Raw genomic sequence first — 72,089 nt, 5'->3', positions numbered from 1 at the left:
GATCCATGCAAGATCTTACCCGTGGGGTCAAAATGATCACAAGAACGGTGAGCAAAAATCCCAGAACCACACGGGGGGACCTAGTGAATGACCTGCAGAGAGCTGGAACCAAAGTAACAAAGCCTACCATCAGTAACACACTACGCCGCCATGGACTCAAATCCTGCAGTGCCAGACGTGTCCCCCTGCTTAAACCAGCACATGTCCAGGCCGATCTGTAGTTTGCTAGAGAGCATTTGGATGATCCAAAAGAAGATTGGGAGAATGTCATATGGTCAGATTAAACCAAAATATAACTTTTTGGTAAAAACTCAACTCGTCGTGTTTGGAGGACAAAGAATGCTGAGTTGCATCCAAAGAACACCATACTTACTGTGAAGCATGGGGGTGGAAACATCATTCTTTGGGGCTGTTTTTCTGCAAAGGGACCAGGACGACTGATCCGTGTAAAGGAAAGAATGAATGGGGCCATGTATCGTGAGATTTTGAGTGAAAACCTCCTTCCATCAGCAAGGGCATTGAAGATGAAATGTGTCTGGGTCTTTCAGCATGACAATGATCCCAAACACACTGCCCGGGCAACGAAGGAGTGGCTTCGTAAGAAGCATTTCAAGGTCCTGGAGTGGCCTAGCCAGTCTCCAGATCTCAACCCCATAGAAAATCTTTGGAGGGAGTTGAAAGTCCGTGTTGCCCAGCAACAGCCCCAAAACATCACTGCTCTAGAGGAGATCTGCATGGAGGAATGGGCCAAAATACCAGCAACAGTGTGTGAAAACCTTGTGAAGACTTACAGAAAACGTTTGACCTCTGTCATTGCCAACAAAGGGTATATAACAAAGTATTGAGATAAACTTTTGTTATTGACCAAATACTTATTTTCCACCATAATTTGCAAATAAATTCATTAAAAATCCTACAATGTGATTTTCTGGATTTTTTTTCTCATTTTGTCTGTCATAGTTGAAGTGTACCTATGATGAAAATTACAGGCCTCTCTCATCTTTTTAAGTGGGAGAACTTGCACAATTGGTGTCTGACTAAATACTTTTTTGCCCCACTATATGTAAAGATGGTTCGGAGGGGCCCCGTCGGGTAGTTGGAGAATAAAGCATTTTTCAAAACACCTGAAACTGTTTATTTCCTGCTATCTAGAGCCATAATCATTATGCTTCATTCTATGACAAAAATATGTTTATTGTTCTACATATCTAAGCATACGTCTTGAGCTGTCTTTATCCTCCTGACTGGTGATTATTATGTTGTTAAGAATCTAGCCAACCCTCTCTGCATCTATGCTAAAATCAGGGTAAAATATTGAAAGGAATGTGAATCTTATTCAGTACATTTAGCAATTTCTTGCTCTTCTAAAGTCAACCAAACCAGACAAGCTAACTACTCTAACTTGATTGATAGCCTGAAATGGCTTCTTTGTAGCTGATTATGTGGTTGGGAGACTGGAAACCTATCTAGGCTAGCTAAAGCCAAGTTCATAAAATTGCTAGTTGCTAATTGTTTTTTGAATATGTGCAGCAAACTCTCTCCAGAAGTTCAGTGAGGATCTCTGAATGATCCAATGTTGACCTAAATGACTAATGATGATAAATACAATCCACCTGTGTGTAATCAAGTCTCCGTATAAATGCACCTGCACTGTGATAGTCTCAGAGGTCCGTTAAAAGCGCAGAGAGCATCATGAAGAACAAGGAACACACCAGGCAGGTCCGAGATACTGTTGTGAAGAAGTTTAAAGCCGGATTTGGATACAAAAAGATTTCCCAAGCTTTAAACATCCCAAGGAGCACTGTGCAAGCGATAATATTGAAATGGAAGGAGTATCAGACCACTGCAAATCTACCACGACCTGGCCGTCCCTCTAAACTTTCAGCTCATACAAGGAGAAGACTGATCAGAGATGCAGCCAAGAGGCCCATGATCACTCTGGATGAACTGCAGAGATCTACAGCTGAGGTGGGAGACTCTGTCCATAGGACAGCAATCAGTCGTATATTGCACAAATCTGGCCTTTATGGAAGAGTGGCAAGAAGAAAGCCATTTCTTAAAGATATCCATAAAAAGTGTTGTTTAAAGTTTGCCACAAGCCACCTGGGAGACACACCAAACATGTGGAAGAAGGTGCTCTGGTCAGATGAAACCAAAATTGAACTTTTTGGCAACAATGCAAAATGTTATGTTTGGCGTAAAAGCAACACAGCTGAACACACCATCCCCACTGTCAAACATGGTGGTGGCAGCATCATGGTTTGGGCCTGCTTTTCTTCAGCAGGGACAGGGAAGATGGTTAACATTGATGGGAAGATGGATGGAGCCAAATACAGGACCATTCTGGAAGAAAACCTGATGGAGTCTGCAAAAGACCTAAGACTGGGACTGAGATTTGTCTTCCAACAAGACAATGATCCAAAACATAAAGCAAAATCTACAATGGAATGGTTCAAAAATAAACATATCCAGGTGTTAGAATGTCAAAGTCCAGACCTGAATCCAATCGAGAATCTGTGGAAAGAACTGAAAACTGCTGTTCACAAATGCTCTCCATCCAACCTCACTGAGCTCGAGCTGTTTTGCAAGGAGGAATGGGAAAAAATGTCAGTCTCTCGATGTGCAAAACTGATAGAGACATACCCCAAGCAACTTACAGCTGTAATCACAGCAAAAGGTGGCGCTACAAAGTATTAACTTAAGGGGGCTGAAAAATTTTGCACGCCCAATTTTTCAGTTTTTGATTTGTTAAAAAAGTTTGAAATATCCAATAAATGTCGTTCCACTTCATGATTGTGTCCCACTTGTTGTTGATTCTTCACAAAAAAATACAGTTTTATATCTTTATGTTTGAAGCCTGAAATGTGGCAAAAGGTCGCAAAGTTCAAGGGGGCCGAATACTTTCGCAAGGCACTGTATATGACCACAACTAGCCCCAATGTTCCTAATGCAGTTTAATTTAGATTATTAGGATCCCCATTAGCTACTGGAAATGCAGCAGCTACTCTTCCTGGGGTCAACATAGAACGTAATAATACATGAAAAATTATTATTTTTATATGCAGTACAGTTAAATTTGATCTTTAGAAAGAGGAGGGATGCTTTTTTTCTATTTTTTAAAGCCAATTAAATTGTTTAACCTGGGTCAAACGTTTCCGGTAGCCTTCTACAAGCTTCCCACAATAAGTTGGGTGAATTTTGGCCCATTCATCCTGACAGAGCTGGTGTCAGGTTTGTATGCCTCCTTTCTCATTCTGCCCACAAATTTTCTATAGGATTGAGGTCAGGGCTTTGTAATGGCCACTCCAATACCTTGACTTTGTTGTCCTGATGCCATTTTGCCACAACTTTGAAAGTATGCTTGGGGTCATTGTCCATTTGGAAGACCATTTGCAACCAAGCTTTAACTTCCTGTCTGATGTCTTGTAATGTTGCTTCAATACATCCACGTAATTTTCCTACCTCATGATGACATCTATTTTGTGAAGTGCACCAGTCCCTCCTGCAGCAAAGCACCTCCACAACATGATAATGCCACCTCCGTGCTCCACGGTTGGGGTCGTGTTCTTCGGCTTGCAAGCCTCCCCCTTTTCCCTCCAAACAAAACGGTGGTCATTATGCCCAAGCAGTTCTATTTTTGTTTCATCAGACCAGAGGACATTTCTCCAAAAAGTACAATCTTTGTCCCCATGTGCAGTTGCAAACTGTAGTCTGGCTTTTTTATGGTGGTGTTTGGAGCAGTGGCTTCTTCCTTGCTGAGCGGCATTTCAGGTTATGTCGATATAGGACTAGTTTTACTGTGGATATAGATACTTTTGTACCCTTTTTCTCCAGCATCTTCACAAGGTCCTTTGCTGTTGTTCTGGGAGACAGAATGTCTCTCCTTCCTGAGCGGTATGATGACTGCGAGGTCCCATGGTGTTTATACTTGTGTGCTATTGTTTGTACAGATGAACGTGGTACCTTCAGGCATTGGACATTTCTCCCAAGGATGAACAAGACTTGTGGAGATCTACAATTTTTTTATGAGGTCTTGGTTGATTTGTTTTGATTATCACATGATGTCAAATCAAATCAAATGTTATTGTTCACATACACATGGTTAGCAGATGTTAATGCCAGTGTAGAGAAATGCTTGTGCTTCTAGTTCCGACCATGCAGTAATATTTAACAAGTAATGTAACAATTTCACAACTACCTTTTACACACAAGTGTAAAGGAATTAATAAGAATATGTACATATAAATATATGGATGAGCGATGACCGAACGGCATAGGCAAGATGCAGTAGATGGTATAGAGTACAGTATATACATATGAGATGAGTAATGTAGGGTATGTAAACGTTATATAAAGTGGCATTGTTTAAAGTGACTAGTAGTACATTTATTACATCAAATATTTTATTATTAAAGTGGGTAGAGATTTGAGCCAGTATGTACTGACCTCGCCTTCTGGATGAACAGTCAGTGGCTCGGGTGGTTGTTGTTCTTGATGATCTTTTTGGCCTTCCTGTGACATCAGGTGGTGTAGGTGTCCTGGAGGGCAGGTAGTTTGCCTCCAGTGATGCATTGTGCAGACCTCACTACCCTCTGGAGAGGCTTACGGTTGTGGGTGGAGCAGTTGCCGTAACAGGCGGTGATACAGCCCGACAGGATGCTCTCGATTGTGCATCTGTAAAAGTTTGTGAGTGTTTTTGGTGACAAGCCAAATTTATTCAGCCTACTGAGGTTGATGAGGGGCTTTTTCCCCTACCACTGTAGTGTCGTCTGAAAACTTGATGATTGAGTTGGAGGCGTGCATGGCCACACAGTCATGGGTGAACAGGGAGTACAGGAGAGGGCTGAGAACGCACCCTTGTGGGGCCCCAGTGTTGAGGATCAGCGGGGTGGAGATACTGTTCCTCTTGTCCAGATGGGTTAGGGCAGTGTGCAGTGTGCAGTGTGATTGTGATTGCGTCGTCTGTGGACCTATTGGGGCGGTAAGCAAATTGGAGTGGGTCTAGGGTGTCAGGTAGGGTGGAGGTTATATGATCCTTGACTAGTGTCTCAAAGCACTTCATGATGACGGAAGTGAGTGCTACGATGTGATCGTCATTTAGCTCAGTTACCTTGGCTTTCTTGGGAACAGGAACAATGCTGGCCCTCTTGAAGCATGTGGGAACAGCAGGCCAGTATAGGGATTGATTGAATATGTCCAGAAACACACCAGCCAGCTGTTCTGCGCATGCTCTGAGGATGCGGCTAGGGATGCCGTCTGGGCCGGCAGCCCTGCGAGGGTTAACACGTTTAAATGTTTTACTCACGTCGGCTGCGGCGAAGGAGAGCCTTTAGGTTTTGGTAGCGGACTGTGTCAGTGGCACTGTATTGTCCTCAAAGCGAGCAAAGAAGTTTGTCTGGTTTTCTTTTTGTAGTCCGTAATTGACTGTAGACCGTGCCACATACCTCTCGTATCTGAGTCGTTTAATTGCCACTCTACCTTGTCTCCATACTAACGCTTAGCTCGTTTGATTGCCTTGCGGAGGAAATAGCTACACTCTTTGTATTCGGTCATGTTCCCGGTCGCCTTGCCCTGATTAAAAGCAGTGGTTCGCGCTTTCAGTTTTTCACGAATGCTGCCATCAATCCACGCTTTCTGGTTGGAGAAGGTTTAAATTGTCGCAGTGGGTACAACATTACCGATGCACTTGCTAACAAACTCGCTCACTGAATCAGCGTATACATCAATGTTGTTGTTCGACGCTATCCGGAACATATCCCAGTCCACGTGATCGAAGCAATCTTGAAGCATGGAATCAGATTGGTCGGACCAGCGTTGAACAGACCTGAGCACGGGCATTTCCTGTTTTAGTTTCTGTCTATAGGCTGGGAGCAACAAAATGGAGTCGTGGTCAGATTTGCCGAAAGGAGGGCGAGAGAGGGCTTTGTATACGTTTCAGAATTTAGAGTAACAATGATCCAGAATTTTGCCAGCCCGGTTCACGCATTCGATATGCTGATGGTTTAGGGAGCCTTGTTTTCAGATTAGCCTTGTTAAAATCCCCAGCTACAATAAATGCAGCCTCAGGATATGTGGAGTCCAATGAAGTTCTATACATAAAAATAAAAAATACATTAAAAAAACAAAATACTGCATAGTTTCCTAAGAACGCGAAGTGAGGTGGCCATCTCTGTCGGCGCCGGAAGTAGAGCAAAGAGGCACTGATTTTGAAGGTAGGCCTTGAAATACATCCACAGGTACACCTCCAACTGACTCAAATTATGTCAATTAACCTTACAGAACCTTCTAAAGCCATGACATAATTTTTTGGGGAATTTTCCAAGATGGTTAAAGTCACAGTCAACTTAGTGTATGTAAACTTCTGACTTCCACTGGAATTGTGATACAGTGTTGGAAAAATTACTTGTGTCATGCACAAAGTAGATGTCCTAACCGACATGCCAAAACTGTAGTTTGCTGACAAGAAATGTGTGGATTGGTTGAAAACCTGGTTTTAATGACTCCAACCTAAGTGTATGTAAACTTCTGACTTCAACTGTATGTCTGTTTGAAGTCTATGCAAATAGACTTTACAAGTGGTTAGAAATTTTCAACACACAAATGTTTGGGACCCCAAAAGCTTGGTTCCAGTGATCTACTGGGTCATACGCACTACCCTCTGTTGCTCTTCACGGTCAAATGCTGATCAATTGCATTACCAGGAGGTGATGCAACCGGTCAGGATGCTCTCGATGGTGCAGCTGTAGAACCTTTTGAGGATCTGGGGACCCATGCCAAATCTCTTGAGGGGGAAAAGGTGTTGTTGTGCCCTCTTCACAACTGTCTTGGTGTGTTTGGACCATGATAGTTTGTTGGTGATGTGGACACCAAGGAACTTAAAACTCGACCCACTCCACTACAGCCCCATTGATGTTAATGGGGGCCTGTTCAGCCCGCCTTTTCCTGTAGTCCATGATCAGCTCATTTGTCTTGCTCATATTGAAGGAGATGTTGTTGTCCTGGCACCACACTGCCAGGTCTTTGACCTCCCCTATAGGCTGTCTCATCGTTGTCCGTATTCAGGCCTACCACCGTTGTGTCATCAACAAACTTAATGATTGTGTTGGAGTCGTTTTTGGCCACACAGTCGTGGGTGAACAGGGAGTACAGGAAGGGACTAAGCACGCACCCTTGAGGGGCCCCAATGTTGAGGATCAGTGTGGCAGACTGTTCTTACCACCTTGGGGCCTGTCAGGAAGTCCAGGATCCAGTTGCAGAGGGAGGTGTTTAGTACCAGGGTCCCAGGGTCCTTAGCTTAGTGATGAGCTTTGTGGGCACTATGTTGTTGAACTGTAGTCAATGAATAGCATTCTCACATAGGTGTTCCTTTTGTCCAGGTGGGAAAGGGCAGTGTGGAGTGCGATTGAAATTGCATCATCTGTGGATCTGTTGGGGCGGTATGCGAATTGGAGTGGGTCTAGGGTATCTGGGATGATGCTGTTGATGTGAGCCATGACCAGCCTTTCAAAGAACTTCATGGCTACCGACGTGAGTGTTATGTGGGCGGTAATCATTTTGGCAAGTTACCTTCGCTCCCTTGAGCACAGGTACTATGGTGGTCTGCTTGAAACATGTAAGTAATACAGAATCGGTCATGGAGAGGTTGAAAATGTCAGTGAAGACACTTGCCAGTTGGTCTGTGCATGCTTTGTGTACACTGTCTGGGCCCGCAGGTTTGTGAATGTTGGCCTGTTTAATGGTCTTGCTCACATCGGCTACGGAGATCTTGATCACACAGTTGTCTGGAACAGCTGGTGCTCTCATGAATGCTTCAGTGTTGCTTGCCTTGAAGCGAGCATAAAAGCATTTAGCTCATCTGGTAGGCTCGCGTCACTGGGCAGCTCATAGCTGGGTGTCTCTTTGTAGTCTGTAATAGTTTTCAAGCCCTGCCACATCCGACGAGCGTCAGAGCTGGTGTAGTAGGATTCAATATCAATCCTGTATTGATGCTTTGTCTGTTCGTCTGACGGTGTAGCAGGATTTCTTATCAGTGCCAGAATCGGTTTGTGGTGGTAAATAGACGACTATAAATAATATTGATGAGAACTTTCTTGGTAGATAGTGTGGTCTACAGCTCATCATAAGGTACTCTATCTCAGGCTAGCAATACCTCGAGACTTCTTTAATATTAGACATCGTGCACCAGCTGTTATTGACAAATAGACACACACCCCACCCCTCGTCTTACCAGATGTAGCTTCTCTGTCCTGCCGATGCATGGAGACTCTCACCAGCTCTATATTATCTGTGTCGTCATTCAGCCACGACTCGGTGAAACATAAGATCTTACAGTATTTAATGTTCCATTGGTAGGATTGTCTTGATCGTATATCATCCATTTATTTTCCAATGATTGCACGTTGGCCAATAGAACAGATGGTAGTGGAGGTTTACTCACTTGCCTACGAATTCTCAGAAGGCCGACATCCGCCCCCTTTTCTCTGTCTTTTCTTCATGCAAATGACAGGGATTTGCGCCCATTCCCGAGAAGGCAGTATATCCTTCGCGTCGGACTCATTAACAAAAAAATCTTTGTACAGTTCGAGGTGAGTAATCGCTGTTCTGATGTTACAGAAGTTATTTTCGGTCAAAAGAGACGGTAGCAGCAACATTATGTACAAAATAAGTACAAAAATAAGTTAAAAACAATGCGAAAAAACTAACGCAATAGCACAGTTGGTTAGGAGCCTGTAATACGGCAACCATCCCCTCCTGCCATCCCCTCCGGCACCATTCTTTCTTAGGTTATGTTTAGGGTTACGTTCAGAATAAGGGTTATGGTAAGTGTTAAGGTTTGTGTTATGGCTAGGGTAAGGGTTATGTTTAGGGTTAGAATAAGGGTTAAGGTTAGTGTTAGAGCTAGGGTTAGTAGATAGTTGAAATGTTACTGATCTACAGATGGTCTTTCCAAATAAAGTGTTACCCAAGTAATCTCAACCAGCTGACAGTTTATTATGCTAGCTAGCTAGCTACACTGCCTTCAGAAAGTACAGTATTCATACCCCTTGACACCATTCCACATTTTGTTGTTTTACAGCCTGAATTTAACATTGATTAAATGTAGATGTTTTTTTGTCACTGGCCTACACACAATACCCCATAATGTCAAAGTGGAATTATGTTATTCCAAATTAATAAACATTTTAAAGCTGAAATGTCTTGAATCAATAAGTATTCAACCCCTTTGTTATGGCAAGAATAAATAAGTTCAGGAGTAAAACATGTGCTTAACAAGTCATATAATAAATTGCATGGACTACCTCTGTGTGCAATAATAGTGTTTAACATTGTTTTTGAACAACTACCTCATCTCTGTACTTCACACATACAATTAGGTCCCTCAGCCGAGCAGTGAATTTCAAACACAGATTCAACCACAAAGACCAGGGAGGTTTTTCAATGTCTCTCAAAGAAGGGTACATATTGGTAGATGGGTAAAAATAAAATAGCAGACATTGAATATCCCTTTGAGCATGGTGAAGTTATTAATTACACTTTGGATGGTGTATGAATACACACCCTCACTACTTCTATTTATCCCTTATTTTACCAGGTAAGTTGACTGAGAACACATTCTCATTTACAGCAACGACCTGGGGAATAGTTACAGGGGGATGAAGGAACCAATTGGAAGCGGGCCATGATGGTAAGAGGGCCAGACTGGGAATTTTGACAGGACACCAGGGTTAGCACCCCATCTCTTACAATAAGTGCCATGGGATCTTTAGTGACCACAGAGAGTCAGAAATCCTGTTTAATGTCCCATCTGAAAGACAGCACCCAACACAGTGCAATGTCCCCCATCACTGCCCTGGGATATTCTTTTTTAGACCAGAGGAAAGAGTGCCTCCTACTGGCCCTCCAACACCACTTCCAGCAGCATCTGGTCTCCCATCCAGGGACCAATCAGTACCAACCAGGACCAACCCTGCTTACAGTAGCTTCCAAGGCAAGCCAGCAGTGGGATGCTGGGTGGTATGCTGCTACAGGCATCCTTTCTAATTCAGTTGCTGGAGAGGAAGGAAACCGCTCAGGGATTTCACCATAAGGCCAATGGTGACTTTAAAACAGTCACAGAGTTTAATGTGTGTGATGGGAGAAAACTGAGGATGGCTCAACAACACTGTAGTTACTCCACAATATTAACCAAATTGACAGAGCAAACAAAAGGAAGCCTGTACAGAATACAAATATTCCAAAACATGCTCCTGTTTGCAACAAGGCACAACATTTTTTGGCAAAGCAGTTCACTTTTTGCCATGAATACCGTGTTATGTTTTTGGGGCAAATCCAATGCTACAAATTCCTAAATTACATTACTGAGTTCAAGCATAGTGGTGGCTACATCATGTTATGGGTATGCTCGTAATTGTTAAGGACTGGGGAGTTTTTCAGAATAAAAAATAAACATTTTCCTCTAGGATTTAAGGACAGGTAAAATCCTATAGGAAATCCTGGTTCAGTCTGCTTTCCACCAGACACTGGGAGATGAGTTGAATGTTTCTCAGTGGCTGAGTTACAGTTTTGACTTATATCTGCTTGAAAATCTTTGTCAAGACCTGAAAATGGTTGTCTAGCAATGATCAACAACCAATTTGACAGAGCTTGAAGAATTTTGAAAACAATAATATGCAACTGTTGCACAATCCAGGTGTGGAAAGCTCTTAGAGACAACTCACAGCTGTAATCACTGCCAAAGGGTTCTACAAATTATTGATTCAGGGGTGTATAAATGACATATTTCTGTATTTAATTTACAATACATTTGCAAAAATGTCTAAATACATGTTTTCACTTTGTCATTATGGGGTAGAACTTTTTTTTAATACATTCTGAATTCAGGCTGTAACACAACAAAATGTGGAAGGCACTGTAATTCAAGGGTGAGAGAGGGTGAGAGATATGCACGAACGCAGCCATCTACACAACTAGCTAACAAACTGGCGGCTAATGCAGCAATCACTATGCTAATGCATAAACAGCCAGCTCTTGCCTTTCACCACAGTTTCTAAAGTTACCCGACACTAGCTAGGTAGCCAGCCATGACAGAAGCGCAAAAGAGTCGATAATATATTTGAAAGTGATAATACTTATTTATTCATGTTTACAGTGTCAATTTCAATCAGGCACTGAAGTTATCCACCTAAGAAACACAGATAACCTGGAAGCAGAATTGAAGCAAAGCGCGAGCAATTGACCATTGATAATTTTCATGCTGTGAGGATAATTACGGCATGTGTTATAAGCTTGAAGAAGTTCACCGTCAATCACAATCATCGATTGTGAGCTATTTCACGCTGTGAGCTTTTTTAAATGACACCGGGAACTTGTTTTTGAGGCCTCTGACAAGCCTATGAGAAAGGACAAGTTCTCTTGACATCAAAAGGCCTTGTTTGACTCAGTTTTATCATTGGTGACCTGCTGTGCTGCGTTCACATCCTGCTGGCCCCATGCTGAGGTCAGGAAATCAAAGGGGGAAGCACAGACAAACAGCCGATTGTCAAGTTTTACACCTTGACCTCGGTTTAAACTTGTGATTTGCCTCCTTTATGCTCACCGCTGTTATGGCAGTGGGAGGAAATGGAGGGGTTATTGGCAGTTCAGGCCTTGATAAGGATCTTGGGAGGGAGAAGTTCACCCAGGGGAAAGGTTACTGAGAGTTTAGAGAGTGCAGCCAGTCATGGGGAGGATTAAATAAAGGGGAAGCTAGTCAGGCTAGGGCTGCTTAGAAAACCAAGCAGGATTTCAAAAGTGCACTGTCTGCAGACGGACAAAAACCTGGCTGTTCACCTAGTGGACTTCAACATTCAGGACCCAGGGACAAAGAAAGTTTGGGGTGAACTTCCTTGCACCTTTAAAAAATCTCTCTCCTCTTTCTCTTCCTTCTCTTTCACTAAGGGCTGTTTTCTGTCTCTGAGCAGAGCTGCTGCTTCATGAAATGTCTGAAAACAGGATTTCAGGTTTTATGGCGATAATATAATGTGATCTATTTTAGTCTGAGGAAGAAATGTGATGTGGATTCAGCTTCAAAGGGTATACCATGATGCATGCAGCACATCTGCTGACCTCCACTCCCGTCCTCACTCTTTTCAATGCCTTTCCTGCCTTTGTGAAGATCTGGCAAAGAACTCAGAATCAAAGTTCTCTGAACTCAGAAAATAGATCACGTCCACATTACTCAGAATAGACTATGAATGAGGAAACTGAACAGCAACTGACTCGCACTGACACTGACCTTATGTGCGTGGGAATATAGAGAAATTTAAAACAAATAAATAAGAACCATTCAATGTGTGAGGAATAAACCATTAAATAAATAATATGAAATACAGTAGTAATATAATAACATATTATAGTTAGGGAAGGTGAAACAGGAGCATAACTCAGTCAAGCATTTTAGTACTTTATTTTGGAGATATCAGTGCAAATGAACACCAAAAAAATTCAAACATAAAAAATGAAATAATGTTTCAGGTTGTCACATGGAAAAACGAAACACATCTTTTTTTCTACAAATGCATGTTTCAGATGCACGATGCACAATGATGATTGTACTTCATTCATCCGCTAAAACCCTCAAGCGCCGTCCATCCGAGCTCTGTCGTCAACCAGTAACAGAAAATAAAATCACAAAAATATTCAATGCACGTTTTATTTTCACACATTTTCTCCACTTGCTCAGCAGTCTGTGGTTATTTAGGGACTGTTCATGTTCTAAATGACCCTCTCTCTGTGATAAAAATACCTATTTTAAGACTTGACATTTTGCCCCATCACCAGTAGGGATACACAGGTAGTTCCCATGCGTCTGCATGCAACAGGCAGCAGTGAGGAGAGTCAGACAGTATTACACAACACGGCGCAAGATAGATTATCATTTACCACATAGACACATGCAAAGAACAAACCAAACAAAAAACGGGCATAGTATCCTCTGCCATTTGTATGTATGTACATTAATAGGCATTGAATTCATATTTACATTTTTCAGGGCATTAAAAACTAGGGTCATATATTTTTCTTCAACAATACAAAATAGTTATCTTTCATAATGAAAGTACTATTTACACAAATATGTTTAACCATTGTGAAAATGTTTTAATAATAGAAGAAACATCTACTTCATATGTACTTCATATGTATATGTATAAAAAAATAGCACATGTAAGACTAAATGCATGACAGCAGTGTGTGAAACTGAAACCAGAAACAGTACAATCAAAATAAGGAGCTAGACATCAGATAAGCCCTCAAAAGACACCAAAAATATCTCAATGATTCTTGGGTGGCAGGTTCACGTCATGTCCTGCTGCTTTCAAATGTACCTGCGGTTTTCTCTTTATTTCCATGCAAATATTTAGACATTTTAATATGAGCTAAGAAACCGCAAAAAAAGTAAATGGTGTCCATAAAGCACGAGAATCAATAAACACAAAATAAGCTTCACAAACTGTCAAATTCTCAACGGATAACAACACTGACAGTTTTTCATTACATGCCATAAACATATTATTTTTAAGGTCACCAAGAGCTAAACTTTGACAGTGCAAACTCAGGGGTACAATATCAAATGAGACTGTATTATTTATTTCAGAATATGAATTTATATTTCAAAATCAAGATGAAGTATGTGTGAGAGAGCTGTGTTAATTTAGAATTCATTTGGAATGTAACAGTAATGCAGACACTGCAGTCTTTTAACTGTTGCGCCGAACCTGTATACCCCACAGGTAGGCTCGGCAAGGTTTTAAAACACCCTCTACTACTACTATTTAGTAATAGCTGTATTACCCGTTGTATTACCATCTATTAAGACAATGTTACCTTGCATTTGCACTGTCAAAACGAAGCCTCAACAAGTTCATTCCAGATCAAAGCAAAATGCAATGCGTTGTGACCACATGAGCCCAGTCTATCAGTTGACAGCTGACTCACTGATGATCAAAAAATTAAATCACACTTGAGGAGAAGTTACAGTAGCAACCAATACAGAGCATTCAAACAGAATGGAACTCTAGGTACCTTTAGTGGATTTGATTAACATTGTTCACAAGGTTTTCCTTTAAAAATGTCTCTAACTTGTACATTTTAATGTACTGCTGTGCTTGCCCCGGTATGACTTTATTTAGAGTCTGATCTAAAAGTGATGTTCTCTGTTAATCTAAAAAAATAAATAAATATGCAGTGAACTGAGCGCTAACATTTGTGGAGTCATCAATAATAAATGTAGCTGGAAATGTTCTTCATCAATGTTTTACGAGTAGCAACAAAGAGGACACAGAATAGTGATATGTGTGCAATACAGGCACAAATCATTGGAGTAAAATGAATGGTGCCTTCTTTCAATCATTTGAGAATGTGAAATACATACTGTATGGAAATCACCAGTGGGCAACGTTCAAATTTGACGATTATTTTGGTGCACATAATTTGACATTCTGTTGAAGTAGAGCTATATCGTACCACCCATCCTGTAACCTGAGCCATCTAGAATTATGATACAATAATGAAACGAATGCCTTGAACTCATTTTCTCTGTTCTTCTCTTTCAAAATCCTCACTCCTGCATTACTTGCTGTTACTTCTTCTCATTAAACTACAAATGAATTTGGCAAGTCAGTAAAAAAGGAAGAAAAAGAAGAAGCATTGCAATCTTTTCCCCCTTGTGTCTTTTTTATGTTTTAGTTCATAAAAGTCATTCGTTCATAAAACTACCATTTATCAGATGAGTCACTCAGCCTATAGTTCTTGTGACTGTGCTTGTCGTTGTTGTAGGGAGGGGACAGGGAGGAGTGCTGGGTGGAGGTGGTGGTGGAGCTCAGTCTGTGGTTGTAGGCATCATTGCTGTTAGTACCCGGCTCCTCCTTCACCCTCACCCCCCTTGGCACTGACCCCTGGGTCCCCTCTGCCTGGTCCCTCCCCTCCCTCCTCAGCTGAGCGCTGCCTTTCTGCAACATGTAGTATAGGATGGGGTTGGAGCGGGTCAGCCGGGGGGAGTCTGGGCTCGAATCAGAGCCCTCCTCCTCCCGGTCCCGACCTGCCCACTGCCCTGGACTCTCCGGCTCCCGTTTCACTGGAGTGGGGTCCCGTTTGGGCGAGTCCTGGTGGGGTGGGAGGGCAGTGTGGCGCCCCCAGGGGGAGCGTTGGCTGCTGTCCCCTGTTGGGGGGGTTGTTGGCTGCGGTCTGAGGTGGGTGGGAGGCCCTGAACTGAGGGAGTTATGGGGGTTGGGGTGGTGCCAGGGCAGGGTAGGGAGGTTGAGGAGGTTGTGGTGATTGTAGCCCGGCTGATTTAGGTTAAGGACGCTCCCATTGGCTTTACCGTTGGCCTGCAGGACAGAGGGGCTGGGTCCCCCCCGGGGATGCTGGGACAGCTCCTTCAGACAGTTGTCAGACAAGAGCAGCTGTTTGAGCACATTGAAGCCCCGGCTCTCCCTAGGGAGGAGAGCTTCACTGCTGGGGCTCCTGGCTGGGGTCTCTTCCACTTTAGGGCCCCTCAGGGCCTTGTGGTAGTCAGGCTCCTCCTGTATCTGCTTATGGACCAGGCTGTGAACCAGGCTGCTGTAGCTGTAGCTGCCTCCACTGTCCACCACTGCCCGCTGAGGGCTGCCATTGTTCAGGCTCTCAGCCAGCTCCGTGCAGAGACGTATCTTTTTAGGGCTGGGCCCCTGGTGGTGGTAGTCTCTCTGCTCCTCCTTTACATGGACAGGGCTGGGCCGGCGATCTGTTTGCAGTTGTGCAGCGCTGGTGTAGTAGGTAGCGCTCTGCTGTTTTAAGAGCTGGCTCAGGAGGCCATATTTAGCAATGACTTCTGTGGGCCGGGGCTCTGTTTTTAGGTCCTGTTGGGGTTCAGAGAATGGGTTATGCCTGTAGTTATACACTGCTCCTCCTCCCCGTCTCTTTTGGCTCGTCACATCCTCACACACAGCAGAGGACAACAGGTCCAGGCCCTCCTCCCCCGGTTCAGTTTTGACCTTGACGTCTGCTGCCGTAGGCCCGTTGGAGTTGTCACAGATGACAGAAGTGCCAGGGGGCTTCTCATAGCAGCCCCCTGCCGCCGTCTCCACACTGCCCCTCCCACCAGACCAGTCTCTGTGGGTGGCTGAGGCCACGGAGGACGTAGAGGAGGAACCTGCTCCCAGCAGGAGCTGCAGCACTGTGCGACGTTCTAGAAGATTCTCGATCTGGGATGCTGGGGGCGACACTTCCCCCCAACGGCTGAACGACGGTGTGCCGCTGCCTGAGGGCCCGTCTGAGAGGGGGGTACATGTTGTGTTCCTCTGGATGGGGGCGTTGAGCCTCTCCAGCAGGGCCAGAGGCCTGCCACCACCCATCTCCAGATCCTGGCAGGGTACTTTGCTGGGAACCATGGGCGGGGAGGGTGAGGCGGTGCCGCATTGGGCCAGGTTCTGTAACAGTTTGCTGGCGCTGAACGCCGGCTCAGTTGCAGCTTTCTCAACAGGGAAGGGTTTGGACTTACATAGATCCAGAGGGCTAGACTGGACATAGGGAGAGGGGTAGGAGAACGGGGACGAGGTGCTGCTGGGGTCTCGGCTGAGAGAGTACATGGGAAGGGCTGGGCCTGGTCTGTCCAGAGGGCTCTGTATCCTAACTTCTTCCCAGGGGGCCAGTGATTTAAGTGGGACCCGTGACAGACTGGACAGAGTTGCGTCATGCTGCAAATCTGGATTAACCACAATTTTGTTTACCTTGTCGTTATTCCTGCGCTCCAGAAGGAGCTGCATGAGAGTGACCTTGGGCTGGGATTTAAGGTCTGGGCTCATTTCAAGCTCCTTCTTAACCTGGGTGACCTTCGGCCCGGAGGGATCCGGCTTCCACTTGTTTAGAAGGGACTCAGTAAGTTTGTCTAGAGACGAGGACGAGGAGGAACAGAAAGTGGTGGAGGAAGAGGAGTGAACAGTAGAGGAGGAAGAGAAAGCGGTAGTGGAAGAGGAAAAGACAGTGGGGGCAGAGGAGAAAACAGCAGAAGAAGAAGCAGACGTGGAGGAGGAGGTGGCTTTAGGCCTGGTCTCTGGAGCTCTGGTGCTAGCCCTGCTCCTCATAGAGAGGTCAATAGGCGAGCAGCTGGAGAAGGAGATCTCTGCATCGCTGCAGCTCTCCTCTCTCTTGGCCAGGCTTTTCTCCTGGACAGAGCACTCACTGTCAGAAGTGACTGAGGAGCTGCGGCTGGCAGGCAGGACCCCGCAGTCGTCCTCAAGGTGCCCGTTCTTAGTCAGCTGTTTCTGGTTGTTGTGGTTGTTGAGGAGCAGCAGGAGCAGGCTGCTGCAGGTCTGGGGGGGCCTGGTGGCGCGCGAATCAAATCCCCGTTTCTCCCTAGTGGGGGTTTGGGGTTGGGGTTGGGTCTGGGTGTTGGGGGTGAGGGACAGAGGAGGGGGGGTTGGGTGTGGTGAGCTGTGGACTGGCAGCAGAGAAGAGGGGCTCTGCTGGCTGGAGCTGGAGTTTAGTGCCAGTCGGGGGAGTGTTGCTGTCGTTGTCCCGTTTTGGGAGGTTAAGGAGCTTAGCACGTCTAGGGTGGTGGTGGTGGCGCTGGTGGGCGGAGCATCTTCTGTGCTGGGCGGTCTCTTGTCCTGGGTCTGTTGCGTTGCCATGGCGGCCAGCCTCTCGCTGGCCGAGCGTCCAGAGAGCTGGGCCTTGAGGGCGTGCTCCCGGGAATACTGCTGCAGGTGGGCCTCACTGGACAGCAGAAGGGCCAGCTGACTGCAGGCCACACTGGGCTTGGGAGAGGGGGCAGGGCTGGAGCGGATCTTCACCAGGTTGGCCACAGCTTTGAGCCGTTCAGCACAGGACACAGCATCAGTGGCAGCAGCAGCAACAGTGGGGGCGGAGGGAGGCGTGCTGCTCTGCACTGAGCGGGGGGACTCACAGGACCTTTCCTGGCTGTGGCCGTGGCTGTGGCCTCGCCGGCTGTAAGGCGTGCTGCTGTGGTTCTGCAGCTTGGTCTTCCTCATCAAGCCCTTGAGGCGGCTGGAGGCCATTCCGTAGCAGGGGAGCTGCTCCTTGTCTGCAGGAGGAGGAGGATCGGTGGACGGGGAGTGCTCGCTGGGGGGTTTGGTGGACTGCTGCGACATGGCCACACTCTGCAGTCTGGAGCTGAATGACTGGAGTAGGGAGGCAAGCAGTGTGCTCTCCCCAGCGTGAGGAGAGCCCTCCAGGGCCCCGTTTTGCAGGCCGCCTCCTCCTCCTCCCTGGCCGTTCAGCTCCACAGGGGGGGAGCTTAGCCTCTGGGCCCCAGGCTCGTTCCAGGGCCCTGAGCGGAGCAGCCGGGCCTTCTTCAGGTTCTGGGAGGCCCCATGGTGCAGTGTGGGACTGTTCCCATTGCCAGCCTTCTGAACAGCGGCAATAGCAGGACTGTGGCTGGGCAGCTGGAAGGGCCGGGCCGCCTTGTTGACCTGTTCCATCTGGTTGCCGTGCCCGTGGGGAGCCTCCGATCTCCGGGTTGCCGTGGCCCCAGGCCCAGCCGCCACGGGATGCATCAGTAAACCTTCCAGATAAGTTAGAACAGCTGAATCCGTGTGTGTCTCAGGGCCAGGCTCCTCCCCATGAGTCATGTTCAATACTAGGATCCCCTCGTATGGTTCAGCACTGCTACTGGGAATAACAAGGTCCACTAGGTCATCAGGTACAGAACTTCCAGATATTGATAAGAGGTGAGGATGCACATGGGCAGGTTCTAGAGTATTTTACAGGTTCTGGATTCCACTGGCTCAATGTACAGTATTCCCTTCTCCAAAGTGGAAAATGACACTAACACAAAGAAACTGTGGCCATGACCGGAGCCATTTAGGGGCTCTCACCCAGCCGTTACTGGCATTCCTGTGTGCCTCAGAATGCTCCCAGAATGCCCGGGTCCAAGCTTATGCAGCGAACGGCGAGGAACGAGGAGTCAGCGGGTTTCACCACCACAGTGATTTTGATGCATTCCGTGGTTGCGGATGTTTCGGATGTCTGTCTGTCAGGAAGCCTGAGGGCGGTTCACTCCGTGGTGCCTTTCCGCTCACTTGATCTCAGAGGGGGGACCTATGTGAGCAGAGAGAAGAGAGAGAGAGACATAGAGAGAGAGAGGGGGAAGAGAAAGAGAGAGAGGGAAGAGAGAGCGAGAAAGAGGGAGAAAGTGAGAGATTGGGAGAGAGAGAGTAACAGCGTGAGAAGCAGGGACTTGCAGCACTACATCACATTCATTTCAACACCTTGTCCACCATGCCTGTTACTTGGCAACATTTCAATTTGACTGCACATGGTAACCCCTAATCCCTGTGTCTTTTTTTATTTCAACTGAATCGATGACGACAAATGTAGATTAGGGTCAGATTTTATTCACATTTTTAAATTCAAACCCACTACCACTACCTAAACATTGGTCTTCAAGCTGTAAGGCCCTCGTTGCAATGCGTCTGTGCTTTCATTCAAAAGTGAAGGGCCTGTGAGAGCTGTGAATCATTTCTTATACAGCTTGTCATTTGAGTGGATTATCCCTCCTCCCTCCCTACTACCACTCCTCCTGCACTTGAGCACCTCACACTACCCTGCCTCCGTTTTCTCACTCTCTCTCACACACACACACACACACACACACACGCACACGCACACGCACACACCAGTGCCGCAGAGGGTATAGTGGCTCAGTGCTCTCCCACCTGGGTAAAGTCCTGGCTGCCCTGGTGCCTATGGAGAGCACTGGCCTTATCACCACCTGCCTCAGTTGATCCCTGTCTGGACAAGATATGGACCCGCACTTCAGCTATCATTGTCAATGACATGAGAGCTGAAGGTATTCCACAAAACCAGAACTGCATTGACTTGACATGAGCCCGGTTATTATGTACAAAGCCAGCACAGGTTTCCTCAGTACTGACACTGGCCTCTACAGAGAAGAGACAGGATATGGCTCGGTCGAGCTGCCAGGTGTGTGTGTTTTTGTGTTTGTTTATTTGTGTGTGTTTGTGTGTGTGTGTGTGTGTGTGTGTGTGTGGATCCGGTGCACCTGTCACACTGTGGCTGTGCCACTGTCAGGAGGGCAAGACACTGACACTCAGGCGACGGACCACTGTTGTCAGTTGACATGGCAATGTCCTAAGAGACCCGCAGTGTGAACCCTGTCAGGCTGGTCTCCATGGTTACGGGCCACGTCACACAGTCAGAGCCGTGGCCCATCAGGGTTAATTAATACAGAGCTTCTACCGCCACCTCAGCTGCCTTCCTGCTTGCCTGCCTGACTCCCAACGTCTCTCCCTGACTCCCAACGTCTCTCCCCACCTTCGGTGTGACTCGCCGGATGGACGACATACAGGGTCACAACGACAGGAGTCAGTATAGTGAACCTCTTGATTACAATGAGGCCCTTGATTTTGATGAAGGTCATAGATAATGCTGTCTAACCTAAATAATATGGGTCGCAACGAAAGGACAGATAGGATTTAGCCTTATCCCTTAATTATGGAGGTCAGTGATGATGCAGACTAACCGTGGTACAGGACAGTATAGCCCATCATAATGACTGGAGGTCAGTGATGATGCAATCAGTCTAACCTATTTATTAATATGCGTAATGAAGCAGCTAGGATCAACAACAGCACAGTAGGCTGTCTATAATCTGAGTGAAATCCATCTCATGGGATGGCCCAGGTCCACAGGTTGGCACAACTATAAAGTCCACCAAAGTGCAACCTTGAAAATAATTGGGAATTAGTTGTGGGATAACAGTTGATCAGCTAGCCCAACCGACAGCCTGCAATTAAATACTAGGGTGGAACAAGAAAAGCAAAGGAACCCCAGCCTGTAACTCAAGGATTTAAGGAAAAACGTCTGGGAACACGTCTGGCCAAGGAACACGAATGGCCAAGATCAGAAATGACTTAATTGAGATTGGCCAATCAGCGTCGATTACAGTTCAAGGCCAGCTTTATGCTGTTGACCCAAATCTGACCACAACAAAAGCCAACCTGCTCACCCCCTGGACTGGAGCGACAGACCATCTGACGTCTGCTGTCCTGCTAATCTTAGATGGCAGGATTAGGTCTATTTTCCCGCCATGCTGGCCGACCCGAGGGCTTAACTCAATTAAAAAAGGAACACAATGAATGCTTTTGGTAGGAGCAGTAAACACTTAAATACATGTGTACTGTCAAGTTAACATAGTCACTTAGTTAGAGACCTGTGTGTATGTGTGTGTATATGTGGCAGGGTTTAACTATACTGGAAAAGTAAACAAATAAACATTTGACCAACTGGGGACATTTTAATATTCCCCGCAAGGTCAAATGCAATTTCTTGGGGGTTTAGGGTTAAGGTTAGAATTAGCATTAGGGTTAGAATTAGGTTTAGGAGCTAGGGTTAGTTTTAGAGTTAGGATTAGGAGCTAGGGATAGGTTTAGGTTAAGGTTAGGTTTTCCGGTTCAGGTTAGGGTTAGAGTTAGGTCTAGGGGTTAGGGAAAATGGTATTTTGAATGGGACTGAATTGTGTGTCAGCACAAGATTAGTTGTCGAGACAGTGTGTGTGTGTGTGCTTGAGACTCAAACCATGGAAAAAATTCTACAAATGTGAAAGACCCTGAAAATGAACTGGCATTCTGGCCTACATACTTTCAGCATGTTCAAAACCGGATATATTCTCGGCTGGTGGCAAGGTATTTTAGGCTTAAAATTGAGCTTGTCTATAACCCATCAAAATATAATAATCAACTGGAAATAAAATGTAATAAAGGGTTACAAGGACCCTAAAGTGGACTGTGTTCATAACGTAAATCTAAGTGTAGGTAGGTGCCCTGTTCTGTCTGTGGATAGGTGGGGTTGGTGGGAACTGTGAAGGACAGGGCCCTTGACAGCAGCCATGACAGAGGTAAAAAAAAAAAAGGCCTGGAATTGCAGGGGCAGCACTGTGCACTGTGAACAAATAAATGACCTTAATATATGGAGCCTGTCATCTAAGCCTAGCCCCTAAAGCCCAGACCCCCCTCTGCTTTCAGCAGCACAGGCGATACGGCGTGTGTATTACTATTACATTATCTCGCCTGGTGTATATATTGAAAATGACCTTACGCATCTGTTAACATGTCATATCATTCCTGGCCCCCAAAACATGACCCCTCTCCCCATCTCCATGGTGAGACACCAGAGGGCCAATGAGCCACCCTCCACCGACTCCAGTTACCGTGGTGATTATCCATTATCTTTGACAATGTCACGCAATGACACCTAAACGCATTCTAAAGTGATTTTTACTACAGTGGCCATGGGCGAAAGGGAAGATAGCTATGGAGACGAGAGCTTTATCATCCCCCCGACTGACTGGTCGCTCTCCTCCTCTACTTTCTGCTTTCCTCTCCTCCTTTCTCCTCCCCTGTACTGCTCTCTCCTCTCCTCTCCTCTCCTCTCCTCTCCTCTCCTCTCCTCTCCTCTCCTCTCCTCTCCTCTCCTCTCCTCTCCTCTCCTCTCCTCTCCTCTCCTCTCCTCTCCTCCGTTTCTCTAGAAGCACTAGGAACAGGAAGGTCAGTGCACATCAGCCATTTCATCTGTGGAATAACCAGAAAACTGGAATGAATACGACCCGATGCAGATGTCAGGGATTAGATATCCAAGTCTGACCTTCAATCCCCCTCACTCATCCCCCTCCCCACCCTCCTCAAAATGAGAGTTTCCTAAATGACCTTCATTGTCAGGAATGGTAATCCATTTAAGCCATTTAAAATGTATGAGTCAAAACAAAAGAATTAAAAAGGGGAAGAGCCACAGGAGCAGGCAGTTAAAGTCAAGGTCATTCACACCGCCCAGGCTTTCCACTTGACGCAACAGCTGGTGTCCATGCAAAGCTCTGGGCGTTAATAAAAAGTGACAATGCAGCCCGAGCGGTGTGTATCACTAACGTCTGACACTAGCCTGGCAGATGTGTTCTCCCTGCATTAAAGGGGAGTCAAGGTTAAAGGAATTTAAAAGGAGAGACGATGCCTAAACACTATTATATCATGTAATCTGCAGGCCAACCTGCTGCACATACTCAACAGGGTACCTCACTTACACATGCAGCGTGACGGCCATTTGTAAATTCAATATGGCCCGGGCCTGACATGATTAAATAAGACAAAAAGCCAACCTGACCAAATGCAATTGTTCAAACTGGGAACACAAGTGAACTTACACACAGTGGGAAAGTCAAATTAAAAGCTCTGTCTAACCTTGGCAGAGGTAAACAAGAGAATAACATGCTACTGAACAGCGTGAGACCACAACCAAAGACTATGTTAGAGATAAGTAAATCAGGACCAAGTAACAAGGAAAACACGCACGCACGCACACGGACACACACACACACACACACACACACAAGAACTAGGGCACTCTGACCCAATTCTAAGGCCACATTGACCAAACAACTCATGCATAGTGCACACACTCCCTCTCACTCTCACTCTCTCACACATACACACACACACACACACACACACACGCACACACACGCACACACACTAAAGAAAAAAGGAACTCCATTGGTCCCAGGCCTCCCACAGTGAAAACATTGAAATTCACTTTTATTAATCTGCTTGCATCACATGGAAGAGTTTTACCATTTTCTTTTAAGGACAACCAGAGCTACAAGTAGAAGACAAAACTATTTGACACAAAACAGTTGCATTCATGAGATTTATTGACAAATGTCAATAAACAAATAAGGTCCACATAGCAAAAACATGATAAAAAATGTATTTAAAAAGAATGCTGTAACTATATAATTTGTTTGCCCAGTGTGTAATTAATATATAATATAGTTAGTGACAACTGTGTGAAGTTTATAGTTTGTGACAGCAACTATGTGAGCTTATTAGAGTATTATAGACACAATGATTTCCTATGATCTTCTATGTAGAAGAATCTCTTCCCTTCTAACGACTTGTGTGGCTTGTGAGTGTCATAGTCATAGAAGCAAAACATGTGTTCCTGAGAGTCTCAAGTTTTTCACAGTGAGGTCATAATAGTTTGAATCTCAATTAGCTCAGACTTTACAGACATTTATGTGAGAATAACTGTTTCTGTTTCCGCCCTAGCTCACAAACACCGCTCTAGCAAATGGTTTGTATAAGCAGATGCAGAAGACATTAGCGGTCGACCGATTAATCGGAATGGCCGATTAATTAGGGCCGATTTCAAGTTTTCATAACAATCGGAAATCGGTATTTTTGGACACCGATTTTGCCAATATATATATTTTTCTACACCTTTATTTAATCTTTATTTAACTAGGCAAGTCAGTTAAGAACACATTCTTATTTTCAGGAACGGTGGGTTAACTGCCTCGTTCAGGGGCAGAACGACAGATTTTCACCTTGTCAGTTCGGGGTATTCAATCTTGCAACCTTACAGTTAACTAGTCCAACGCAATAACGACCGTTGCACTCCACAAGGAGACTGCCTGTTATGCGAATGCAGTAAGCCAAGGTAAGTTGCAAGCTAGCATTAAACTTATCTTATAAAAAAAAAAATCAATCAATCATAATCTTTAGTTAACTACACATGGTTGATGATATTACTAGATATTATCTAGCGTGTCCTGCGTTGCATATAATCTGACTGAGCATACAAGTATCTAAGTATCTGACTGAGCGGTGGTAGGCAGAAGCAGGCGTGTAAACATTCATTCAAACAGCACTTTCGTATGTTTTGCCAGCAGCTCTTTGTTGTGTGTCAAGCATTGCGCTGTTTATGACTTCAAGCCTATCAACTCCCGAGATGAGGCTGGTGTAACCGAAGTGAAAAGGCTAGCTAGTTAGCGCGCGCAAATAGCGTTTCAAACACCACTTGCTTTGCATGGGTAACGCTGCTTCAAGGGTGGCTGTTGTCGTTGTGTTCTTGGTTCGAGCCCAGGGAGGAGAGGGACGGAAGCTATACTGTTACACTGGGAATACTAAAGTGCCTATAAGAACATCCAATAGTCAAAGGTTAATGAAATACAAATGGTATAGAGGGAAATAGTCCTATAATTCCTATAATAACTACAACCTAAAACTTCTTACCTGGGAATATTGAAGACTCATGTTAAAAGGAACCACCAGCTTTCATATGTTCTCATGTTCTGAGCAAGGAACTTAAACGTTAGCTTCCTTACATGGCACATATTGCACTTTTACTTCTCCAACACTTTGTTTTTGCATTATTTAAATCAAATTGAACATGTTTCATTATTTATTTGAGGCTAAATGGATTTTATTGATGTATTATATTAAGTTAAAACAAGTGTTCATTCAGTATTGTTGTAATTGTCATTATTACAAATAAATAAATAAAATCAGCCTATTAATCGGTATCAGCTTTTTTGGGCCTCCACTAATCGGTATCGGCGTTAAAAAAATCATAATCGGTCGACCTCTAGAAGACATAGAGAAATCCAATGCAACAACCTAGCAATCTGTAGCTCAAACAATGTTTGAGTCCCACATTACCGTGGGACTCAAAACCACAAAGATGTACTTCGTCCACACTCTAAACACACACCATCCTGTTGAAACAGCCGTACTCCCCAGTCTAACATGTGAATATGAACATTGCGTGATGACCTAACACTAACATCACTGTCTGACTAAACATGAAGCGAACAGAGTTCCCCAGTTACAGTTCCTGGCCTATGTCAGTGTCAGGCCTTGACGAGAGGAGAGGGAGGTTTAACTTCTGTACACATCAGTACAAAGAGTTCTCAGTGGGACAACAGAAAATAATTCATGCACATTGATGAGTCATCTTAGCGATTCAGAGCCTAGCAGACTGGCAGGATGATCAGAGGGGAGGACACAGCCAAATCCAGATGACCCTGGATGATATCACTCTTTCCCCACTGTACCCTGGCCTGCATGGATGGCCTGCATGGCCCTGGGTCCACAATAGAACAGCAAGGCTATCAAAATGTTTGTGTCCATAGTAAATATTTGTGTGGCGGTGGAAGACCCACCCAAGGGCAATTTCCTGAGAGAGAGAGGGCTGGGGAATTAGTGTGTTGATTAAAACACACACGCACACATTCCCATATCTTAATGAGCTGTGGCCGCTACCAATCTATACCAATTCATTCCTATTGGGCCTCCATGCTAATCTTACGCTAACATTGTCTATTCAAAGTACGCACAAAAAAATCCCCACCCCAAAGCAACAAGCCATTTTCCATGGGAAGCGGCCTCAGCTGAGGGTGATTGAGGTTGGAGGAACTGGAAGCCAGAACAGCTGATTAGCCCAGGGCCATGAAGCCAAAGGACACATCTAGTCATCTAGAAGCCCTTTGAATGTATTGAACCAGACCACTGGGCTGGCGATCATGATGATAATGGCTGAGGTAAATAGGCCACTTTCCCATTGAAATCATCTGTCCCTCCCTGTGTCAGGCTGCTGCTGCTGCCCAGAACATTGGCTACTAAACCATGCTAAAAAACCCTGGCCTTTAATGAACAAATTCCATAATATCCTTGGCTTCTATCCTAAACAGCTCCCTCTCTCTCTCTGTGGGAGTCAGCAGGATAGGTCTTTATTAGTTTAAAGGAGTAATCTGCTGATTATAAGATGAGTAATTATGGGATGCTTTGTGAATAGGAAAGCCATCCTGTGACAGAGGACTAAGTGACAAAAAAAGAGGGAACATCTTTGCATTCTCGCCCATCGTTCCACAATTCACAATGCCTCCAGTGACCTACTTCGCCAGGAGTCTTTCAATCATTCTAATGTTTCTGCCCACAGTGAGCTCTGGGAATGGCAGGGTGGGGCATGATTTGGGTACAATGGGCTATATCATTTCTCTTTCCACCACTCTACTTTTTCTGTTTCTTGATACAACTAAGAACATCATCTCATCATCTCATTCAGAGTCACACAATTAAACACAATTAAACAGTGCACTTAACCCACTAAAGGAAACCACAATTATGCATTACCTTTTGGAAGACATTTTCGAGCAGGCAGGCAGCACAGCAGCAGCACCAATCTAGTTGTCAAGCCAGAAGCCAACATATGCCAATAAACATCCCAGGACACCTCAACACGATTAGGACTACACATACCCCTGGAGCTCTAAGCTAGATCCAGTACTCCTTGTGCTCAGACCCGGTGCCAGAACGAATCAGTTGGATGGGCCTTTGAATTCCATAGGGGGGCACGTTTTTTCACAGGACCTCCTTTGTGTGCACCATAGGCAGCTTGTGAGTTTTTTTTGCACGCCCAAATTTTGCACGCCCAATTTTTCAGTTTTTGATTTGTTAAAAAAGTTTGAAATATCCAATAAATGTCGTTCCACTTCATGATTGTGTCCCACTTGTTGTTGATTCTTCACAAAAAAATACAGTTTTATATCTTTATGTTTGAAGCCTGAAATGTGGCAAAAGGTCGCAAAGTTCAAGGGGGCCGAATACTTTCGCAAGGCACTGTATGCTGAGAGCACTAGCCTCTGCCATATGGACAAACTGATACACTGTGATCCATTAGAGGCTAAAGAAATGAGAGCATAGAAGTCAGAGACGCAGCAGTAAGCCTATAACGTTCATCGTCAACTAAGTAAAATACATAGGCTAAAGCTGATGAATAAAAACAGTAGAAAATATCCTGATGAAAATTCTGGTTCTTTCAATCACATTCATCTCTTTATTCTACCTGTCTGCCTCTCTTTTATCTGTCTTGACTTGAGCTACTGCTAGTGAAGTGCAACATTGTATCAAATCATCACTTGGTCCGGCCTGATGCTGTCTCTTGCGAACTTATAACATTGTATCAACTAGCCTATTCTGGGCCCTGAAAATGTCCTGGCCCCTGAGCTCAGGACAGAAAGCTGTTTTTTATGGCATTTCCACTGGATATGTGATCATATCAGATCATGATATTTTGCTCTTTCACCCGGCTTGGTGATCATCGAGGCTAGAAGTGTTGGAAAGATTCAAATGCTGTGGAACTATCATTCGCAGTGGATGCTAAAAAACTGACTTCGTTGACTTGTATGAGGCGAAGAAAAAATGTGTGGTGTACGTGGTGAGTTAAGACAATCAGAATCAGACATTGCCAAATGGGCACTTTCCTACATACGCATGCATTCTGGAGAGAGACACCATATCTTCACCACACACCCTTCTTCTAGATGCAACATTTTAAATTACACTCAAGACACATTATCTTCACACATATTTTATATGCTTTTCACTGACAGCCGCACCTCAATCAGCTAGACCTATTACCACATGCACTACCCAAATTGCGGGCTTCCCAAACACACTTGTGATTTGAAACGATCCACAGCAAAACATTTTTAAAGAAGCTAATGATCCTCTGTGGCTAAGTCATGCTCCTTGATGAAGTATTTTGAATGATTTCATTTAGACAGGAGTAATTATATAATTTTGGCCAAATATCAATTTACTTTAGGACAATCTAGCATCCCGACAGTGCACTGTGCACGAGCAAACTTTCCTTTCCAAGAGGCTGGAACCAAAGATCTGTATATAATGACGAGATGCTCATGTCTCCGCCCCAACAATAAGAGTATTTGTCCCAAAGGGGCGAAGGCAGGCGACAAGCTTAGGTCTGCATATTATTCCCATAGAGGGGAGCTGTTTCGCTCAATCGGATGCTTTAACTGAGATTGATGAATCCTTCTGTTGGAGAGCATCTCAGTCAAATAAATGATAAATATTTAAATATTTTATTTGGACGGGCAAGGAGGTACGGTACTGCGGGCCAGGCCCCCTAAGGCCAGCCAACAACGCCGGCCCTGCTTGTGCTACAGCTTGAGCTAAACCACATACACTTCAGTGCTATTATACTACAGTACTTCTGCTAGCTAGCTAGTAGCTACACACCCTTCCATACGGCCCTGATCAGGGTTAGGGCTCATTTCCGTTTTAATTCAGGAAGTGAATAGAAAATTAATAATTCAGTAGCAGTCTGTAGTGAATGCTATCCTAAGCAATGCACTGTAGGCTAGCTAACACAAGTCTTCTCTGATTGTGAGGTGAACACAGACACACATAATTCTCCCCTACCATGTCATCCTTAGCTGTGAAGGCTGATACAGGTAAAGTGTAGTAATCAATGTGCTCTACTGGCAGGAGCGCTCTGCAGAATATTAATCAGGCCCTATACTGCCCTACCCTCCCTCATTCTCATCCCTCTTCTCCTTCTTCTCTCTCTCCTTCCCTCCCTCTGTTCGTCCTCTCTCTTTCTCCTTCCTCGCTCACCTTTCTCATGACTTGACATCCCCCTGTGCCCCAGACCTGACCAAACGCTAAAGGAGAGCGTGCTGTCTTCTGCACAGATAGCTGCTGCCACTAATCAGGCCTACGTGCACCGGGCCGTGGGATTAAAGAGCTCGCACAGCTTGACTCAGGCACTGAATAGCACAGCCACACATACACACACAAACACAAATACACACACACACTCACACACTCATCCACTCACACAATGAGGTCAAAATAAAACCTATAACAACCCAGAAGTGTCTGGCCCTACTAAAACGAGGTCAGCATAAAAAAGCTGCAGCAGGAGAACAGTTATAAAATAACTCGCAGCACAACACGATTAGAGCTAAATTTACACCTACAGTCAAAATGGAACCTTTGGCAAACCATGCCTCTTTATCTCTCTTTCTCTGAACACACTTCATGAACACTGCTTCATGGTGTTGTGTACATTTCAAATGAAGGGCACAAACTCGACAACCATGAATTGACAGAGATGGTTTATGAGGGGGGTCTCATTCTCTGTCTCTTTATCTGTCTCCACAGTATCAAACAGTTCCTCTAGTGTGTCTGTCTGTCTCTCTACGTGGAGGTAGGAGCAGTGCGTCCTCGGTCCCAGTGTGTGTGCACACAGAGACAGGCCAGCCGTGGAGCACAGATAGGAGAGAAGAACGCCACCCTACGCATCAGCAGGGATATTTCATTATGTACATAACGAGTGCCATTAATCGCTCTTAACAAGAGGACGCAACCTCACCTTGGTAGTCTAACACGCATAGCAGGGGGGTGGGGCGGAGGGGAAGGGGATGGAAGGGAGTAGGGGTAGAAATTTAAATTCTTCACACTCAGGGATCTGCCATCGTCTGTGCTACTGCTGCTGCTGCCCAACTGACCAATACCCCAACCAGAGTGTGAATAAATAAATAAAAGAAGGGGAAAATGCCGCAGTGTTCGTGCCACAAGGCTTGTGCCCTTGACATACTGACATGGGGCCCCTGTCATGTGACACTCTGTCATCAGCCACGCAGCCACCTGGCAGTCCCCACCTTCCCCTGTCCTCATACTCCGGTGACCCGATGCAGTTCGCTCCTCCCCCCCACCCCACGCCCCTTCTCCTTTCCTAAACCTCCTCCCTCCCGCGCAACAGTGCGGCAAGGTCGGGGGGGTCACCGTGTCCTCATCTGTAATCCGCTGCCATTCGTCAGCAGCCCCGGCCCAGGCTGGAGGAGAGAAGAGAGGCAGCCGCTCCAACAAGGGGAGAATGCCCAATTAGGCAGCTGTCACCCTCAAACATACGCACACAGACACACACATACAGCCTAGCACAGCAGAGCCGGAGAGAGCAGGGGAGAGAGAGGGATCGAGGGAGGCAATGGAGGCAATGGAGGACATACAGTGCTTTCAGAAAGTATTCACACCCCTTGACTTTTTCCAAATTATGTTGTGTTACAGCCTGAATTTCAAATGGATTAAATATAAATGTTTCTGTCACTGGCCTATAGACAATACCCCATAATGTCAATGTGGAATTATGTTTTTGAAATTTGTACAAATTAATTAAAAATGAAAAGCTGAAATTTATAGTCAATAAGTACTCAACCCCTTTGTTAAGGCAAGGCTAAATAAATTCAGTAGTAGAAATGTGTTTAACAAGTCACATAATAAGTTGCATGGACTTAATCTGTGTACAATAATACTGTTTAAAATGTTTGTTTTTTAATGACTACCTTATTTCTGTACCCCACACATACAATTATATGTGTTTCCTTTATCAGTATTTATTTATCTGTATATGTTATGTCATGTTACGTACGTACAGTGCCTTGCGAAAGTATTCGGCCCCCTTGAACTTTGCGACCTTTTGCCACATTTCAGGCTTCAAACATAAAGATATAAAACTGTATTTTTTTGTGAAGAATCAACAACAAGTGGGACACAATCATGAAGTGGAACGACATTTATTGGATATTTCAAACTTTTTTAACAAATCAAAAACTGAAAAATTGGGCGTGCAAAATTATTCAGCCCCCTTAAGTTAATACTTTGAAGCGCCACCTTTTGCTGCGATTACAGCTGTAAGTCGCTTGGGGTATGTCTCTATCAGTTTTGCACATCGAGAGACTGACATTTTTTCCCATTCCTCCTTGCAAAACAGCTCGAGCTCAGTGAGGTTGGATGGAGAGCATTTGTGAACAGCAGTTTTCAGTTCTTTCCACAGATTCTCGATTGGATTCAGGTCTGGACTTTGACTTGGCCATTCTAACACCTGGATATGTTTATTTTTGAACCATTCCATTGTAGATTTTGCTTTATGTTTTGGATCATTGTCTTGATGGAAGACAAATCTCCGTCCCAGTCTCAGGTCTTTTGCAGACTCCATCAGGTTTTCTTCCAGAATGGTCCTGTATTTGGCTCCATCCATCTTCCCATCAATTTTAACCATCTTCCCTGTCCCTGCTGAAGAAAAGCAGGCCCAAACCATGATGCTGCCACCACCATGTTTGACAGTGGGGATGGTGTGTTCAGGGTGATGAGCTGTGTTGCTTTTACGCCAAACATAACGTTTTGCATTGTTGCCAAAAAGTTCCATTTTGATTTCATCTGACCAGAGCACCTTCTTCCACATGTTTGGTGTGTCTCCCAGGTGGCTTGTGGCAAACTTTAAACAACACTTTTTATGGATATCTTTAAGAAATGGCGTTCTTCTTGCCACTCTTCCATAAAGGCCAGATTTGTGCAATATACGACTGATTGTTGTCCTATGGACAGAGTCTCCCACCTCAGCTGTAGATCTCTGCAGTTCATCCAGAGTGATCATGGGCCTCTTGGCTGCATCTCTGATCAGTCTTCTCCTTGTATGAGCTGAACGTTTAGAGGGACGGCCAGGTCTTGGTAGATTTGCAGTGGTCTGATACTCCTTCCATTTCAATATTATCGCTTGCACAGTGCTCCTTGGGATGTTTAAAGCTTGGGAAATCTTTTTGTATCCAAATCCGGCTTTAAACTTCTTCACAACAGTATCTCGAACCTGCCTGGTGTGTTCCTTGTTCTTCATGATGCTCTCTGCGCTTTTGACGGACCTCTGAGACTATCACAGTGCAGGTGCATTTATACGGAGACTTGATTACACACAGGTGGATTGTATTTATCATCATTAGTCATTTAGGTCAACATTGGATCATTCAGAGATCCTCACTGAACTTCTGGAGAGAGTTTGCGGCACTGAAAGTAAAGGGGCTGAATAATTTTGCACGCCCAATTTTTCAGTTTTTGATTTGTTAAAAAAGTTTGAAATATCCAATAAATGTCGTTCCACTTCATGATTGTGTCCCACTTGTTGTTGATTCATCACAAAAAAATACAGTTTTATATCTTTATGTTTGAAGCCTGAAATGTGGCAAAAGGTCGCAAAGTTCAAGGGGGCCGAATACTTTCGCAAGGCACTGTATGTATGTATGTACACAACCATTCAAAAGTTCACTGTTGACGTTGAGACTGGTGTTTTACATGGGTACTATTTAATGAAGCTGCCAGTTGAGGACTTGTGAGACGTCTGTTTCTCAAACTAGACATTCTAATGTACTTGTCCTCTTGCTCAGTTGTGCACCGGGGCCTCCCTCTCCTCTTTCTATTCTAGTTAGAGACAGTTTGCGCTGTTCTGTGAAGGGAGTAGTACACGTTGTATGGGATCTTCAGTTTCTTGGCAATTTCTCGCATGGAATAGCCTTCATTTCTCAAAACAATAGACTGACGGGTTTCAGAAGAGAGTTCTTTGTTTCTGGCCATTTTGAGTCTGTAATCGAACCCACAAATGCTGATGCTCCAGATACTCAACTAGTCTAAAGAAGGCCAGTTTTATTGCTATTCTTTAATCAGGACAACAGTTTTTAGCTGTGCTAACATAATTGCAAAGGGGTTTTCTAATGATCAATCAGCCTTTTAAAATGATCAACTTCGATTAGCTAACACAACGTGCCATTGGAACACAGGAGTGATGGTTGCTGATAATGGGCCTCCGTACGCCCATGTAGATATTCCATTAAAAATAATCATTTTCCAGCTACAATAGTCATTTACAACATTAACAATATCTACACCCTATTTCTGATACATTTTATGTTATTTTAATAGACAAAAAATGTGTTTTTCTTTAAAAAACAAGGACGTTTCTAAGAGACCCCAAACTTGTGAACGGTAGTGTATGTATGTATGCATATGTATGTATATTATTTTACTTCTCTAGGGATATAATTATTGTTTGGATAACCTTATTTACTATTATGTATTGATTTGTATCGTGTATTTCTTCACTCTTTATGTGATGCACAATGCAGAGAACACCGGAAGAAGAATTATCATTAAATTACCACAGTGAATTATTGTAATGTTTGTTTAAAAACGTGGTCTAGAAAAGTAAGATGTATTATGCAGGTTTATTGTTTTAGTTAGAACAATTATGATGAAAAGGGGGTGGATTACAGCCTCTTTTTGTACTTTTTCTCGTCACTCCGGTCGGCCACCCCTCGTGGAGGTTTGTGCTCTTTGATTGGCTCAAAGTCAAGTTGTCGGCCACTGACGTGCAGGCCAATTTTACAAGTAGAAATGGAAGGTTCATCGGTATCAGGGCGGTACGCAGCAGGTACGTCTTTTGTTCTAGCAATTGAAAGAAGGCTTCCTACTGTGCTAAGTACCTATCGGCCGTCAGTTTTCTCGGTGTGTCTGACCTCTAACGTGAGAAGGAGGAGGAATGGGTCAGGAAGGGTTTTGAAGTCACTATTTGCGTTACATTACGTTTAATATCAAACCACCACCTATGCCATTCTCTCTTACTAACACTGGACATTATCAGAGCTCACTGACAGCCTTTCCACTGGGGCTGAGTTTGACATTTCAAAGAGTCCCCCCCCCTCTCTTTCTCTCTCTCCCTGGGAGATTTGTCAATGACAATGTCTCCTCTCTATCAATAGCCTGCAGATGTGATGAAATGATAAAGGAGAGGTAGAAGGAGACTTGTCTAGAAAGAAAGAAAGAAAGAAAGAAAGAAAGAAAGAAAGAAAGAAAGAAAGAAAGAAAGAAAGAAAGAAAGAAAGAAAGAAAGAAAGAAAGAAAGAAAGAAAGAACAGCAAGTTTCCCAAAGCTTTCTCCCTTGGTTGAGGATAATCATAGGGTGTTCTAAATTTAATGGTAGCTGTCCCACAATTTATCCACACTAAACCATCTGTCTAATCAGCCATGCTGGTAGAGAAGTTCTGAGGAAGCCCCACCAGACAGACAGAGAGACAGACAGACAGCGAGATAGAGGACTTAACATTGTGTCTCGAAGTACACCAGATATCAAATGGCTGACAAACAGCCCCTAATTGGATATCTCATCATCTCCCAATACATCTGTTTTTAGTAATGGAATAAATAATCAGCAGAAATTATACAATGAGTACTGCCTGCCAAACAGGAAGCAGCAAGATTTATGCCCTGGCCAACCACCATTGCTCCTTATTGATTGTTTTCTCTAAATTGTTTTCTGTTTTATCAACAACAAAAAATATCTAAATCGAACAAGTGAGACTGACTGAGATGGGGGAGGTTGTTTGTGGTTCGGTTTCAGCATGTTTAGCTAGTTTGAAAAGTAGCAGCATTTGTTAAGTTAACTAGTTAAACATCTATAAAACATCTATTGGGGACTATATACACCAAGTGTTACCAAAGATTTGTTTCCATCTTCTTGTCTAAGTAGCCTTGTCCGAACCAGAATGGCCCATAGGGCAGGAGCCTATCTACTGTTTCTGTAGAGTGAGGCAGCTATATGTAAGTAGGGCCTTACAATCAATCCATCTCCTTAATGCTGAGTGCCAAGTAGAGGCATCGGATCCCATTTCTCAAGTCTTTGGTATGACTCAACTAGCGATTAGGTCCGTGCACAGACCTTTCAGGGAGCAGGTGCCAAAAAACTAAAACAATCTACTTCATAATTCATATCTTGAAACTCGTGACTGTAGCGAAAAGCCCAGCATCCTGGAGTCGCCTCTTTACTGTTGATGTTGAGACTGGTGTTTTGCGAGTACTATTTAATGAAGCTGCCAGTTGAGGACTTGTGAGGCGTCTGTTTCTCAAACTAGACATTCTTATGTACTTGTCCTCTTGCTCAGTTGTGCACCGGGGCCTCCCACTCCTCTTTCTATTCTGGTTAGAGCCAGTTTGCGCTCTTCTGTGAAGTGAGTAGTACACAGCGTTGTACGAGATCTTCAGTTTCTTGCCAATTTCTCACATGGAATAGCCTTCATTTCTCAAAACAAGAATAGACTGATGAGTTTCAGAAGAAAGTTCTTTGTTACTGGCCGTTTTGATCATGTAATCAAACACACAAATGCTGATGCTCCAGATACTCAGCTAGTCTAAAGAAGGACAGTTTTATTGCTTCTTTAATGAGCACAACAGTTTTCAGCTGTGCTAACACAATTGCAAAAGTGTTTTCTAATCATCAATTAGTCTTTTAAAATGATAAAATTGGATTAGCTAACACACCGTGCCATTGGAACACAGGAGTGATGGTTGCTGATAATGGGCCTCTGTACGCCTATGTAGATATTCCATAAAAAAATCTGCCGTTTCCAGCTACAATAGTCATTTACGACATTAACAATGTCTACACTGTATTTCTGATCAATTTGATGTTATTTTAATGGACAAAAATGTGATTTTCTTTCAATAACAACAACATTTCTAAGTGGCCCCAAACTTTTTAATGGTAGTGTACGTAGTACGGTCACTGTGGGGACGAAGTCGTAGATGCACTTATTGATGAAGCTAGTGATTTATGTGGTATACTCCTCAATGCCATCGGATGAATCCCGGAACGTATTCCAGTCTGTGCTAGCAAAACAGTCCTGTAGCTTAGCATCCGTGGCATCAGACCACTTCCGTATTGAGCGTGTCACTGGTAGTTCATGCTTGAGTTTTTGCTTGTAATCAGGAATCAGGAGGATGGAATTAAGGTCAGATTAGCCAAATGGAAGGCAAGGGAGAGCCTGTACGCGTCTCTATGTGTGGAGTATAGGTGGTCTAGAGTTTTTTTCCCGTCTGGTTGCACATGTGGCACGCTGGTAGAAATGATGTAAAACGGATTTAAGTTTTCCTGCATTAAAGTCCACAGCCACTAGGAGTGTCGCTTCTGCGTGAGCATTCTCTTGTTTGCTTATGGCCTTATATAGCTCGTTGAGTGTGGTCTTAGTGCCTGCATCGGTTTGTGGAGGTAAATAGATAAATACAACAAATTCAGATGAAAACTCTCTTGGTAAATAGTGTGGTCTACAGCTTATCAAGAGGTACTCTAACTCAGGCGAGCAAAACCTTCAGACTTCTTTAATATTAGAAATCGCGCACCAGATTTAGTTGACAAATAGACACAGACCGCCACCCCAGTCTTACAGGAGGTTACAGTTCTGTTTTGCCGATGCTCGTAAAACACAGCCAACTGTATATTATCTATGACCTCGTTCAGCCACGACTCGGTGAAACATAAGATATTACAGTTTTTAATGCCCCATTGGTTTGATCGTCTCAAACAGAGCTCATCCAGTTTATTCTTCAGTGAATGCACGTTCGCCAGTAGGACAGATGGTAAAGGCGGATTATCCATTCACCTCTGATTCGCCTCTGATTCTGAATACACTTTTTAAATTCAGTCCGAGGTGAGTAATCGCTGTTCTGATGTCCAGAAGCTCTTTTCGGTCATAGGAGATGGTGGCAGAAAAAAGATTACAACAACACGAAAAAACACACAGAATAGCATAATTGTTTAGGAGCCCGTAAAACAGCAGCCATCCCCTCAAGCACCATTCTGTAGTTAGTCTGTGTAGACAAGGTTAATTTACTCAATTTTGGTATAATGCTTCTTAATAACCGAGCTGCTAAAAAGAGAAACAGCCTAGTCTTCAGTAAAACATCAGAAGGTTTCTTGAAGCAAGAATAGGCACCCTGTTGACTTTCTTTTGTTAGCAGCTCCAGTTTGTCCAGAGCAGAATGAATGGGTTATCCCTTCAGTATTCTAACTCCTACCAGCCAACACAAGTCAACAGATGAGGATTTGGAGACCACAACCATTGGATCTTTAAAGAACTTTAAATGCACAGTGCAGCCTAAAACTAGATTTTCCTGTGTTATATATATATATTTCCACACTATAAGGTAGGAATAATACTGTGAAATTGTGAAAATTATTATAATGCACTTTTAGTGTAAGAGCTTAGTTTTGGTCTACCAGGTGGTAAATTATACTAAACAAAAAATTTAAAAGCAAAATGTAACGATTTCAAAAATGTTGCTGAGTTACAGTTTATATAATCAGTTAATTGAAATAGATTAATTAGGCCCTAATCTATGGATTTCACATGACTGGGCCGGGGCACAGCCATGGATGGGCCTGGGAGGGCATAGACCAAACCACTTGGGAGCCAGGCCAACCAACTGCAGAGGCAGCCCCAGCCAATCAGAATGAGTCCCCCCCCCCCCCCCCCCCCCCCCACAAAAGGGATTTATTACAGACAGAAATACTCCTCAGCTCCTTATCTTGACAAAGGATGTGTGTATGGAACATTTATGGGATCCTTTATTTCAGCTCATGAAACATGGGACCAACACTTTACATGTTGCGTTTATGTTTTGTTCAGTTTCAGTGTAGTTAATAGACCAATAAGAAAGAGAGTTCCATACCTCTCTGCCGATAACAACTAGTTTTCAGTTTTCCCTTCCCCATTCAGACCATTCCCAGACAGACCATTCCCAGATACTCTTTGCTAAGAAGCTATTTTTGTTTCTTTGTGACCATTTTCATTTAAAACAATCACAGTAAGGTGCTTACAGTAATTGTTACCTTAGAGAATGATAGAGGCCTCTAGTGGTCAAAAGGCAGTTTTAGCATGGGCAGCGCCAATGAGGGCTTCCACCATTTTAATGTAGTCAACTGGGTGGGACTTCCAACTTCATTGGCTGATCCCTCCTGGTGACCCTGTTAGATTCATGTCCAACTGGGTCATCAGGAGCGATCAGGCAATCGTGAAGATGAAAATGGACTACTTCAAAATGGAGATAGCTTCAATGCTGTCACAGACACCATAATGGCAAGGATACAATGAAGAGGCCTCTTTTAGTGTTGCACAGTATACAAAAGCGTTGGTGCTTTGCTGATACTAGTACATAAACAACGGTTTGGTACTGGAATTTGTGTTACTTTCAGTTCTACTGTCAAATGTGTCTCATGTCATATACAAATTGAGAGGATCGAGTCTGTCTAGTAATTTATCTGAATCTTTTCAAGTGGGCAGTAGCTAGCCAGGCTACGCTTGCACATGCAACTGACACAGCGTGAGCCACCTTTGAGAAGCATGCGAGAGAGAGAAATGCAGACATAATGGCTTCAAACGAAAACATACCTCCACACCAGCAGCTGCAGAAGCGAACTGTGGGACTACTTTAATTACAGAAGAGATGACAAGGGACACTCCACCGAAACAACTAAGCAAAAGGTTACAAAGCAGCGCAGTGCAAGGGAAATTATTTGATATTGAGATAAAAATGTCTGCATCGAACCTTTAAGACCTTTTCTGTACTATCCCTCCATCACCTGATTTATCACACTCAAATAGCTCTGTCTGTGTGTGTTGCTGGCAACAACAACAGTTGGATAAGTAGTTATCCAATCATCTCTGGGCTCTGAGGTGAGAGAGAATAAGACACTCATTACAGCCCTTAAAATGCCCTGTGCCCCTGTGATCAACAAGGTTCAAACCTGAGACTCCTGCAGTGTATGCCAGAAGATCGTAACAGGCCACCATGCCAAAGTCTTGGCAGTGACTCATGGTGCCAATGCAACTGTTCAGGTCTCAGGCAAGGTTACTCATGATCACCAAACCAGCTCAGTCACACTCCCACTCCAACAAAACTCACGTTAAAACCAAATGTTGGGAAATTGAATGGTGGAGTGAGTTAAAGGTTGTTTCTCCTTGCTACTCAGTAGAAAGGGAAGGGAGTTGTTGGTTGGGTGATGTTTTTCTATGCCCCCCCCCCTCATTCTCCCTTGCTGTCACCCCTCCCCCCTCCTGTTTAATATCACAGGGCTGGCTCATATGACCTTGAGTGGCATCGTTGGCACGGCAAGAGAGAGAGCTGCCGCTGCCTCGCCTGCGGGCGTCCTTGAACTGGATCTGCAAGACAAAACAAACTTAAAAGACATCTCAGACCTCCTCTGTACCCCTCTCTCTCTTGTTCCCTCCATCTCTCCCTAGCTATTTTTTATTCAATCTGCGCTGCTCTTATCTGTCCCCACGGTGGGAAGAGATTTATCAAGACCTCCCGATCGGACCAAGATAGAGACAGAATATCAAAATGTCTGAACGGCCTGGTTGTGTGGATATATTTTTAAACCTCCCTCCTCCTCATTCTACTGGCTGGAGCACCAATGCCATTTCAGGAGAGGAGTGTTTTTGGAATACACTGTGTGTGTGTGTGTGTGTGTGTGTGTGTGTGTGTGTGTGTGTGTGCGTGCGTGCGTGCGTGCGTGCGTGCGGTTGACCCAGGACAGAGCAGGGGTCCACTTGAGGTGTTATTTACCCAGCTAACAATTCTAGGGAGAGAGAACATTTTTGTAATGTTACCCGTAACATTCCCCTAATGTTTGAGTGTCTAGTTTTGTGTTAGTTAGGGGAACATTCTATCCACTGAAGGTAACTAGAATATTTCATCAACATCACATGAAACATACAGAAAACATGGTTGTCATGTTCTCAGAATATAAGACATTAAGGTTCTAGACGTTTCATGAGAACATTGCAAGAACATTCCTATGTCCAGTTGTCTGAGGGTTCTGCTTGCCTGAGCTAGAATACCTCATGATAAACTGTAGACCACACTATTAACCAAGAGTTTTCATCTGTATTTTTCGTAGCTGTCTATTTACCAACACAACCCGAAGCTGGCACTAAGACCGCACCAACCGAGCTGTATAGGGCCATAAGCAAACAAAAAAATGCTCACCCAGAGGCGGCGCTCCTAGTGGCCGGTGATTTTAATGCAGGAAAACTGAACTCTGCTTTACCTAATTGCTACCAGCATATCATCTGTGCAACAAGAGGTGAAATAGCTCTATATCACCCTTACTCCACACACAGAGATGCTTTCAAAGTGGCCAATGAAGCTAAGCTACAGGAGTGTTTCGCTAGCACAGACTGGTAATATGTTCTGGGATTCATCCGATGGCATTGAGGAGTTTATCACATCAGTCATCGGCTTCGTTAATAAATGCATCGGCAACATCATCCCTACAGTGACCGTACGTGCATATCCCAACCAGAAGCCCTGGATTACAGGAAACATCCACACTGAGCTAAAGCTGCTGCTATCAAGGAGTGGGACACTAATCCGGATGCTTATAAGAAATCCCGCTACACCCTCCATCAAACAGGCAAAGCGTCAATACAGGACTAAGATCGGGTCCTACTACACTGGCTCTGACACTCATCGGATGTGGCAGGGCTTGCAAACTATCATGGATTACAAAGGGAAACCCAGCAGCTATCGGTCCAGTGAAGGGAGCCTACCAGATGAGCTGACCCATGCATGAGAACACCAGCTGTTCCGGACGACTGTGTGATCACGCTCTCAGTAGCCGATGTGAGTCAGACCTTTAAACAGGTTAACATTCACAGGGCTGCAGGTCCAGGGGGATTACTAGGACCCATACTCAGAGCATGCTCTGACCAGCTGGCAAGTGTCTTCACTGCCATTTTCAACCTCTCCCTGACCTAGTCTGTAATACCTACATGTTTCAAGCAGACCATCATAGTCCCTGTGCCCAAGAACACCAAGGTAACCGGTCTAAATCTGTACATCTGTAGCCACGAAATGTTCCGAAAGGCTGGTCATGGCGCACATCCACACCATCATCCCAGAAACCCTGGCACCACTCCAAGTCGCATACCGCCACAACAGATCCACAGATGATTTAATCTCTAATGCCCTCTACACTGCCCTTTACCACCTGGACAAAATTAACACCTACATGATAATGCTGTTCATTGACTACACCTCAGCATTCTACACCATAGTGCTCTCCAAGCTTATCACTAAGCTAAGGACCTTGGGATTAAACACCTCTCTTTGTATATGGATCCTGGACTTCCTAACGGGCCACCCCCAGGTGGTGATGGTAGCAACAACACATTTGCCAAGCTGACCCTCAACACGGGGGCCTCTCAGGGGTGTGTGCCTAGTCCCCTCCTGTACTCCTTGTTCACCCACAACTGCGTGGCAGCACATGACTCCAACTCCATCATTAAGTTTACAGACGACACAACGGTGGTAGGCCTGACACGGACGACGATGAGATGACCTAAAGGGAGGAGGTCAGAGACCTGGCAGTGTGGTGCCAGGACAACAACCTCTCCTTCAACGTCAGTAAGACAAAGGAGCTGATTGTGGACTACAGGAAAAGGAGGGCGCGAGCACGTCTCCATCCACATTGATGAGGCTGTAGTTGAGCAGGTAATGAATTCACTAATGAATTATCATGGTCCAAAACACACCAAAACAGTTGTGAAGAGGGCTCAACAACACCTCTCCCCCCTTAGAATGCTGAAAAAATGCATGGTTCTCAGATCCTCAAAAAGTTCTACAGCAGCACCATTGAGAGCATCTTGACTGGCTGCATCACTGCTTAGTATATAGCAAATGCTTGCCATCCGACAACAAGGTGCTACAGAGGGTAGTGCAAATTACCCAGTACATCAAAGGGATCAACTTCTCTGCCATCCAGGACCTCTATACCAGGCGGTGTCAGAGGAAGGCCTTAAAAATTGGCAAATACTCCAGCCACCCGTCATAGACTGTTCTCTCACCTACTGCATGGCAAGTGGTGTCCGTGTTTGAATCCTGGCTTAGGAAGACCACCAAAAACCCTGAATTTTCCATGTCTAACTATAACATTTTCCGACAAGATAGAACTTCCAAAGGGGGCGGTGTTGAAATCTACTGCAGAGATAGCCTGCAGAATTCTGTCTACTTTTACTTTTAAAAATCCACCTTTCCTAAAACAAGTCTCTCACCGTTGCCGCTTGCTATAGACCAACTTCTGCCCCCAGCTGTGCCCTGGACACCATTTGTGAATTGATTGCCCCGCATATATCTTCAGAGCCCAAGGCTGTTAGGTGACCTAAACTGGGACTCTCCGGCCATCCTACAATCTAAGCTTGATGCCCTGAATCTCACACAAATGATCAATGAACCTACCAGGTGCAACCCCAAATCTGTAAACACAGACACCCTCATAGATATCATCCTAACCAACCTGCCCTCCAAATACACCTCTGCTGTCTTCAACCAGGATCTCAGCGATCACTGCCTCATTGCCTGCATCCGCAATGGGTCTGCGGTCAAACGACCACCGCCCATCTCTGTCAAATGATCCCTAGAACACTTCAGCAAGCAGGCATTTCTAATAGACCTGACCCAAGGTATCCTGGAAGGATATTGACCTCATTCCATCAATAGAGGATGCCTGGTTACTCTTTAAAAGTGCTTTCCACACGCTCTTAAATAAGCATGCCCCATTCAAAAAATTTAGAACCAGGAACAGATACAGCCCTTGGTTCACTCCAGACCTGACTGCCCTTGACCAGTACAAAAACATCCTGTGGTGTACTATATTTGCATCGAATAGCCCCCGCAATATGCAACTTTTCAGGGAAGTTAGGAACCAATATACACAGGCAGTTAGGAAAGCTAAGGCTAGCTTTTTCAAACAGAAATTTGCATAGCACAAACTCAAAAAAGTTCCGGGACACTGCAAAGTCAATGGAGAATAAGAGCACCTCCTCCCAGCTGCCCACTGCACTAATAAGCATTTTTCATGGGTGCACCTCAGGGTGCACCTCAGCCACGCTCAAGGCCCTAAATGATATCATAACCGCCATCGATAAGAGACAATACCGTGCAGCTGTATTCATCGACCTGGCCAAGGCTTTCAACTCTGCCAATCACCACATTCTTAGTGGTTAGAGCGTTGGACTAGTAACCGGAAGGTTGCAAGTTCAAACCCCCGAGCTGAGGTACAAATCTGTCGTTCACTGTTCCTAGGCCGTCATTGAAAATAAGAATTTGTTCTTAACTGACTTGCCTAGTTAAATAAAGGTAAAATAAAAAATAAAAATTGGCAGACTCAACAGCCTTGATTTCTCAAATAATTGCCTCGCCTGGTTCACCAACTACTTCTCAGACATAGTTTAGTGTGCTATATCGGAGGGCCTGTTGTATGGACCTCTGGCAGTCTCTATGGGGGTGCCACAAGGTTCAATCCTTGGCCGACTCTTTTCTCTGTATACATCAACGATGTCGCTCTTGCTGCTGGTGATTCTCTGATCCACCTCTACGCAGACGACACCATTCTGTATACTTATTTGGACACTGTGTTAACCAACCTCCAGACAAGCTTCAATGCCATACAACTCTCATTCAGTGGCCTCCAACTGTTCTTAAATGCAAGTAAAACTAAATGCATGCTTTAACCGATTGCTGTCCACAGCTGCCCGCTCGTCCAGCATCAATACTCTGGACTAGAGGTCTACCAATTAATCGGAATGGCCGATTAATTAGGGCCGATTTTAAGTTTTCATAACAATCGGTAATCGGTATTTTTGGACACCGATTGTGGACGTTTTTTTTAACAGGCTGATTACCTGTTACGCGAGGGCAGCAAGAAGCCAAGGTAAGTTGCTAGCTAGCATTAAACTTATCTTATAAAAAACAATCAATCTTAACATAATCACTAGTAAACTACAAATGGTTCATGATATTACTAGTTTATCTAGTAATAATCCTGCGTTGCAAATAATCGATGCGGTGCCTGTTCATTTCTCATCGAATCACAGCCTACTTCACCAAACGAGTGATGATTTAACAAGCGCATTCGTGAAAAAAGCACTGTCGTTGCACCAATGTGTACCTAACCATAAACATCCATGCCTTTCTTTAAAATCAATACACAAGTATATATTTTTAAACCTGCATATTTAGTTAATATTGCCTAACACAAATTTCTTATAACTAAGGAAATTGTGTCACTTCTCTTGCATTCTGTGCAAGCAGTCAGGGTATATGCAGCAGTTTGGGCCGCCTGGCTCGTTGCGAACTGTGTGAAGTCCATTTATTCCTAATAAAGACCGTAATTAATTTGCCAGATTTGTACATAATTATAACATAACATTGAAGGTTGTACAATGTAAAAGCAATATTTAGACTTAGGGATGCCATCAGTTAGATAAAATACGGAACGGTTCCGTATTTCACTGAAAGAATACAAGTTTTGTTTTCGAAATGATAGTTTCCGGATTCGACTATATTAATGACCAAAGGCTCATATTTCTGTGTGTTATTATTTTACAATTAAGTCTATGATTTGATATTTGATAGAACAGTCTGACTGAGCGATGGTAGGCAGCAGCAGGCTCGTAAGTGTTCATTTAAACAGCACATTTGTGCATTAGCCAGCAGCTCTTCGCTGTGCTTAAAGCATTGAGCTGTTTATGACTTCAAGCCTATCAACTCCCGAGATTAGGCTGGTGCAACCGATGTGAAATGGCTTGCTAGTTAGCGGGGTGCGCGCTAATAGCGTTTCAAACGTCACTCGCTCTGAGACTTGGAGTAGTTCTTCCCCTTGCTCTGCAAGGACTGTGGCTTTTGTGGAGCGATGGGTAACGATGCTTCGAGGGTGGCTGTTGTCGATGTGTTCCTGGTTCGAGCCCAGGTAGGGGCGAGGAGATTGACGGAAGCTATACTTTTACACTGGCAATACTAAAGTGCCTATAAGAACATCCAATAGTCAAAGGTATATGAAATATAAATTGTATAGAGAGAAATAGTCCTATAATTCCTATAATAACCTCAACCTAAAACTTCGTACCTGGGAATATTGAAGACTCATGTTAAAAGGAACCACCAGCTTTCATATGTTCTCATGTTCTGAGCAAGGAACTTAAACGTTAGCTTTATTACATGGCACATATTGCACTTTTACTTTCTTCTCCAACACTTTGTTTTTGCATTATTTAACCAAATTGAATATGTTTCATTATTTATTTGAGGCTAAATTGATTTTATTGATGTATTATATTAAGTTAAAATAAAAGTGTTCATTCAGTAGTGTTGTAATTGTCATTATTACAAATAAATAAATAAATTGATTTTTTAAAATTGTCCGATTAATCGGTATCGGCTTCTTTTGGTCCTCCAATAATCAGTATTGGTATCGGCGTTGAAAAACCATAATCGGTCGACCTCTACTCTGTACGGTTCTGACTTAGAATTGTGGACTACTACACATACCTAGGTGTCTAGTTAGACTGTAAACTCTCCTTCCAGACTCACATTAAGCATCTCCAAATAAATCTAGAATAAAACTGACTATCCTACTGATCCTTGACTTCGGCGATGTCATTTACAAAATAGCTTTCAACACTCTACTAAGCAAATTGGATGCAGTCTATCACAGTGCCATCCATTTTGTCACCAAAGCCCCATACACTACCCACCACTGCGACCTGTATGCTCTTGTTGGCTGGCCCTCGCTTCATATTTGCCGCCAAACCCACTGGCTCCAGGTAACCTATAAGTCTTTGCTAGGTAAAGCCCCGCCTTAACCCAGCTCACTGGTCACCATAGCAGCACCCACCCGTAGCACGCGCTCAAGCAGGTATATCTCACTGGTCACCCCCAAAGCCAATTCCTCATTTGGCCGCCTTTCCTTCCAGTTCTCTGCTGCCAATGACTGGAACGAACTGCAAAAATCACTGAAGCTGGAGACTCATATCTCCCTCACTAGCTTTAAGCACCAGCTGTCAGAGCAGCTCAGAGATTCGACCTGTACGTAGCCCATCCAACTACCTCATCCCCATACTGTTATTTATTTTATTTATTTTGCTCCTTTGCACCCCAGTATTTCTACCAGCACACTCATCTTCTGCACATCTATCACTCCAGTGTTAAATTGATATATTGTAATTATTTTCCCACTATGGCCTATTTATTGCCCTTACCTCCCTTATCCTACCTCATTCGCACACACTGTATATAGATTTTTTCTATTGTATTATTGACTGTATGTTTGTTTATTCCATGTGTAACTCTGTGTTGTTGTTTGTGTTGCAATGTTTTGCTTTATATTGGCCAGGTCGCAGTTGTAAATGAGAACTTATTCTCAACTAGCCTACCTGGTTAAATAAAGGTGAAAAAAGTGGTACTGATGCAACAAATCTGGAACCAACAGGACCCTGAGCAACTTCTACCCCCAAGCCATAAGACTGCTAAATAGTTAGCCAGGGTAGCTATTGGTTAACTATTTAAAGTGGAACTGACAGCGTTTTAGCCACATGAAATCTTATTAAAATATGTTCATATACACCCCCAGAAAGAATAGGTGTAACGGCTCTCGTTGTTGGTAGAAAGAGTAGACCAAGACGCAGCGTGGAAAGTGTTCATGATTTTACTTCACAAAACACTCTAACAAAATAGAAAAAGAGAACGCACAGTTCTCTCAGGCAACAGTAACTAAACAGAAAACAAGATCCCACAACTAAAGGTGGGAAAAAGCTGCCTAAGTATGATTCCCAATCAGAGACAACGATAGTCAGCTGCCTCTGATTAGGAACCATACCCGGCCAACAAAGAAATAGAAAACTAGAATGCCCACCAAAATCACACCCTGACCTAACCAAATAGAGAAATGAACAGGCTCTCTAAGGTCAGGGCATGACAATAGGACACCTTTTTAAAAAACATTTTCTGAAGGAAGGCCTTAGATATGGTCATTTTTCATGAATTCATAGAATGTTTGGGAATGACGTACAGTCAGACATTTGTGACAATTCTATATCAATACAGAGTGGGAAATTGGCCGTGTGTTTGGACAATTAATAGACACTGCAGTAAATAAAACCGAATAAAAACATCTGTCTCATCCAGGACTGGAGTCTATGCAGAACGCTGCACCATAGCAAATCAGAGCAATTTGCCTTTATGCAAATAAGTCATTTGCCACACGGGACTGCCATCATTCACTTTGAACTGGAGTGTGTTTACAGAAAGTAGCAACAGCGCAAATTTAGATAATTCGCAAGCTATCGTCAAAAGCCACAAAATACATCTGAATGCATTCCGAATGGGTGGAGGAAGCAAACAATGTTCCAGGCCAGCTGTGATTTACAACCTGATGGCAATATTTTTGGGACTATTGGTGATTTAATATTAATCATGGATTGAACTGCATCCATCTATTCTGCCAACAAGGCTTTGCTGTACGTTATTACATTTTGAGTCAAATAGAACCTATTTTTAAAACCTCTTATAAAGTTGGGTTGGTAGAATAAAATGGGAATTTTGATATTATGATTGTCTGCTTGTTTCATATATTACAAAGTAATTAAACCGCTGTCAGTTCCACTTTAACTATTTGCGTTGACCCTTTTTACACTAACTCTTTTGACTCGTCACATATGCTGCTGTTACTGTTTATTATCTATCCTGTTGCCTAGTCACTTTATCCCTACCTATATGTACAATTACATCGTACCCCTGCACATCGACTCGGTACTGGTACCCCGTTTCTATAGCAAAGTTATCATTAATCATTGTGTATTTATTACTTGTGTTATGATTTTTCTATTTTTCTATAATTTCTCTTTTTTCCCGCATTGTTGGGACGTAAGCATTTCACTGTTAGTCTACACCTGTTCTTTACGTAGCATGTGACATATTCATTTAATTAGATTTTGATTTGATATTCCAACAACACGTCACTAAACATACACAGAACATGGTTGCCATGTTCCCAGAATATAAGATATTAATGTTCTTGACACGTTTCATGGGAACTTTGCAAGAACCTTTATGTGTATCAGTTGTCAGGGCGTCGCCTGACGGTGCCAAGGAAACATTCCCCCCCAAAAATGTGTTACATTACACATCATGTCCTGTTACTGTTGCCAAGCCCATCAACACCCTGATTGGTGAACCACTGATCCACTGATTCCCAGCTCTTTTTGTCTGTTGCCAAAGTTAGGGATACTCTCTCACACACACACACACACACACACACACACACACACACACACACACACACACACACACACACACACACACACACACACACACACACACACACAGTGCTTTTAACATACAGGCTTTTCAACTTATTTGACACCCTTAGACATACTGTACACTGAGTGTACAAAACATTAGGAACACCAGGAATATTTCCGGAGATTTTCCATGGGAAGTTAAACCCAGGAATTTGGGGAATTTTGCTTAAATTCATCAAAAATGTTAGCTTATAACAGTGAAACTTTTTTGTGGGATACACATAAGGCAATTCTAGGTCTTGTGGCATATTTTGGTTAAACTATCCCCAATTCAATGGAATTGCAACCCTCTGCATGCACAGTGAACTCTTCCATCACATGTACAGCTGATTCTCAAGATCTTGTACACTAATGAGATGCTATTGAGCCCACACTACTATATGTGTCTGAGCTAAGGACTACATGCTTTCTGGTAAGGTTTTATTACAATACTGGGTGGGGTGAATATATTTTATATGACATAAATTATTTTTTGTTAACTAGTAAATAGTAGCCTACAGCAAAGTGTGTTTAAATCATTTTTAACTTGTTAACAATTTCTGCTAGTTAGTTTTTGCTACCATGTGGGTTTTAGCTTGCTTGAGCCTGCTAACCGAGGAGTGTCAATTCACCTGTTTCCATATATGTTTCATTTTAAAACATTTATTACAAAGGAGTTGTTTAATCTAACTGCTTAGCTATTTATTTGTACATGGAATTGTATTTGTTTTACTGATTTTTTTCTTCTAATCTTTACAGGAAAATGCCACAGGCACGTAGAAGGAAAAGCTGTGTACATTTGCAAATACTGTGCCAAATCATATGTGAAGAATGTAACAAAGATGCAGAATCATCTGGCCAAGTGCATAAAGTTCCCTCAGGGCTCACAACAAGAAACCTCTGGCAAAAGTCATTCTACTTATATTTGAGGTGAAAATAATGAATCAGACACCTTATCGATAGCAACAGCTCATGGTCCTCCTGGAATCAGACATTTTTTTGACTCAATGGAGGAACGTTGTCAGATAAATGCTGATGAATGTCTTGGTCGAGCTGTGTATGCAACTGGTTCACCTCTGATGCTCAGAGGCAATGTGTATCGGAAGAGATTTCTGAATGTTCTTCGCCCAGCATACACCCCTCCAACCAGACATGCTTTATCTACTCATTTGCTGGATACAGAGTACAAGTGAAGGTCAAGCAAATCATAGAGAAAGCAGACTGTATTGTAATCATCTCTGATGGGTGGTTGAATGTTCGTGGGCAAGGAATAATTAACTACATCATATCCATCCCCCAACCAGTATTCTACAAGAGCACAGACACAAGGGAAAACAGACACACCGGTCTCTACATTGCAGATGAGCTGAAGGCAGTCATCAATGATCTTGGACCACAGAAGATATTTGCACTGGTGATAGACAATGCTGCGAACATGAAGCCTGCTTGGTCTAAAGTGGAGGAGTCCTACCCTCACATCACACCCATTGGCTGTGCTGCTCATGCATTGAATCTGCTCCTCAAGGACATCATGGCACTGAAAACAATGGATGCACTCTACAAGAGAGCCAAGGAAATGGTTAGGTATGTGAAGGGTCATTAAGTTATCGCATCAATCTACCTCACCAAGCAAAGTGAGAATAAGAGCACCACATTGATGCTGCCCAGGGGGGAAGGAGTCTCTCCAAGAAATGGATATATCACAGTCTGCCGAACAGCCCCATCAAGACGATCCTCCTGGATAATACATTTTGGGAGAGAGTGGTAAGCAGCCTGAAACTCCTGAAATCTATAGCAGTAGCCGTTGCACGGATTGAGGGAGACAATGCTATCCTGTCCGATGTTCAGACTCTGCTTGCAGATGTAAGAGAATAAATCCATACTGCCCTGCCCACTTCACTGTTGCTCCAAGCAGAGGAAACTGCAGTTCTGAAATACATCAAAAAGCGTGAAGACTTCTCCCTGACGACCAGACACGCCACAGCGTACATGTTGGACCCCAGGTATGCTGGCAAGAGCATCCTGTCTGGTGCAGAGATCAACAAGGCCTATGGTGTCATCAATACCGTGTCTCGCCACCTTGGCCTGGATGAGGGCAAGGTTCTTGGCAATCTGGCGAAGTACACTTCCAAGCAAGGGCTTTAGGATGTAGATGCAATATGGCAGTCATGCCAACATATCTCATCAGCTACCTGGTGGAAGGAACTTTGTGGACCTGAGGCTCTTTTCCCTGTTGCCTCCATCATCGTCCAAATCCCACCAAAATCAGCCACCTTAGAGCGCAACTGGTCCTTGTTTGGGAACACACACCAAAGCACGCACCAGGCTGACCAATACAAGGGTTGAAAAATTGGTCGCCATCCGGGCAAATTTGAGGCTTTTTGAGCCTGACAACGAGCCATCCTCAACAAGGTTGGAAAGTGACTGAAGATGAGGCCTCAGAGTCTGATGTTCAAGAGGTGGACATTGAGGAGGTCCAGGGAGAAGACATGGAAGCCTGAGAGGAAGACAACCAAAGCTTTAGTTTCTAGACTATCATTTTACAGATGTATGCTGAAAATGTTTTTGGGAGATGCGATGGATCATTGGGGATCATTCAATATTCCATTTTGTTGTTCAGTGAAATTATCCCATGTGAAGAGTCAACTCATTTAATTAAAGTTAAATTCTGAAAAAAATATTACTTTTTTTTCTATTGGAAGGATTTAATCATTTGCAATTATGTCTACTTATGATAAGGTAAAGGTTTATGTTTCTGTCTCCATATGATATGGTAAATATATCCAATGCAAAAAACATTTACATTTAAATGGTATTAATATTAATTTGCTTATATTTCCATTAATTTTCACATATTCCAGTTAAATCCCATATATTCCCGTTAATTCCCACGGAAAGTTTCCACCTCTGAATATTCCCCAAAATGTGCAACCCTATCCCTTACTGATGTCACTTGTACGTTGATTCGGTGAGCGAGTTAATTAGCAAGTGCATTGGCGATGTCTTACCCACAGCAACTATTAAAACATTCCCAAACCAGAAAACGTGGATTCATGGCAGCATTCGCGCAAAACTGAAAGCGCAAACCACTGCTTTTAATCAGGGCAAGGTGACTGGAAACATGACCAAATACAAAGAGTGTAGCTATTCCCTCCGCAAGGCAGTCAAACAAGCTAAGCGTCAGTATAGAGACAAAGTGGAGTCACAATTCAACGGCTCAGACATGAGAGGTATGTGGCAGGGTCTACAGTCAATCACGGATTACAAAAAGAAAACCAGCCCCGTCGTGGACCAGGATGTCTTGCTCCCAGACAGACTAAACAACTACTTTGCTCGCTTTGAGGACAATACAGTGCCACTGACACCAAAACCTGCGGACTCTCCTTCACTGCAGCTGACGTGAGTAGAACATTTAAACGTGTTAACCATTGCAAGGCTGCAGGCCCAGACGGCATCCCCAGCCGCATCCTCAGAGCATGCGCAGATCAGCTGGCTGGTGTGTTTATGGACATATTCAATCTTTATCCCAGTCTGCTGTTACCACATGCTTCAAGAGGGCCACCATTGTTCCTGTTCCCAAGAAAGCTAAGGTAACTGAGCTAAACGACTACGACTAGCACTCACTTCCGTCATCATGAAGTGCTTTGAGAGACTAGTCAAGGACCATATCACCTCCACCCTACCTGACACCCTAGACCCACTCCAATTTGCTTACCTCCCCAATAGGTCCACAGACGACGCAATCGCAACCACACTGCACACTGCCCTAACCCATCTGGACAAGAGGAATACCTATGTGAGAATGCTGTTCATCGACTACAGCTCAGCATTTAACACCATAGTACCCTCCAAACTAGTCATCAAAGCTTGAGACCCTGGGTCTCGACCCCACCCTGTGCAACTGGGTACTGGACTTCCTGACGGGCCACCCCAGGTAGTGAGGGTAGGTAACAACATCTCCACCCCGCTGATCCTCAACACTGGGGCCACACAAGGGTGCGTTCTGAGCCCTCTCCTGTACTCCCTGTTCACCGACAACTGCGTGGCCATGCACGCCTCCAACTCAGTCATCAAGTTTGCAGATGACACTACAGTGGTAGGCTTGATTACCAACAATGACGAGACGGTCTACAGGGAGGAAGTGAGGGCCCTCGGAGTGTGGTGTCAGGAAAATAACCTCACACTCAATGTCAACAAAACAAAGTAGATGATCGTGGATTCAGGAAACAGCAGAGGGAGCACCCCCCTATCCACATCGACGGGACAGTAGTGGAGAGGGTTGTACGTTTTAAGTTCCTCGGCGTACACATCACGGACAAACTGAATTGGTCCACCGACACAGACAGCGTGGTGAAGAAGGCGCAGCAGCGCCTCTTCAACCTCTGAAGACTGAAGAAATTTGGCTTGTCACCAAAAGCACTCACAAACTTTTACAGATGCGCAATCGAGAGCATCCTGTCGGGCTGTATTACCGCCTGGTACGGCAACTGCTCCGCCCACAACCGTAAGGCTCTCCAAGGGGTAGTGAGGTCTGCACAACGCATCACCGGGGGCAAACTACCTGCCCTCCAGGACACCTACACCACCCGATGTCACAGGAAGGCCATAAAGATCATCAAGGACAACAACCACCCGAGCCACTGTCTGTTCACCCCGCTATCATGCAGAAGGCGAGGTCAGTACAGGTGCATCAAAGCAGGGACCGAGAGACTGAAAAACAGCTTCTATCTCAAGGCCATCAGACTGTTAAACAGCCACCACTAACATTGAGTGGCTGCTGCCAACATACTGACTCAACTCCAGTCGCTTTAATAATGTAAAAATGTATGTAAAAAATGTATCACTTACCACTTTAAACAATGCCACTTCATATAATGTTTACATACCCTACATTACTCATCTCATATGTATATACTGTACTCTATACCATCTACTGCATCTTGCCATCTTGATGTAATACATGTATCACTAGCCACTTTAAACAATGCCACTTTTATATGTTTACATACCCTATATTACTCATCTCATATGTATATACTGTACTCGATACCATCTACTGCATCTTGCCTATGCCGTTCTGTACTATCACTCTTTCATATATTTTTATGTACATATTCTTCATTCCTTTACACTTGTGTGTATAAGGTAGTTGTTGTGAAATTGTTAGGTTAGATTTCTCGTTGGTTATTACTGCATTGTCGGAACTAGAAGCACAAGCATTTCGCTACACTTGCATTAACATCTGCTAACCATGTGTGTGTGACAAATAACATTTGATTTGATTTAATATACATTCACCTGTATAATAGGTGCAATAGAGATTTATCATTCAAATAAATTATTACCATTATATTGTTCTGTAGTTAGATTGGTAAAAACAAAGTCATGGACTTAAGGTGGATTTAACAAGTGACATCAATAAGGGATTATAGCTTTCACCTGGATTCACCTGGTCAGTCTATATCATGGAAAGAGCAGGTGTTCCTAATGTGTTGTACACTCAGTGTAAAGTATATCTAAGGGTGTCAAATAAGTAAGTTGATAAACGCTGTATGTTAAGCTTGTTTTAGCTGATTTCATGGGGCTACAAATGACAAACAATCCCTTCCATTTAGGACTTATTTTATTGAAAACTGTTAGGAGAAAATATTATTTTATTGTACTGATCAACAACATTTGCATAGAAGAAGCAAGCTCTTCTTTTATAAAAGTGTGCGCTCTCTCTTTAAGAAAGGGATGACGTCATTCGTGAGGCAGAGCATGGCTGTGGAATCTGACTTTGTGGCTAGTGAATTAGTTATGGGCTTTTTGGTTAGCCAACTCATTTGGATCCATTCACATAACAGACCTAGCTCATTTGGCTCCCAAATGGCTCTTTGTTCATCTCAGCTCTGTTAAACATATTTTATTGATAATAGTCATTCAGGAGTATCATGAAAACAACTTAATATGCCCCACCAACATTAGACAACTATAAAGGAAGCCCTTCAATTGCTTAAATAAGTAAATAAAATCAATGATTAGAGAATAGTCAGATTAGTTTAGACCTGACACGGACATGGTGACGTAGCAGGAAGATTGGGGTAACATAACCAGGAGGTTGTGAGTTCACATCCTTTGTGCAGACATGTTGAATAATAATTACTGTATAAATGAACACGCACAATGCAATCATGTATGTCAAAGTGTGTCAAGTATGTAAGTTGAAGATGTGTATGTTAAAAGTGCTGTGTGTGATTATCCCTTGCCAATAGACTAAGAGCTATGAATGGATCCGTGGTTCACCAATCACGGTTGGCTCGGCAAGAGTAACAAGACATCTTGTCATGCATTTTTCTTTGGACACAAATGTTCTTGCAACATTCCAATGAAACGTGTTTAAACCATTCATATCTTATGTTCTGAGAACATGGCAACCATGTTTGGTGGGACGTTGATGGAAAATTCTCCAAACCCAGAGAAAACAGGACACATTTATTTCAGTAGGCAAGTCAGTTAAGAACAAATTCTTAGTTTCAATGACAGCCTAGGAACAGTGGGTTAACTGCCTTGTTCAGAGGCAGAATGCCCAATTTTTACCTTGTCAGCTCAGGGACTTGATCTTGCAACCTTTCGGTTACTAGTCCAATGCTCTAACCACTAGGCTACCTGCTGCCCCCACATGAATGAATATCTTATGATCTGAAAACATGGCAACCTGGTTCTGGGTAAGTTCTATTTGACATTAAGGGAATAGTCTCTTGGAAACATTACTTGCACATCACAGGAATATTCCTATGAAAACCTTGACCTAATGACACTCTTAAGGGAACATTCTCCAAAGAACATTTGTTGTTAGCTGGGTACATACCAGGAAATCCCAGACTGTTTTCCCCCCTTCACTTCCGGGCTGTTGGCACAAGGACTCTGTACTTGTTCTCCCATCAAACATCCTATTGCTCTCTCTTTTAGATATCTGACAGCTCTTATGGGAACGTCCTCTAAAGTTGTGGGTACATTTGTTGTTAGCTGGGTACATACCAGGAAATCCCAGACTGTTTTCCCCCCTTCACTTCCGGGCTGTTGGCACAAGGACTCTGTGCTGGTTCTCCCAACAAACATCCCATTGCTCTCTCTTTTAGATATCTGACAGCTTTGTGTTGAATCATCAGCTGAATAGGTTGCCTCTCTAACTAACTAGAAAGGGGAGAAGCATCTAAACAGTTGGCAGTCGATATGAACAGGCAAACCATGGTGACTGGCAGGAATGCTAGGTCATGGTGAAGAAATGTGACATTTACATGGGTAAACAACACCATGGTAGGGATTTTAAATCATTTCACTATTAGAATAGTATCATACATTTTTGGCGGGTATCCGGATATTGAGCACTGCTGTGCGAGGGTGAGGCTGAGGCTTGCGCTCTATTAGTGCAGCTGGGGAGGTGCCAGTGAGATGGGAGCGAGCAGAGGGGGGCAGACAGCCAAGGCTACCTAACTTGTAACAGCCACTATGTTATTTATCATACCATATAACAGTGCCTATCTTGACTGGAGTAGCCAAGAGAAGTTTGCTAGGTAGGCTAATTGAGGCCATATTTTATGCCAACGGCCTACCTGTTGGTTGCTCATTGTAGCCTACTCCTTTAGCTAACTTTTAATTCTGTAATGTTATTCCATCTTGCATTGCGTTAGTGAACTCTCACTACACTTGCTACAAATTGAGCTGCTTTGATTGGCCAACATAAACAACAAGCTTCACACATGAAGACTACCAGAGAGCTCCAAGTATTTTTTATGGGGGGCACAATTCCTAAAAACTACATTGGAAAGTTTTATTTATTAAATTGATCATGGTATATCATTGTACGTAATAACATCACATGACTATTTTATTTTAATTTACAAAAAGTATTTTCAGTGTTAAAATAAGCCTATACATTTTTTGGGCCGCAGAAATGAAAACTCACACTAGTATTAGTGCGGCAGGTGGCCTAGTGGTTAGAGAGTTGGTCCAGTAACCGAAACGGTTGCTAGATTGAATCCTCGAGCTGACAAGGTAAAAATCTGTCGTTCTGCCCCTGAACAAGGCAGTTAACCCACTGTTCCCCAGTAGGCTTTCATTGTAAATAAGAATTTGTTATTTAACTGACTTGCCTAGTTAAATAAAGGTTAAATAAAAAGTATTTGAATACTAACGTCCGTTCGGATATTCAAACAACTGTACACATCCCTACACCAAGGTTCACTGAACCAAGTCCTCCTCTCATTCTGTACTGTCATACTAGCCAGTCATTACTGCTACTTTCACCTGGGTTGGAAACTCAACCTAAGCTACTGTAAAGCACACAGAGGCAGAGCACTGCTCCCTTTCAACATGATGCACAGTGCAGGTCAGCCAGCTTCATGGAATAGAGCTAATATTTACACTGCACCAAGAGATGCTGTTTCAATATGTGAACTAGAAGGAAATGCGGGGTGGACTTTTCGCCTTTAAAGCTAATACAACTTCCAGGAATCTCAGTGTTGTGTGTGTGCGTGTATCAGTGTCTGTGTGTCAATGTGCGTGTGTGTGTGTGCCAGGTCTGTGTTGAGGGGTGTACTAGGGGGAGCAGCAGAGAGACAGGCTTAGCCCCCCCCCCCCCCCCCCCCCCCCCCGCACTACCGGCCCAGCCCTCTCCCCTGCAGCTCCCTTCATGCCTGACCTTTCATGACTGTAATGTTATCACATGTCATACGCAGGCAGGCCTGCTGGAAACCATTTGCTAGAGGCACCATGGCGGCTGTAGCCCCCTCACTAAACACTGCTCTGGTACTGGCTGGAGAGGCCAGGCCCAGCTCTGGATCTAACTGGTTTACTGCTCAGTATGTTTCACCTTCACACAAATATAGAAAAACACACAAATGCCACGCACATGACACACACACACACAACACATGTAGACAGACATACAGTGACATATGAGTGTCCTCAGGGACTCTTGTTTGGTGACATGAGCAACAAACAGACTCCTCAATTAGTGGAAGGTGCTCTCTTACCGAGACAAGTTCAGAGGCTAGGAATAACAAGCAAAGGGAGGCGAGACTACTTCATAGAGCAGTGTGTGTGTGTGCATGTGAGAGAGAGAGAGTTAAGAGCTAATCCTACACTACACACTCCATGTATAGCTCCCCACCTCAGGACATGACTCTATGTTGTGTTGTTAGTGCCACTGCTTAATGAGGTTGCTGTTAGTGAAACATCTAATTACCACTAGCTATCCTAGGACGGTTATCAACAGTTACAAACAGTGGAGAAATTAGCTCTGTGTTTATTAATATGATAATAATCACACATTTCAATATGACAAAAGTATTCTCAAACTGTGGAGGACGAGAAGCCTAAAATCTGACTGGGGTGTGGAACCTCTCTTCTATAATGCCTAGGAGATTCATTACAAGCAGTTCTGTTCCACATAGTGAAATATGAATGAGAGCTACCGGACTGTCTGAACATTGAATTGGTCCATAAACAAATCCAATCCAAGGATAAGCCCTGATTTCAATTCCAAGGTTCCAGCTCAGCAAAGTCAGGCAATTATTTTCTAAGAAAACATTTTGTCAAGTCAACCCCTGCTTATCCTGCTTTGTCTTTTTGGAGACATAAACAATGCCAAGTGAATTAATACATTTGTGTTGAAGTCAATACCAATAACTTATAGTGAGTGACTGTGGTGTATTTCACAGGGTTTAAATGGGTATTAGGTTTGGGCGATGTCAACCTTTGTCCTATCATGATTATGTACTTAGAAAACATTGTGATATTGATGGTATCGCCCCCTATTCGCCAACCTTTTTTCCCCTGTGAAATGTTTTAAATAAAACAGCTAAAAATCACTGTTAGGCTATAGCTCAAAATCGCATCATTCAACTGGACGAATCATGACGAAAGATAATGTTGTTGAAAGCTTGGACAGAGGCTAAGTGCAAGCAAATCTTTTCTAATATTCCTTTCTGGTGGAGCTTTAGCATGAAACAGGTTTGAGTGTGTCTGTCTGTGTCAGTTTGGCGAGCACATCACCAAGCAAAGTGACAGTCAACTAATGAGGAACAGGCTGTCTTGCCGAGTTAGGTTATAAAGCATGGGCTGGATAGAAGCAAAATCTACCGTCTTCTGAACTGGATAATAATAGTTTATTTGCCTAATACTCTGCTCTTATTATCGTTTGTTCAATGTCTCATAAAGCTGTAATTGAGTTTAGACTCTGACTTTCCTTCTTGTTCTTTTTGAAAGTGGCAACTTTCGGACGGACACTCTTAGGCTATTCGAATATTTGGGAAATAGGCTACTGTTCATAACTTTTACTTGTCTTAAAGCTTTTATGATTGGATGGGCCATTTGGTTTTCAACCTCGCATGGAGAGATTTCTCCGCCCCACACAGATAATTTCTTTCTTAATAAGCTGAAATTCGATTTTTCTATTGGCTATTGATATTGTATGTCCTCTCTCATTAATAGTCCTCTGGCTACCTTACATTTTTAGGCTATTCAAATAACTTTTTGAGATGGAACTCCGTTGGATTCATTCATTGTTTGATCGGGAGAAAGCCATACATGCATGAAATGATGAAAGCGTAGCCTAGCTCAAAGTACTATTCATTGCCTATCGAATGGAGATAGAAGGGAATATACGTTTTTTTTTACTGCTAGACGCGCGATAGTTAAGGAGTGTCCGTAATATAGCCTATATAAAAAAAAAGGAATAGGTTTAGGGTATGAGGCCTACGCATCCGACATTGTGCTGCTTTGGTGGAATTCTCTCTCTCTCTCTCTCTCTCTCTCTCTGGCCTACATTCCCCTCTTGCATTCTGTATTTAACATATTCATTAAAATAGGCTATAGCAAATAGGAATAGGCAAATTAATTGGAATGTCTCTTGTATCCAACTATGGCGCCAGTCAAGTTCAAATAGGCTAAACCATCATCTGTCACATCACAACCTCGTCACAATCAACAATGGCTGTCAATCATTGTCAATGGCTGGCAATCATTGCCGATAGAGGATACTATCGTGATATCTTCCAACACTAATGAGGATGTGAGGGGAATCAGCATGGGCTGGTGTTGCTCAGTAGTCAATCTCCCATAGCATCAATGGCCTTCATAATTTAGCTCCTCGATGGAGAATGGAGATTGCCTTGGATGTAAAATGATGACATCAGACGAAGGCTTAGCTTACACACTGACTGATAGTATACATACATACACATGCTACGCTCTTAGAAAAAAGGGTTCCAAAAGGGTTCTTTGGCTGTCCCCATAGGATAACCCTTTTTGGTTCAAGGTAGAACCTTTTTGGTTCCAGGGATAATTATTTTGGGTTCCATGTAGAACCCTCTGTGGAATGGGTTCTACACTGAACACAAAGGGGTTCTACATGGAACCCAAAAAGGTTCTACCTGGAACCAAAAAGGGTTCTTCAAAGGTTTCTCCTAAGGGGGCAGCCGAATAACCCTTCTAGATAGCACCTTTATTTTTAAGAGTGTACTGCTTGACCTATCAGTTATTACATAACAGGGGAATCCAGAATCAGATGACAGTTGTTTGGAAATACAAACGATATGCATGGTTATCGTTTCAGGGGGAGTAGGCATTAGTATTGTCCCATCACCCATCCACCAGGAGCTAGCTACCACTGAACACGGACAACTGCACTGTAAATACCCTTACCTGAATGTGATGAGGGGGGAAGGATTCTGGGAGAAATCTGGGATATTTTTAGACAAATAACAAGCTGAGGTCAGAAGAAGAGAATGCAAAGAGCTTCATTTCTTCTGAGTGTGTGTGGCTTGACTGGCTTGGCTTTGAGCTTGTCAGTTTTGACTGCAGTAATCAAATGCTATTACTAGAGATGAAGGGGAGAACAGAGGAGCTTATAGGAGGTGGCAGTACTTCACAGACTCATACACTACTGTAGGCCATCCGTGTGTGTGTGTTTCTCTGTAGGGTGTGTAGTGTATATATTTGTGTGTGTGGTGTGTGTCTCTGTGTGATGTAGGGCTGAGGAATGGTGAGGAGAGACCTCAGCGCTCAGCTTGGGGCGTATAATCTATGGTTCATTTGCAGCTTTTCTACCCTGTATGACAAGCCGTTTACAAGACATAGCCTCTGCTGCTGACCCAGTTCTGAGTGGCTGCCTCTGCCTGTGTCTCGTGACAGCCAGGGCCCTGCCTCCCTATCAGGCTCTGCTCGGCTCTCCTCCCTCCTCTACAGTCTAACTGATGATAACTCTGCCACTCTCTGCCTCCGTGAACTGTGGGAAAAAATAGGTCGCCCTGACCCACTTTTCTTTCTTTCTTTTTCTCCCTGAGACTGTGCTAGGAGTTCTGCAGAGTATGATCAAGGGAGACAGAGAGAGAGAGAGCGCAAAGGGGTGGGGGAGGGAGACAAGGAGAGGGGGGTAGAGAGAGAGACAAAGAAAGAAAGAGACAAGAGACTACCCTCATGAGCGCTAGTGTTTGTGAGATCTCGCTCCTGTGGCCTTTGAAGCAGAGTTGACCCTTATCAGCTTGGCCTGGCCTGTATGTACAGTAGGAAGAGCAATCCTCCCACGCCTTCATTAAACAACTACCTACTGCTCCCAGGGCACAAACACCAGCCAGTCTACTGCATTCACATGCATGCATGAACGTATGCATGCACACACACACACCCATCCCACCCCACCCCTACTCAGCTCGGAGGTGAACATTTGCTCATCTGTTACTCAGAATGTTAAATGGGATCCTTTGCCTTATTTAAAACAGTGCTTTTTTACTAATTTATTAACACCCGTACAGGTAGGTATGACATGCCATCGGACAAGAATAATTAGTAGCATTTCTAGCCCCTCAATGTAATACCTGACACTGTAGCTCATGGTATCACCACCATTACACAATTCTTCATTAACCAGCATTCAGTCATGCATGAGTTCTCCCCTGAATTAGCCATGGTTTTCAGTTAGCTGTAGTGACAACAGCAGCAGATAACATGACAACAACTCCTCTTGTTCCTGAGGATGATCTACATTTGACATTTTTTGTCATAATTTTTTTGGGTACTAGATCCCATGGGAATCAAACCCACAACCCCGGCAATGCAAGCACCCTGCTCAACCAACTGAGCCACACGGCTTTTGAAAACAAAAAGCAGTGCACTAAATAGGGAATAGGGTGCCAATTGGGACACTACCCAACAGGCACTAGTGCATGAGGGATTGCATGTTACTTAACGTCTGTAACACAATAAAACATATTTAAAAACAACAACAAAGTTCAAGGCACGTCAACGGTCTAAAATACAAAACTGACACTGTTTGAATTGATAACAGTTAGGAGAATCCAGGACTGGTATAATGTGAGGCAGAACGAATGTCAGCCAGAGACACATGCATGATGCTATAAAGGCAATTAGAGTACCAAGCAACAACACAATTATCTGCTAACGTGATCATTCGTTTTCACAAAGCACTCCGCGATTACTCGTCAAACATATTGATTTTACCCAGTGGTGGGTAAGCTAGTTCAGCCCATGTCTCATCCCAGTGTGGACAAGCACCCGAGTAACACCGGTGGAAGCAGCAGCGCATTTGCTATGTGGTTGCATGTGAACTGAATAGCATTAGCCGTTGCCTGACATTCTACTTTAAAAGCAAAGAGAGCAGGTTGACCCAGCGCTAGACTTTCAGCAGCAGAGTGCTAAGCCTCTGCGTGTTAATGGTGACCTACTGTGCTGCTGCTGCTAATACACAGACCTGATGTAGCCTCAGAGACACAGTCATCATCATGAACCCTGCTACTGCTTCACTTTCCCCTACGCTTGGCCTATCCTGGCTCAAAACCCTGGACAAAAACACAAGACACCCACAACTGATGTGAATGAGCAACGTCAGCAGGTGAGAACAGAGGAACATGGCCTTATTCTCTTGTGGGTGAATGTGTGTCAGATAGGTTGATGTGGCCTCTGATGGTTGACATTCCCTAGGAAAAGTTAGTAAGTGGAACAATCTAAACCTGTTTTTGGGGTGTAGGTCAGGCCTGATCTCATAATCACCAAGGTCAATGCTGCTGAATGGAACGGCAGGTGGCTTACACAGAGAGAGGGAGAGAGAGAGAGAGAGAGAGGCCTGGCTTTGCTAAACCACATAAAGACACAAGCACTTTGTGTGTGTGTGTGTGTGTGTGTGTGTGTGTGTGTGTGTGTGTGTGTGTGTGTGTGTGCATGCGTGCGTGCGTGCAGACCAGGACTGTTCAATGTCGGTCCAGGATAGCCAACACACTTCTGTTTTTCGTCCTCTCCTTCTAATAAGGGACTAATTCAGACCTGGGACACCAGGTGATTGCAATTAACTTCCAGGTAGAAAGAAAAACCAGGACCGACATAGAACAGCTCTGGTATAGACGAACCATGTTACACAAGCTGTACATTAGCATCAGTAACGGATCAAATGAAATTACATTTTATTTATCACATGCTTGGTTAAACAACAGGTGTATACTAACTTACTTACGGGCCCTTCACAACAATGCAGAGAGAGAAAAAAACAGAAATAATAGAAGAAAAAAATGATAATAACACAAGGAATCAAAACACAATGAGTAACACTAACTTGGCTATGTACACACTGCACCAGTACCGAGACGATGAGCAGGCGTACCAGGTAATTGAGGTAGATATGGACATACAGGTTTTTGTAAATTAATTAATTAAAAATACTACAATGTGATTTTCTGGATTTTTTTTTCTCATTTTGTCTGTCATAGTTGAAGTGTACCTATGATGAAAATTACAGGCCTCTCATCTTTTTAAGTGGGAGAACTTGCACAATTGGTGGCTGACTAAATACTATTTTGCCCCACTGTAAATACAGTTGCACAAGCTGCTGTGTGTTTGTGCAGCGCTACTGCCATATCTTGACATGCTAACAAGGTATACAAGCTGAGGGTTACTCATGGGCTACTAACCCTACATGTTAACCCTTCTATTAAAATGTCTGTCTGACTGTCTGTCTGTATGAAAAACACCTAGGTTACATACTGAAAATACCCATTTTATGTTACCCAGTTCTGTTATCACTCAAGTATTACCTTAGAAAATACAGATTTTCCGTCCACTTTGTATATGCGTTGAGCTCATAAAGCCTACTTTATTCCATAAAAAGAACTTAACATCTAATTAACCCTTGAGCCAAAGTCCTATAACCTCAAACTAACTACATTTGTGTAGATAGAGAAAAGGGTAGAGGGGAAAGTGAGGGAGGCGGAGAGAGAGAGAAAGAGAGAGAGAGAGAATGAAAGAGAGGAGAAATACTGAGTGAGTGAGAGATTGCTGCCTAATGTATCATTACACACTTCATGGAAATCGTAGAGTTTCATTGGGACGTGTTAATGTGGTGTTAACACAGAGATCAGGTTGCTCCATTCACTAGGCAGCACATATGGCAAATACATCAGAAGGGCAAAAATACTATAATGACTGAGTAAAAATACTCTGAAAAGCAGTCAGCATCTAAGAAAGCGGAAGTATGGCAGGAGCAGGTACAGTTTAAAGAGTGGGACAGCTGCAGTAGCCGAGAGGACTGACTCAAGACAACTGTAATAACATGAATCCTGCAAGGACATGAATCACTTTAGTCACAGACTGACCTTCAAACTGACATGCCCTGGGATCAGTGATCGAGATGTTGACTAAACCTGCCTGACCTGCCATTGGCTGCCATTACAATAATGCATGCAGGGCCCAGGGCTCAGGCGGGACTAGTGGGGCTTCATTTTGTTTGCTCCAGCTCAGATCATGACAGGAGTCACCCGAGGGGTAGAGACTAGGGGATGCCTGGCTCTAACAAGTTGACCTCCACCATGTTCAACCGTTGACTGGTTTGATTGGCCAACAGGGGGACAACACCCACAGCTGCATGCTCTGCTTGCATGCTACAGTCAGTCAGTCACCCCCCCGCCCCCTCTTAGTCATGTTAATGTTGGGTGAAGTGTGTCACATGATTACATCTCCTTCTGAAAAATTGTAATTTTCAGAAGAAGGGGGGGGGGGATGCTAGATATTTACTGGCCGAATCCAGGTTAAGGAGAACAGCAGAGTATGAGCCAGCAATCTTCTGGTCACCAGTCCATTCTCACTAAGTAATAGGTCATAGCGCTTGCCTGCAGACACCTTCTCTCCTCTCTCAAATGGCCTCTCTCTCTCACGCTGCACAGGGCAGGCAGAAAAGCAGACCTTGATTGGGATGCACACAACGACTGCATTAGTATCACTACTCTACTAATGAATGTACCTACCAGGTGAATCCAGGTGAAAGTTATGATTCCTTATTGATGTCACTTAATAAATCCACTTCAATCAGTGTAGATGAAGGGGAGGAGACAACTTAAAGCCTTGAGACAATTGGGACATGGATTGTGTAAGGGTGCCTTTCAGAGAGTGAATGGGCAAGAGAAAATATTTAATTAAGTGCCTTTGAACGGGGTATGGTAGTAGGCAGTGGTAGGAAAAGTACATCATTGTCATACTTGAGTAAAAGTAAATATATCTTAATGGAAAATGGCTCAAGTAAAAGTGAAAGTCATCCAGTAAAATACTACTTGAGAAAGTCTAAAAGTATTAGGTTTTAAATATACTTAAGTATCATTAGTAAATGGAATTTCTCAAATATCAAAAGGAAAAGTATAAACCATTTCAAATTCCTTTTATTAAGCAAACCAGACAGCATCATTTTCTTTTTTTCTTTTTTATTGACGGATAGCCAGGGGCACACTCCAACACTCCAACACTCCAACACTCCAACACTCAGATATCATTTACAAACAAAGCATTTGTATTTAGTGAGTCCGCAAGATCAGAGGCAGTGGGGATGACCAGGGATGTTCTCTTGATAAGTGTGTGAATTGGACCATTTTCCTATCAAGTACATTTGGGTATCAGGGAAAATGTATGGAGTAAAAAGTACATTATTTTCTTTAGGAATATAGAGAAGCAAAAGTAAAAGTTGGCAAAAATATAAATAGTAAAGTAAAGTACAGATACCCCCCCCCCCCCCCCCAAAAAAAATACTTAAGTAGTGCTTTAAAGTATTTTTACTTAAGTACTTTACACCACTGGTAGTAGGTGCCAGGCGCACCGGTTTGTGTGAAGAACTGCAACGCTGCTGTGTTTTTCATGTTCAACAGTATCCCAAAGGACATCCAGCCAACTTGACACAACTGCAGGAAGCATTGGAGTCAACATGGGCCAGCATCCCTGTTGAATGCTTTCGACACCTTGTAGAGTCCATGCACTGACGAATTGAGGCTGTTCTGAAGACAAAAGGGGATGCAACTCAATATTAGGAAGGTGTTCCTAATGTTTGGTATGCTCAGTGTATGTGTATGCGACCAATAAAATGTTATTTGTCTTGAAAAATACTATTCATCAATGTGTGAGAGGCTATGCATGTTCAGGCAAGATATTGTAACGTCATATGAAGTATCACTCCAAAATGTAATAACGCATTTACTGGTATGTAGTCAGTAGGTGAATAAACCATTTAGGATTCTTTTGTTTTACTTAGAAGCTGAAATTCTCGCTGGTTTTATGTCATAGTCCATTTATCTCTCAGTAGCATGTCTGTGCAGTAGGCTATACTGTAGATCTCCTCAAACTCCCCACAGCACAGCCACCTGCACAAGGTCCCCTGTTGCCCAGCAACAGCTTGCCTCATCACTAAAAGCCTAAAAGAGCTCACAAAAGTTATACAATTACAGTTGGTGGTGTGGAGGTGTTGGGGAGTACAGTACACAAAAGGGATCAGGTTGTTTCCACAGCACCAAAACGATAAAGGATGTGTGTCTGAAAGAAGCACCGACTGACTGGGGGAATCCCAGCTAGCAGCTCTTACTACCACAAACAGACACACAGTCACTGTGATGTCATCATTATCCTACTCCCTTTGAACTTGACCCTAGCTCTGTTCTTTCATCTCACTTGCAAAGTCTTATGACTCAGATTTCAGTCTGCCTATAGTGTCAGACAACAAGGTGTGCGTGTCTGTGTATGTGTGAGCGTGGGTTGACATATATTGACCGCCACACTGTGCACTATGAACTCTCTGGTCGGTGCTCTTTCTTGGTCTTGGAGTATTACAGCTAACTACTCAAGGGATAACGTTTTACACCATTTCAATTTTCCCGAACACAGCCCTTCTTGAGGGAAATAAATCAGACACAATCCCACAGCACATATAGTATATGCACCCCTCCACCCCCTCCTTTCCTCTCCTGTCTTCCTGTGCAATATATCAATCATTCATTAATCAACTCTGAAAACTCCTCTTTAGTTAATTACTTGGGAAATTTAATTTCAAACGAAAGCTTTTAAAAGAGAAAGATATAAAGTTACCGGGATCTCTCTGCCCCCTCCTTATCCAGGAGGCTAGGCTGGGGGCCGGGGGGACGTGTGCTGCTCTGCGCTACTTTACGTGGTGTCAGGAAGTCACATATGCCCATGTTTAAAGCAGAGGCAAGCCGGGCAGGCAGCGTTACGTAAAGCCTCCCCCTGCACAGGCTTACTGCACCAGACGCTGTGTCCTTGCCTGGGCTGCTTCAAGGTCCCAAAAGGACAGGCTGCTAAGAAGTTGGGAAGGACAGGGCCCCTGTGATAGGCTGGCTGGGAGGGAGCGCTGTGCTGGGACTGCGCCTGCCTGCCTGCCTGCGATGGCCTTGGACTTTGAATTCTTCGCCAGACAGACTCATGCATCAATCCCTCAGCTTACAAAGACAAGCCACTAACCTTCACAAGGCCAGGGACTCGTCAGCAATGAGTGGCATTTTCACTTAGCCTGGACAGCTTCTCTCTCCCCAAGCTCTGAAATCTGCTCTGCTCTCAGTCCCTGCACATAACCTGGTTAAAATAAGACAGTTGAGTAACACTCCCCTAAGGCCGCAAGAATCCTGTGGTGTTTCTGACATCCTAATCGGACTTTGTGACTTGTTGTGCTAACCTTTAACCTCCTAGCTGTGTTCTTCTGTGTTGCAGCAGGTAGCCTAGCGGTTAGAGTGCTGGACCAATAACTGAAAGGTCGCTGGTTTGAATACCCGAGCTGACAAGTTGAAAAATCTGTCGATGTGCTCTTGAGCAAAGCACTTAACCCTAATTTGCTCCAGAACAACTACAGTTACAACTAGTGTATTCTATTGTATTCATGAGTGTCTGATCCTGTTTAATTTGCAGTGCACCCACACTCTACCTGGCCAGTAAAATTGGCCTGTTTGTGATAAAGTAAGAAGTGAAGAGACCTTCTCCCTGCTGCAGCAGCCACACACATAGGATAAGCTTTCTGCTTTATGCTGTACCTCCACAGCCTGAGGCCACCATCTCTACTTCAGGAGCAGGGAGAGAAAGTCAACTCTACCCTACTCCTCTGTTGTGACCACACTAACCAACCCAAGGAGACAGTTAGGTCTACTCACATCACCCTGTAGGTTTGGGCTTTATATCCATATTTCAGCAGTAGTAAGGCAAAAGTATGTGTTTAATAGTACAACGTAGCACTGTTCTGCTCTCTCGTTGTCCCTGCTTTATTGATCGGCACAGTTAGGTTCCACAGCTGTTGTTTCTGAAATGGGGTGCAACGTTTTCGTGTGGGTTACATGCTTCATTTATCTGACCTGCATCTCTCCCTCTCTCTGTGGATCACTTTGGGAGTGATAAATAATGTACTGCAATCGCAATCAGTAACAATCAATGTGTGTGGATAATTGAGAGGCCCTGTCAGTGCTCCAAGGCCAGGGTGCGGGGGGTGGGGGAGAGTGAGGTGGGGGGAGCGGGGCTGCCTCCTGCCTGCTCTAGCCTCCTTCCATCTTTCATCCCTCCATTTCATCATTCCACCCTGCCTGCCTGCCTTCAGGAGCCACAGCAATAAAGACGCATTTAGCTGCTCCTGCCGTGTCATCAAAATGAGTCCCATTGACTTTGGTTCTCTTCCTCCCTACCGCCCTCTCCCAGATTGGAAAAGACAGCCTAGGAGAGTTGGAGTGATGGTGTGAAAGCATGATCGACATGACAATGTATTTCAACTCCACTAATTCACCATCTAGGCCTACTGTTAGAGATCAGAGTGTATTTTACCCAAGCAACATGTCTAATGAGTAGCCACTGAATGACCGTAATATAGTATTGTACAGTTAAGAGGTTAGTCATTGCAACACAATCAGCATTATGATTTAATCTACAACAACCTAAAGGCCTGATAGTAAATGCTTGACTCCGACCACACGTTCATAAGGCCTACACAGACCTATCATGGACACACTATGACACCTGTCATACCCAGTAGTTTACAGTATGCAGATAGTTGACAAATGACCTTACACTGTCCTGACACATGAGACTGAGTGTAATCCAAACACAGCTAGCTCGTTTCAGTGGCTCAGCACACAACACAAACACACACACAGGAATGGATGTATGCACACACGCATATGCACACACACTCTAACAGTATAGGCCTATAAACACCTTCCTCTACAATTGCATATTTCTTTGACCCTTAATATACCAATTGGGGTATATTTCTTCTGTGTTATTTGAATACATAAACTATAGCAAAGACATTGCATTAAAGAGATTCTCCAGTACTTTGCATACTTTTTAGCCAGTAGTTCTGAAAGTAGCGCTCACGAGCCAAAAGTGGTCCCCAAAAGGTAGATGAATGTATTGTCCTGAGAAGATAGACCCTTGATCTGTCAGACCAGGGTCCAGAGTCCAGTATTGTGACCGTTCCGCAGACCTAACATAATTTGCATATTTGTCATTTACATATCTTCTGATTCTGTGGTGGGATACTGCACATCAGTCATCATCAGTGGCTCCTTAGACAACCCATAGCAACAACAAAACAAGTTGTGTAAAGTACAGTACTCTAGCTCAGTAAAGGAGGAAGATGGCTGACATGTGCACCACATTATTGAAGACAGATTATTCAAGAGAAAGGCTATGTTAAATGTGGAGGTTTTAGTTATCTATGGCTCCAGTACAGTACAGAGCACTATACGCAGTTACCCTTGAACATCCTGTACAAGATCAGGTCAAATAATTAAGCAGCTTAAACACTTCACAAAAGGAGGACTAAAAGCCAGAACCCCAGACAGACAGAGTATTTAAACTTTTCAAAAGTCAGACAAGTTCACTTCAACAAAGCTCAGGCCTATGTTTGACTAATCCACCCAAGTTTGCTGTAAATGTACATTTAGTACACATATGAATGTGCTGATGTGTTCCAAATCATGATAAGTAAACAGCTTTGTTGTTGGAGGGAAGTTTAGCCAGGGTGGCTAAGGCTAAGCACACCTGAACTAACAGTGTGTTCCTGCCCTCTCGCTCCCCTGTGACTCCCCCCGGCCAACCTTCAGCCCCTGACCTTTTGTCTCTCTACTGATCCCATGGTCAAAAGAAACAAGATGACATCTTGTGATGATTACTCCAAACCAGTCACTGTTCCAAACCCTGGAATAGTTCAAATCCAGTCTACCTGTCAATTGTCATTAGCCTACTACTTAGATTGTGAATTAAACCATAGCAAAATAAAGATGATCTAACATGTAGGTAACAACTCCACCAATAATAATAAAAGAATTAAGCAGTAGTAATACGATGACACCAGTACATGCTGTGTAGAAATCCACAATGTACAGTCTGGTTTATGAACTGAATATCAAATAATCCTCTAAAAATAAAGTGAGTACATTTTGCTATTGTCCATTATTCCAGGCAGTGTACCAATGCTGAATTAACATTTGAGGCATGCAATGCCAAACATTTGTGTCACTTTCGACAAGGAATAAGGACGCACAAAATATTCATTGAGAATCATCAGCAAGAGTGAATCCAGTTTAAATATGAAGCATTATAATGCATTTAAAATGCTAGACTCCACCACACAAAACTCTGAAATTATGACTAATTTGGATACAATGGAGCACATTACGAAAGAGCCAAGCTGATGCTGACAGTCATACAGTCATAATATCAATAGCCTACTGGGCCTATTTACTAATGTTCATAGAAATACTTTTCATTATCTGTATCAGTAGGTAATGGCTATACACCTGGTTACTTAGTAGGCTACTAGTCCTATGCAGCATTTGAATGCAGGTTAAACTGAACAGATATATGTGGCCTATCATTTTGTATAATTTTTATACGTAAACTAGACTACAGCGAGGACAGTGCAACAATTGTAACACCGTAACAACAAACACTGTAACAACAATTTCACATTGTAACAACACTGTAACGACAATGCAAGAATGTGACAAAAATACGGAATAACAAAGTAGCCAGCACGAGCAAGCTAAATGATTCATGTTTGTGGCATTAGATTTTGGCGACAAAAACATTGGCTCTTGCTATGGCAAATATTAAATATAAAATGTCTACGTGCGGTGATTCGTTTTTTTGGAGGGGTGGGGAGGGGGGGGGGGTTGAGAAGGAAATCAACTCAAACTGGCTGTAATGTATCGTTGATGCCATTTAACAAAATGGAAACGACACTACCACCACAGCACTGGCTGATTTATTCCGATTTCTTTACGCAGCGTCCACACCGCTATAACCAGTATGCGCCCATAGACTCGGGCTCGAGAGATAAACATCATTCAATCCATGAAAACATCGTGTAAACATGTTAAATCCATGACACACACCCCGTTTGTGTGCTTGCGGATTTTACAGACTCATAATAATTCCACAGCCTATTCTGTACATTTAGCTCGGCACGTAGCCTACCTGCTTGGGTTTGTCTACACCGCTGGCTGGCAGTGGACCCCACTCAACCGAAAAGCCGCATCATTATTCGACAGGAGGAAATCCATCCGATAGTCTCAGTAAAAAGGTCGCATTTCTCTAACGCGCATTAATGATGAAAAATGAATATCAAACGGTAGATTTGTTTCAAAACGATTTGGATCGAAGTAATCAGGCTCTGCGACCTGTAGTCGAGTCTGACGAATTGTTTATTCTCGGAATCCCCTTGCTCCCGAGAACTCAGCAGAGGCGACACTCCTACTCTCTGCCGCTGACACCACCCTTAAAGGAGCAGTGGCTTTAGCAACCTATTCCTGCTCCTCTCCAAATGTACTGTATCATTAGACTTCATTATAAACTACTTATAAATACAATACAACTCAAATGTTGCATAATTATAATATTTTTTATATTAGTTCATACATTTTTATTGACACTTTATTTAACTAGGCTAGTCAGTTATTAACAAATTAATTACAATGACGGCCAAACCCTAACCTGGACAACGCTGGGGCAATTGTGCCCGCCCTATGGGACTCCCAATCACGGTAGATTGTGATACAGCCTGGAATTGAACCAGGGTCTGTAGTGACGCTGAGATGCTGAGCCACTCGGGAGCCCTAGTATACACATGGCTAATTTCAAATAATATCAATTAATTAACTTTTTATAAACTGGGTTTACTTACAAACCCTGAAGGACAGAAAGGATATACAGTGCATTCGGAAAGTATTCAGACACCTTGACTTTTTCCACAGTTTGTTACGTTACAGCCTTATTCTAAAAAAGATTAAATCGTTTTTCCCCCTCATCAATCTACACTCAATACTCCACAATGACAACGCAAAAACAGATTTTCTTGGGTATGACGCTACAAGCTTCACACACCTGTATT

At 43.6% G+C, this 72,089-nt stretch overlaps 1 protein-coding gene across 1 annotated transcript; it reads right to left on the bottom strand.

The window, feature by feature from the left end:
- Positions 1–12,422: 12,422 nt before the first annotated feature.
- On the bottom strand, positions 12,423–71,459 carry LOC110537445 (nuclear receptor-interacting protein 1). The gene is made up of 2 exons (XM_021623497.2): positions 71,177–71,459; positions 12,423–19,074 (listed from the first exon to the last, which is right to left on the bottom strand). Exon 2 carries the CDS (start codon positions 18,603–18,605, stop codon positions 14,751–14,753), a length of 3,855 nt encoding a protein of 1,284 aa, XP_021479172.2. The 5' UTR covers positions 18,606–19,074; positions 71,177–71,459; the 3' UTR covers positions 12,423–14,750.
- Between the last annotated feature and the right edge of the window lie 630 nt (positions 71,460–72,089).

This window comes from Oncorhynchus mykiss, chromosome 12, assembly GCF_013265735.2.
Source record: "Oncorhynchus mykiss isolate Arlee chromosome 12, USDA_OmykA_1.1, whole genome shotgun sequence".
NCBI classification, from domain to species: Eukaryota; Metazoa; Chordata; class Actinopteri; order Salmoniformes; family Salmonidae; genus Oncorhynchus; species Oncorhynchus mykiss.
Note: the sequence above shows the minus strand (reverse complement) of the source record. Positions and strands in the feature narration are given on the sequence as shown.

What these genes read in the sequence shown, in the direction of transcription:
- LOC110537445 (XM_021623497.2), bottom strand. Translation starts at nt 18,605, where the DNA reads ATGACTCATGGGGAGGAGCCTGGCCCTGAGACACACACGGATTCAGCT.